This window comes from Nomascus leucogenys, chromosome 21 (genome assembly GCF_006542625.1).
Source record: "Nomascus leucogenys isolate Asia chromosome 21, Asia_NLE_v1, whole genome shotgun sequence".
NCBI classification, from domain to species: domain Eukaryota; kingdom Metazoa; phylum Chordata; class Mammalia; order Primates; family Hylobatidae; genus Nomascus; species Nomascus leucogenys.
Genome location: NC_044401.1, coordinates 8,510,436 through 8,582,524, shown reverse-complemented (window position 1 = coordinate 8,582,524; position 72,089 = coordinate 8,510,436). Strand labels below are relative to the sequence as shown.

At 38.6% G+C, this 72,089-nt stretch overlaps 1 protein-coding gene across 1 annotated transcript; it reads right to left on the bottom strand.

The window, feature by feature from the left end:
* Positions 1-19,111: 19,111 nt before the first annotated feature.
* Positions 19,112-44,781, bottom strand: CD200R1L (CD200 receptor 1 like). The gene is given in 9 exon segments (XM_003261895.3): positions 19,112-19,181; positions 19,183-19,237; positions 26,214-26,349; positions 26,352-26,464; positions 26,589-26,901; positions 28,520-28,590; positions 29,190-29,318; positions 37,064-37,132; positions 44,736-44,781. Coding segments are annotated over 9 exon segments (1,002 nt in total).
* Positions 44,782-72,089: the final 27,308 nt, after the last annotated feature.

The window sequence follows — 72,089 nt, the reverse complement described above, 5'->3', positions numbered from 1 at the left end:
TGAGTCTTATTATTTTTTTTTTTGTAGGTACATAATAGCTGTATATATTTATGGGATACATGAGATATTTTGATACAATCTTGCAATGTGACATAATGAGTCTTATTTTCCTAATGTACAAAATGGGGCATCATAGTATCTTCTCTCTCTACTTTCTATGATTGTTGAAGGCTAACAAAGTTCATCTTTGTGTATCCCCAACCTTCACATTCTGCATGCCTTCTGTCTCTAAAAGTAATTACCATTGTTAAGCATGTATTTGTGTTTTCTCAAATTACTAACTTCTGATAGAATAGATAGTCTTTTAAAAATTCGATGAAAGAATTCTAGCTGGGTTTTGGAATTCTAGTCTTCTCTCAGGGAGCACTTTATATGTAAAGGCAAACAGCAACTCCACAACAGAACACTAGTAACAGTAATGATTAGGATAATTATTTATCTCTGGAGAAACACCACCGTCTTCTGTGACTTTATGCTTGCAAGTTCAATCAGATGAAATAATTCCATAATAGTTTGAATCCCAGAACTACCTTTACTCAGAATCTGAGTAACAGTTTCTGAATACTCTAGAAATCAAATGTTATAGCCACTTGGCTGCATTGTTGGGTAAATCAAAAGATAAGGCCTGTAATAGCCTGAGTTCTTGAAGGGTTCAGACTCAGTGATTTGGGTGGTATTCTAGCACATGGGGTATGCATGGAAATTTACATAATGTGGCTTGGAGGAAAATAATTCTTGTTAGATTTTAGTTTGGGTGAATGGGAAATATTCAACTTTATTGTCTTATCTCCCTTTAAAAAACAACAAAAAGAAAACTTTCTTTAATGTTTATGTTATACATGAATACAATCTCACTAAAAAAATCAGTTCTATGGATGAAGTTTATGTCTCCTTAATCACTACTCCCCTTCTTAAAGGTGACTACTATTACCAGTTCATTGTACATCCTTCCAGAACTCTTTTCTCTGAATTTCTTAGCACATATATGTGCTATAGAAATATATAGTTTCATGAGTGTGTATTTGTACATAAATAATACAAATTATTCAATGACTAGCTTTTTACTCTACAGTGTGTATTAAGGGGGAATTCCATGTCAGTTTGCAGACAGCCACCTCATTCTTTTTAACTGTTGTATACCACTCTGTAGCATGAATGTGCTACTTTTTTTTTTTTTTTAAGACAAGGTCTCCCTCTGTCACCCAGGCTGGAGTGCAGTGGCGCCACCTAGGCTCACTGCAACCTCCACCTCCAGAGTTCAAGCAATTCTCCTGCCTCAGCCTCCCCAGTAGCTAGGATTACAGGCTGGCTAATTTTTGTATTTTTAGTAGAGATGGGTTTCATCATGTTGGTCAGGCTGGAATGTGCTACCTTTTTTTAACCACCTTCCTACTGAGTTACAAGTGAGTCATTTCAAATATTTTGCTCTTATAGATACCATTGCAATGAATATATTTGTTCATGCCTTCTTAGGTAGCTGTATAGATATGAAAAAAGTAATTACTGATGTTAGGATATACACATTAAAAGCTATAACCCTGACAAATTACCTTTCCACATGCCTGTTCCAGTTTATAACCTCATCAGCAGAGCATCATGGAACCCATTTCCCTGTACTTTCACCAAGATTTGATAGCAAATATTTCATTTTTGCTTAATGAGAACAAAATGTTATCTTATTGTGGCTTTTATTTGTATTTATTATATTAGTAGAAATATTTATTACCTTTTCACAAGTGTATTGCTTATGTGTATTTTTCTTCAATAAACTACCTGTCAATATATACATAAGTCTTCTCTAGACTATATTCTTTGAATCCATTTGCATTTTCCTGCATAGATGCCACATTTGCTTAATTAATCTAGCTTTTTAATATGCTTTAATATCTTGGGAAGGGGACTTTTTTCCATTTGTATAGACCATTTTACTTGCAAATTAATTACACAAGGAAATATCTAATCTCACATTACACTTGTCACCAAATGATAGACAGTGTTCTCCATTTCTTAGAAATGAGGAAATAAAACCACAAAATGTACAAAGTCAGATCTAAAACCCATACCTTTTGGTCCAGACGTTTCTTCTAAAGTTCTGCAGTTATACCCAGATGCCACAGAAACATAGGATCTTAGAGGGGAAGTAACTTGGGTAAGATTATCTAATCTAAACTCCTCCTTTTACAGATGAGTAAATTAAGGTGTAGGAAAGCTAAGTACCTAAAACCTAGTATTAGAACACAGATCTTCTGGTTTTGAGTCAGTTAGGTTTCTATGATGGCAGTATTTCATCAACAAATTCTAGTGGGTTTTTTTCCCTATCACTGTCCTGAAAGAGGAAAAAAATTTAGAACCATTGTCAGACCTTTAGTTTTTTTCAGTTGTTTAATTATGAAATAAAGGGAAATAAATTGTTAAAGTTGAGACTGGGCACATACGAGTTCAAACTCAAGAGTCTTTTATATGTTTATACCAACTCTGTGGGAGACACGGGGGAATAAAAGCATTCTCAGTTACAATAATGAATATATTCTGTTTATCTACTGCCCACCTCCTGGATATCTCAAGCATTTCATGGATGGTGCTGCATCTGTAAGCAAGGATGGACAAATGTGTCCAGAACAAGCTGTTGTAACTATTGTGAGGCCCCGTCTGGAACAGAAGGTGATTCAAGCTCTTCCTTTGACTGGAATCTTTCATACTTTGGTTTTCAGCATTCTGAGCTAGGAAACATGTGAATACTGAATTTCAACAGCTATCTCATTTCACCTGATAGTACTTTTCTTTGCCTAGGCAAAGTAAAAGAACAGTTTAACCTGCATCACAAACTTCAAAAGAGTTGTAGCTACTCCTGGAAAGGGAGAGATAGGAGGTTGCCCATGCTTCAACATCCTCTGGATTTTGAGCCAGAATGAAAAAAAGAAGAAACAACACTTGAAGTTCTAACAAAGTCTGGGCCCACAGTCTCAGATCCTCTTGAGTTACACAGCGGGAAGGAAAGAGTCCCATTTGCGGTCATGAACCACATCGTCTGATTGAATAATTGGTGCTTATTTCTGGGTCTTCAACTTGGCCATCTAACAGCTTGCATGTGCTCCATTTATAGTCCTCAGGCAAATTCTTTAAGCTTTTGGGTTGCATTTTTCATTTCCATTGGTTATAAATAATAGGTCAGGACACATGTCTTGAATAGCCTAAGATCTAAAACATATGTTTGTGCAATGAGACCACAGAGGTAGAACTATAGAACCTGAAGCCAATTTTATTTTTAGAAGAGACTTTAGTTGTCTGTTCAACATATTTATTTTAAAAGTAATTTTTGTTCATCCAATATGTCATGCTGTTAAGAAACATACCAGATAAGAAGGCCAACCTCCTGCCCTCCAGGAATACATAATATCATTCCTCAATGCCCCTTCTTCATGCTCAAAGAGTACCAGCTTGAAGAACTGGAGGTCCCAGAAAAGGTAATAGGAGTAAGGTGAAGTTGAAGGGGAGCACACTTTCCCTTCAGTCAGTCTCAAGCCAGTGAAAAATCCCTACCAATTTTCTTCAGGCCCTTCAGCAGGAATGTAGAATAGCTGTATGGACCTCTCAACTGTATGATAGCTTTGGTCTAATTTATAGAAATGTTCCTTTGTTCCCTCTGAGACTGCAGTTCTCCTATCTGCACACACACTTTCCTGACTCTGCAGCAGAAACTTAGTTACAAGACCCATTTCTTAGGTCACCCTGTCTTCCTCTTTGGGTGAAGAAGTTTCCTTCTTCTCAGATATTCCTCCAGTGAATTTCATGTCATTCTTCACTAATTTTGCAGACACTTTCCTGCTTCGTCTGTAGATTTCTGGTCCTAGAACAATTCCACTACTACTTCTTCTTCTTCTCCTTCTTGTTCTTCTCCTTCTTCTTCTTTTCTTTCTTCATCTTGTTCTTTCTTCCCCTTTCCTACTTTCTAGAAAAATAAGATCTAAGAGGTAATGATGTTGTGGAACAATCCTGAGTTAGGATCTTGACTCCGCCACTTAATAATTGGACTTTCAATGTTCTTGACTGTAAAATAGATTAAAACGTTAACACCTACCTGCCTCAGCAGATTGAGGAAATGATTAAGGTATATGAAGCAGATGCCTCTATAAGTATTGGCTCCAGTCTCCTTTTCAAATCCCAAATTGTTCTTTTAGGCTATATACCATCCAACTCCAGTCTGTGGTCATCTTTCTTACTTTTAAAAAAAGTTTTCTTGGCTTTAATCCCTGAATTTCTCCCTGGACCAATTTTCTCTCTCCTGTGAGCATTGCCTTCAGTTGGCCGAGCCAGCTTTGTCTCCAGTGATGTTCAGCCTTCCCACCACTACTCCCACCACTAGATTGTTGTAAACTATAGATCATAGGACCATCTTCTAAGACATCCCCATCATATACCTCCTACAGGTCCTGTGATATATTGATTAGTTGCTTCTTTATTGAGATGGATAAAAAGGGAACCCTGATTTGCAGTGTGGTGTAAGTATTCTTACTACATCCTACTTCCAGCTACCAATGGTTTAATGATCAGCTTACAAATATCCTGAATATTTAATAATAAATCTTTCAACCTATCAAGAGCTGGCTCCAGCATACAGCTGGCACAGGTTCCAGCTAAATGTTCCTCTTGGTTCAAAGGGATCCCCTTATAACTCTGTAACTATCAAATTTCACAGGACCTTCTACTATGTCTTGCCTCCACACTTAGTTTGTAGCCCATTTGCAGTGCCGAAATGATTGGCATACCATTGAACTCAGCAAATTCCTCAGCTTTTCCTGGACTAGAACGCCTCTCACATCAGATGGTAAACCATTGTCTCTGCCCCCAAGAATTTAGTCATTGGGATGGATTTTCTTTCTTTTCTTCTTTTCATCTTAAATGTGATGTTATTTATTTAAACCCAAAGAGACACATGCTGTAGGCTGTTTGTGTCCCCTAAAATTCATGTGTTGAAATCCTAACCTCCATTGTGATAGTATTAGGAGGTAGGGCCTTTGGGAGGTGACTAGGTTATGAGAGCAGAGTCTCTTCTTATAAAAGAGACTCTTATAAAAGAGACTCTGTAGAGCCCCATTGCCCCTTCTCCTGGAGAGGACACAGCAAGAAGATGGCTGCTCATGAACCAGGAAGCAAGCCTTCAGACACTGAACCTGCTGGATCCTTGCTCTTGGGCTTCCCAGCCCCCAGAACTGTGAGAAATAAATTTCTGTTGTTTATAGCCACATAGTTTATGGTATTCTATTATAGCAGTTATAGCAGCCCAAACAGACTAAGACAGACATATGTACAAATAATTTTACTTACAGCCAAGAAGGAGAACCCTGTCAAAATTCTCCCCATTTCTCAGTTGATCTTGTGAGAGCAGCAGCAGAATGAGAAGAAACTGAGTTAAACTCGTCAGAGTTAAACAAGAAAAAGACTAAGACTTGTCCTAAAGCATGCAAAACAATGATCTTTATCTTTTAAGCATCAGTGTCTAAAACTGCATGATGAAACACAATTCTTGATGAAAAGAATCTAATACTTTAAAATACTTTAAAAACTTTCCAAACAGCCAAATGATGCTCAAAAACAGCATATCTTCTTAATTTTCTAGTTTCTCATTTTATTCTGACAATTTTTGGAAGAGGATCAGGAAGTATCTTTCAATAAAGAAATTCCAAATTGGCTTTAGTTGAAAAAAATTCTTGACTCTTTTTGTGACACATTTGAATTTCTGGGTTTTGTTTAATCATTATAATTTAATGGATTCAACAAAGCTTTTGGGCTTCAAATCAAGTGATTATGATAACCTCCTTTTTGTCTATATATCCCAGAGTCACATGGGTAGTGGATCCATTTGAATCCACTACCTTTGTGAAATGAACTAGATAATTCACAAATTTCTATTTTGCTTTGGCATAAGTCTGCCAGCTTCCAGTGATCCTCTCCTCCTGGTGTTCATGCCCCAATGCAATTCTTTTCTACACTGATTAGGAATGACTTGTGTTACCAGTAGAATACTGTACAGAAATAGAAATGGTGTGTTTTTTTTTTTTTTTTTTTTTTTGAGATAGTGTCTCACTTTGTCACCCAGGCTGGAGTGCAGTGGCACAATCTCTGCTCACTGCAGCCTCTGCCTCCTGGGCTCAAGCGATCTTCCCACCTCAGCCTCCTGAGTAGCCAGGCCTATAGGCATGCACCACCATGCCCGGATAATTTTTCTTTTTTAATTTTTATAGAGATGAGGTCTCACTATATTGCCCAGGCTGGTCTCAAACTCTTGGGCTCAAGCAATCCTCCTGGCTCGGCCTCCCAAAATGCTGGGATTATAGGCGTAAGCCACTGCACCTGGTTGAAATGTCATTTAAAAAAATATTGCAGCCTCTACTTTCCTCTCTCTTGGATCACTGACAGCTTCCACATCATGAGAGCCCCATGAGAGCATTCAAACAGCTCTATGGAGAGGTCTGTGTGGCAAGGAACAGAAGTTTCCTGCCAACTCTAGGCATCAACTGTCAGCATGTGAATAAGCCATCTTTGAATTGAATCCTGAAACCCAAATCAAGCTTTCAGATGACTGCAGCCCGAGCTGACATTTTGACTGCCATGTCATGAGAGCTCTCAAGCCAGAACCATACAGCTAAGCTGTCACTGAATTCCTGACCCATAGAAACTGTGAAATAATGCTCGCTTTTATTTTAAGCTGCTAAATTTTTAGTTAATTTGTTATGCAGCCATATAAAACTAATACATTTAGGTAGAAATTTAAAACCCAATATTAAGCGAGCCAGTGTTTTATAAGCCTCTCAGGGTCAGTAGGTGCAAAAAGATTCCACTTTAATCCTTGTGATAGACAATAGTGAGTTTTTAAGATCCTCTTGGCCTTTGAACTCCCCTTCACTGTTTATGAATTCTCTACCTTCTGGGTCTTGGTGAGAGACTGAGCATTTTCTTTCATCCTGGACCCAGAAAAGGCAAGATGTGCACTTGCCAACCTAGGATCTTGAATCAAGCAAGAGCTAGTAATGCAAACAGGTGGACAATGAGAGGTGGAGCAGTGTCCAATGCCCAGTGGTCATAGTGACAGTAGAGTAAGCTACAACCACAGAGATTCCATGAGCTACCTTATATTCCTCAATAAATGTGTTTTGTGCTTAAATCAGCATCTTCTGTGTGCATACGACAACATGATGGTTGCAATTGAAGTCACAATAGAAGAATCAAACACATCAAACGACTGTTGTCAACAGTAACTACCTAAGAGAGAGGATGACCTCATTCTGGCCAATTGAATCTGTCTTCAAAAGCACAAGTTAATTGACAGGAAGAAGCTGAATCATAATATGGAAAAATAAAGGTTAAAAGGCACCGTCTCTAAGAGAAACCATTAGAGATAAGCATCAGTACACCTGGAGTCTGAGATCCTCATGCACTGGTGATTTAAGAATGAAATGTTTTACAAAGTCCAAGTTATTTTCCTTCAGTAGCTCTACATTTAAATTTGTATTAACTTACCAAAAATAATTTCAAACCTTTTATGAACTTCAAGAACAGCAGGCATCAAGATATGAAAAACAAAATTAATTTTAAGTGAATACTAGTTACAGCAATGACACTTAGAAAATAAAATTTAACTTGCACACAATTTAATATGCTTGGAATTGAAACCAGCTACAAAAGTCTGAGATGGTCATAAATATCAGATTTTTATATTGTTTTCCCAAATAATTAAGAAGGAATAGCCATGACAGAACTTGAATTTAATGTTTCATCTTTCTCCTCATATGCCTTTGATTAATTTTTGGGTTACAAATTCTCATAAATTTTGATATTTAGGCTGCTAAACAGATCTGTAGGCAGGCCAGAGAAATACTACAGGAAGAAGAAACAAAAGTGCAGAATCACAGCTTTTTGCAAACAGTGTTTGGCCAGCTGCATCCCAGCCTCATTTGGATCTACTCTTAGTAGCCTGTCAGCTCTAACCTCAGTCCCTCTCCATGGCCTTAGCAACCCCTACAACTCTTGCTCTACCTTTTGGCAAGAAAGCATGTTGGATTGTTTTACTTTTCATTTTTTGGAAATACTTATTCTTAATAACACAGAATGCATGAATACATTCTTGGTACAAAATTCAAACATTACAGAGCAAGCCCCTCTTCACCACCACCCACTGTCAATGCTTGCAACCTTCCAGACATCTTTCCAGGTTCATATTAAACTATATACATACAGGTGTAAAAGCCTAGCCTCAACTCTGATTTGTAAGAAAAATTATTAATATTTAGAAGATGTATTCTAGCTTCATGAAAAAATTACTCCCAGTCCATCAACCCCTTCTATTCTCCCTTCCATCATGGTTGCATCTAAATTTGGTAATGGTTAGAAAAGTATCTGGTACTCTAAATCATCTGCGCCATAGGCATTTAGGAAGAAAACTCTTGTTCCCATCTTTTCAGCTGTTTAGAACTGGAGACTACCTTTGCCACATTAAGGCTGGAAGAGTAAAAATCAGTCTTCTATCCGTAGTGCTATTATAGCAAGAGAATTCCTGCAATGCCATCCAGGTTCTTATCTGCTAAAACTCCTTTGGGGTCTTTCACTTTCTGGGTACTGCCTGGGAGAGATAGCTTCACTCAAAGGAATCCACAGTCCATTTGTCCTATCCTGTCAGTTCAAAGAATTTTTGTTTTGTTTTGCTTTTTAGGCTTGGGAGTAGGACGGGAGAGAAGACTCAGAATTCCCTCTGTTCCCCTAAAGCTTGAATGCTTTTAAAAAGCAGAGGTAGGAAGAGACATGTAGGTGATATTTCCACCTTTTGTCCACTTACATCTTTCTGCTGAGGTAATGCATCTAGAATAGCCACATTAGAAACAGGAGGGAATGAGGAGACAGTGAAATTATTAGGATAATATTACAAAAAGAAATCATTTTGTACTTATTCTACATGAATTATATCATCCTATATGAATTATTCTGTAAATTTCTTTTTCTTCTTATCAATATGTCTTGGTGAGTTTTCTATGTTGTTATATACAGTTCAACATTATTCATTAAATAACAATTCATTCAGTCCCTATAGTACACCAGGCAGTATCTACTGGGGGCTCCCTATATGCCACTGGAGAAACGAGCTACATCTCTATTCTCATCAGTCTTACATTTTAGAGAGAGAGAAAGATAATAGCCAAATAAGCATGTGCATAACTAATATAATAACATGAAGTGATAGGTGCTATGAAGACAAAGAAAGTGGGTGAAAGGATATAGGCAGGAGTGGTATTTCAGTCAGAGAAGGCCACTCTGCTGAGGCAAACTCATTGCTTTTCACTGTTTTATAGCATCACATTACCCTAAAAAAGGATATTGAGGTTCATTTCCCATTGTTTTTGGCTATTACAAGTCATGTTGTAATATTTACCTCCTCGTGCACACAAACAGTAGTACTTTGAGTAGACCCTGAAAAGTAGAATTAATAGGTCATATTTGCAAACTGCTCTCTGAAATGTATATGCTAACTTGCACTCCCATCAGAAACTGCATATTCTCTACACCTCTTTTAGTAGTTAATACTATCAAAATTATTAATTTTACCAATGTGATGTATGAAAAAATGATATCTCAGCTATTTTTAATTGGCACTTCTCTTATTACTCTTTAGTTTGAATATCACTTCATATGTTTATTAAACATTCATTTTTCCTATCTTGTAAAATGACATTTTATTTCCTTTGCCCATGTGTTTATGGGATTTTCTGTCTTTTTCTTTGGATTTGTTGGCATTCATGTATTCAATTTGTCTTACATATGTTGCAAATATTTTATCTAATTCTTTGTCATATAGAACTTTATTCATGTCACTGAATGTATCCATGTATCCCTTTAGTGGTCATATATTTCTCAGTTCTTGAGTTTTTAAATTCAAATTCAGTGTATGTTAAGTATTCCCTATATATAAGACATTGTGCTAGGCAGTTTGAAAGACATCAAAGTAAATGAGATATGGTGTTTGCCCTCATGAATCTCACAACTTAGTGGTGGAGACACATGAAAACAAATACCTGTAAAGCCTAGGGCCTTGATCATCCAGAAAATACCATAAAAAGAATTGCTATGGTAGAGCAATGCCTAAGTCAGAACCAGGCACCTAGGAAGTTTTCACAGATGCAGTAGCTCTGAAGAGAAAACAGCCTTTTGTAAGACATGGGTGAGAGTAAAGACCTTCATCTTAGGAGAAACAGCACAAGCCAAGGCAGAATATGCAGTAAGGAAAGGATAGAGAGAAATTTCTAAGAAAGCTGGACGGTGGGTGTGTGGTTAGGAATAAAAGGAGGGTGGTAGAGAACAGACTGAAAAGGTAGGATGCAACTATTTAATCTTTTACCCATTAATAAGAAATATTGATATATTCCACACTTCCTAGTCTTTTTGAAAAGTAGTCATTAAAGAAAAGAACAATTAACTGTGAGAAGTTAAGCACAAAGCTGGAGTGATTGGGTGAACACAGATAGCCTCGCTCTAGTGTTCGATGACAGCTGAAGATGGATTGTCACACAGCCTGTGTGTATGTGTGTGCACTGCTGGTGGATCTGCTGATTTCTACCTGGCCAGAGCCTTTGCCCAAGAACAACTGCAATTTGCAAGTCTTCTTAAATCTGTTTTACCATCCCGCAGAGGTAAGAGTTGGATAATTTATGCACTATGACTTCACAGTCCTCTGGGGAGGCTGCCAAGGAAAGTATGTTTTGGATAGAAATCTGAAAAAAAGCAAAAAAAAAGAGTAAAAACCTAAGCCCAGTTTGGCATAGGGCTAAGGTTTCACATCCAACTCCTCCCTAGGATCTGCCATTTAATCATCCTCCAGGATGCAAGGGCTGCCATGGGTTACTGGGGATAGCGATTAGGCATCCTTGGGCCGCATCAGCAAACACCCTCTCCTGATAGGCAGTTGGAAAGTAATGGGATTTGGGTTTTACTTGTGAGAGAATGGTGGAAAATGTTACAAACAGCTGACCTCCTTTGCCCCTGCTGAAATAGCAGCCTTCCTCTGCACATTTTTATGTTGCTTTGGGGAGAGTGACAAAAGACAGATGCTTCTTGCTGGAATGCCAGTTGCTTAATCATTCTTTCTGCTCCCAAGACATTTACTGTAGCTTCTTGGAGCTGACATCTTGGGCCGCTCCTTGGTTTTCAATGTCTTGTAAATTGTGTTGCAATTTTCCGTTACATGGAATATGGGAAAGTTTGTGGGAGAGTTTTTTTGAAGGTGTTATGTCGCAGACGGTGTCCTCAGGCAAAAAGCCTTAAAGTTGGGAGTGCAGGATTGCAAATAAACTGTAAGCTCTGCAGTGAGACACACACACAAAAGACCTGGTCTGGCTCCTGTCTCCCACACAGCTTCACTCAGGTCCTCAGAAGTGTTTATGTCCATTCCAAGGCTCGGCAGTAACATCTGAGATTAATCTTCCCAACAGCATGACCTGACCACACAGTGCCCATGACAGAGGAGACCTGCTTCCTCTCCAGGTTCTGTGGCCTCACAGCACCCAGGAAGCAGCATGGTAGATAAAATGTCCTTCAGAAGTATAGTAAACTCTCATCTTAGCCACAGACTGCCCTCCTCAGCAGGTCTCTTGCTGTCTGTTTTCAGACAGATAACATTAAGGAGAAACTGAAAAGTTTTGATGTAGTCAGGCATTTTTATTATGTTAAGAAACAAGAGTAAATGATTAGTCTCATAATCACATACAACCTGTTTCCCAGGAGGATGGCATGCTTAGGAACAGGCAAATCATGCCAGTGATTCGGAAAGATAGTCATACTTTTTTCCCTTAAAAGTCATAACATTTGGTTGAACTTCACGATTCCTCTTGTTTTAGTGTTATCTTGTTAAATTTACTTTTTCTGAATGTGAGCCTGTGAATGTTTTTTGTCACCCTCCTGTCATATTTACAAATTCTCTTGATTAGCCCCATGACCTCCTTCCCCTGTGCAGAGATGCTTATTTCTTTCCTCCCTGGTGACTATTATACTCTGAAGAGCTCTCTCCTCAACATGTGGGAGCTTCAAACTGAAGAAGTCACAGCTAAAAATGTTGTATCCGTGTGTTGGCCCCCCGTATCTTAGGGAGAAGAGACATTCTAGGGAGGAACACATCAATGTGTGCATGAGGAGCATTTGGAAACAGGTAGGATGGATAATAAAACTTTGTGTTTCTACGACACTTTTCACTAGGACATTTAGAAACATATAAAGATTATTCCCCAAACCCTCTCTTCAGCTGGGTTAAGAGCAAGAATAATTTTCATATTTTATCATGAAAAACCAGAATAAGGAGAAGTGTCTCTACTCTGCCAGCTTTACCCAGCTCAGAAACCAAGTCCCACCCTTCTGAGATTAGAGACATTGTCAGACTCACTGCCTCTCCCCAGCCTCTCTTTGGTTCTCTACTTTGTATAAACCGATGTTCTTGGCTCCTTATTTAATCTTAAAATCAGTGTTGGGTGAATCAGTCAGAATATTTGGACATTCTGTTCAGAAAACATTGTAAATTGATCAAGATTTGCTTGTCCTGCAAAACTCTCCTGGCATTCTTAATAGCAGTCTTCTGTCCTCAGATGACTTGATGAAATGTAGAGTTTGTGTGAGGAGATGATATGGACAATTTCCCCATTGCCCTGAAAGAGACACACCCTGTTACACCACTTTGCCTTCATCCGTGCTGTCCTCTCTTCCCGGCATGCCTTTCTTCCCTGCCTGCATCCACCTTCAATGTTCTTATGTGCCTTCTAAAATTAAGTTTGACTACTATCATCCCCCTCATCAAGGCTTCACCGCATTCTTCATTTCTCCTTCTTAACAAAGCACCAATTTTGTTCAAGTCTCACTCACTCCTCTACCACAAGATGTGTGTCTGGTGAAAGATGTTGATCTTAGTCCCATCTGCATGAAAGGACTAATCAACATAAGCAAAATCTCAGTTCCTTTGCCAGGGATTGGCTAAAGAATTGTCATACGGTCTTGGCCAATCAGACAGGAGGGAAAGAAAGCATGTGAAGGGCTCTCAGTCCTCATTAGTAAGATGGGGACCAAGAAAGAGATGGTCAGCCCTCTTCCCCTAGTTGTACCATGTCTGACTGTGGCCTTAGGGTGGCTGCCTTCCTCTCAGCAGCAAGCCAAGTAGGCCAGCTGGCTTCTTAGTAACACTCCATGGTCACTTAACTCTGAGAGTCTCAGTTTCCTCTTTTTCAAAATGAGGAAGTTGACCTCATTTATCTGTAGCTTCCTTTTAAGTTTAGAATACCACACATGCCTCTAAAAGATGATGGGGGAGGAGATATGGAGGAAGATCTAGGAAGTGAAGAAGGCCAGTTAATTTCATTTGTAGCTGTAACCATCTGCTGCTATTAACATGAGCAAGAAGCTGTTTGCATTTTATGATTGGGTGATCTCAACTTTCCAGTTTAAGAAACAAGTACTAATCTTGGTTTAACCACTAAGATATCCTCACATTTCCCCATTCCCCGAAGTGAATCTATTAATATCCCTTTATCTTGTTTGGTAAACATAATGTTTTTTACTAACATTAAATGAAAAGGGTAGTACAATTCAAGTTTAGGAACCAAAAAGATTTTTTCCCCTTAATTTCAAGTTAAACCATTTTATTCTCCTTCTGTAATTGTTCCAAAACTACCCAAGAAGACCTAAAGAATTTGTAAATGGAGAAGAAGTATGGAAAAAAATTTTTTTAAATGCAGGATTACATTGCTTAAGGTTAGTAGTTCTTAGCTTGCTTCGAAATGTTGAGACTTAAGTTGAAGCACCATCTAGTGGCTCTCAATTGTGTTCCGCTAAAAGTTGCTCCCAGTCTCCCTGTATTTAGGACCACAGTTAATTTGTTGGGCATATATATCATTGACCCTTGAACAGCAAGTTGAAAGTGCACAGATCTACTTATATGTGGATTTCTTCCACTTCTGCATCCCCTAAGACAGCAAAACCAACCTCTCTACTTCCTCCTCCTCTTCAGTCTACTCAATGTGAAGACAACAAGGATGAAGACCTTTATGATGATTTACTTCTGCTTAACAAATAGTACATATATTTTCTCTTCCTTATGATTTTCTTAATATTTTCTTTTCTCTAGCTTTCTTTATTGTAAGAATACAGTAAACAATACATATAATATACAAACTATATGTTAATCACTGTTTATGTTATCAGTAAGGCTTCTGGTCAACAGTAGGCTATTAGTAGTTATGTTTGGGGGGAGTCAAAAGTTATATGCAAGTTTTCCACAGCATGGGGAGTTAGCACTCTTAACCCCCATGTTGTTCAAAGGTCAGCTCTATATGAACACATATGAGTGTTCAGAAAAAAAAAATGGAGTTTTTTTATCTTTATATAGGAGTGGGAGGATGGGGGTAGTAGCTGTAGCTTTTTACTGTTTCAATCTAATCATGGCAGTGAGAATGGGATAAAGAAATAACGTGAATTCACATAAATCTCTTCTAGAAACAATAAAGTTCATCCAGTGGAAAAAAGAATACAAATTTAATACAAATAAAATTTCATAGATTTCAGTTCTCGTGTTTCTCCTATTCACATTATCTCTAAAAGCCCATAACAGTATCTTTATCTTCCTTCTGAATCCCATAATGTAGACATGTTCTCACACATCTAGGGATTGGCTATGAGATCATTTTTATGTACCTCCAAGTTCTCAAGCCCCTTCCCACAACAAGCCCAGAGCATCCCTTGCGTTTATATAACCAACAATTTTTCTTGAACTGTCATAGAGATAACACTCATACCTATGATTCCTATCTTCTGAAGTTGCATCTTTTCATTACCTCTATGGGCAGAATGAAAATAGACCATAACAATTGCACATTAGTAGGAACATCTGTTTCATTGTCACTAGGGGAAGAACAAAACTTGGACATGAAAATGGATATGAGTAGAAAATAACTTGTAGCAAGATTGACACAAACCTTCAGATTAACAAACTAGGTATTTGTATCAATTAGGATTAAGTTTAGCTACGTGTAGAATAAAACCAAAAATAACACTGGCATGAACAAAATTTTATTCACTCACACAAAAGAAGTCAATGAATAGGTGGTTGAGGGTTTATAGGGAAACTTCATGGTCATCAAGCCCAGGATCCTTCTTCCATCTTTCTTTTCTTCTATCCTACTGAGTGGCTTCTATCCTTAACATCATCCATGGCCCAAGTTGACTGCTGGACCATCACTCATCTCACCAATGTTGCAGTCCAGGAGACAAGGAGGAGAAGCAAAAGAAGACCCTTCCTTCTTCTTTAAAGAGCTTTTGTGAAAATATTACACAAGATTTGTATTTATAGCTCATTTTCCAGAGCTTATGCAAGCAGGCATACTCAGCAAAGGAAACTGAGAAATGCCTTCTAGCTAAGTACATTCCAATAATAAATTAAATTGGAGTTATGCTATTAATCAATGTGTCAATTACCTAAGACACCAGGAATGCTGTATAACAACCATAAAACCTCTGCGGCAACAATTGCTTATATGCCTGGGATCAAGTGGAGGTCAGGTCTTCTCATCTTGACTGAGCTTCCTCATATGTTTAGGGGATGGCTGACTTTTGCATCTTCTAGTTGGCCTCAACAGAGAGGTAGGGATGGGACTCAGGGGACACAGCTCTGCTCTACATGGTTCTCATCCTCCATCTGGATGGGCCAGGCATGTTCTCACGGAGTAATGAGTAGAACAGAAGTTCTTGAGACCTGTGCTCAAAACAGATACACTAACACTTCCACCTCATTTAATTGGCCAAAGAAAACTGCATAGGATGGATAAATATGTACTCTCTGTATGGAAAGAACTCTAAAGTCAACTGAAAAATTACATGGATAGAGGGAGAGGTGAAGATTCAGAGTCATGGATATATTCATCTGCCACAAGGAGAAAGGGGAGGATGGGCAATGGACCAGTGATATGGCTTGGCTGTGTCCTTACCCAAATTTCATCTTGAATTATAGCTCCCATAATTCCCGTGTGTTATGGAAATCAATTCCATATTGTAGCTCCCATAATCAATTCCATAATCAATGGAAATCAATTCCAGTTGTAGCTCCCATATGGAAGGGACCTGGTAAGAGGTAATTGGATCATGGGAACAGGTCTTTCCCATGCTCTTCTCATGGTAGTGAATAAGTGTCATGAGATCTGATGGTTTTATAAGCGGGAGTTCTTTGCACACACTCTCTCTTTGCCTGTCGCCATGTAAGGCATAGCTTTACTCCTCCTTGCCTTCCACCATGATTATGAGGCCTCCCCAGCCATGTGGAACTGTGAGTCAATTAAACCTTTACCTTTATAAATTACCCAGTCTTGGATATGACTTTATTAGCAGCATGAGAACAGACTAATACAACCAGGTAACAAGCAATCCCCGCCACATTTTTTTTTTAGTCTGTTATAAAATTGTATTAATGGACTGATTCCCATTCTATGCCCTGTCTTAAACATAAGGGAATTATAATAAAAAAGAAAAGCACACAAGAGCTTACATCATATTATATATAGTATATATATAATTTACTAATTTAGTTATTTTTTACTTATGTTCAATTACAAAAAGGGTAAGTGTTAACCTTAGTATTTGTTCTATTCTTTATCATGGGCAGAGACTGGGCTAGATGTTGCAGTGAACCTGATTCCTTTTCTTCCAAGGCAGCTAGACTACATTTTCCAATCTCTGTGGATGTTAATATAACTATGCTACTAAGAACTAACCAATGGAATGTGAGCAGAAGTGATTACTACTCCAGGCCTGGCCCATAAACACCTCCCACATAACATCTTCTATTCTCTCTCCCTGTTTCCTATTCACCAGCTGAACTAGAAAATATTGTGAGAAGGGCAGAGCCATAAGATAAAATGACAGCTTAAAGCAACACCTCTCTTCTCTGCCCTGCCTCAGCCCCACCAACTGCACTAGAGTGTGATGTGAGCAAGAATTAAATTTTTGTGGTGTGAAAACACTGAGATGTAGGACCTGTTTGTTTCAGCAATTAAATAACCATACGGATATAATATCATCCAATGTATGCATTCATTTTTTCCCTTAGGGCTTTGCTAAAAATAAAAGTAATAGGCCAAATCACCAGTTTGTTTTCATGCTGCTGATAAAGACATACCCAAAACTTGGAACAAAAAGAGGTTTAATTGGACTTACAGTTCCACATGGCTGGGGAGGCCCCAGAATCATGGGGGTAGGTGAAAGTCACTTGTTACATGGTGGCAGCAAGAGAAAATGAGGAAGAAGCAAAAGCAGAAACCCCTGATAAACCTATCAGATCTTGAGATAAACCTATCACTATCATGAGAATAGCACGGGAAAGACCAGCCCTCATGATTCAATTACCTTCCTCTGGGTCCCTCCCACAGCATGTGAGAATTCTGGGAGATACAATTCAAGTTGAGACTTTGGTGGGGACACAGGCAAAACATATCAACCTGCTACTTTAAATAAGAAATGTCTTCTTTTAAATAAAAAATCACTTTTTACTATAGGATTACCATCTGTATCAAGTGAATATAGGATCTCAGTTTACAGTGGCCCTAGAAGATATAAGGATTTCACCAATGTCTTACTCTTAGCATCATTAATCCATCCAACGGCTACAACCTAGAGTGTAAACAAGAAAGGGAATTGAGACATTAGAACTCTAAAAGGTAAGGGGAACTTCAGAGTCATCTTCAATGACACTGGCATTTCCTTAGTTGAGATCAACTTACAATTTCTGCTAAAATGCAAATACTGCTAAAAATGACTCAGCCATTTACTCAATAAGCAGTCCAAACATGCAATACTACTGCCCCACTAATTGCTAGCAAGCAAGTAATGGATGGAAGGTCAGCTACTAGCTGACTTGCAGACAGTGTTTGCAGGGGCTCCTGCCATTGCAGCATTGATTAGCAATTTGGATGTGCAGAGGAGCCAGGAAGCTGCGAGGAAAGCACCATTTAAAGAACCCAAAGGGTGCAGAAAAACTGCCCAGCATTATTATTTGCCTTTTGCTGAGCTATCTTCCTCTTTATTTTGAAAAGCAGTTGTTTCACATTTGCAAATAAAAATTTACCAAGGAAAATGGGAAAGTAGATAAAGTATCCTAGGCATTTGTGATGGCAGGCACAAAGCTTTTGCATGTGTACTTACACTGTATGCTAAGAGTCTGAAACAGGTCTTGGTAACTGTATTAGTCCATCTTCACACTGCTGTAAAGAATTCCCTGAGACCAGGTAATTTATGAAGAAAAGACTTTTAACTGACTCACAGTTCCACACGGCTTAGGAGGCCTCAAGAAACTTACAATCATGGCAGAAGGTGAAGGGGAAGCAAGGCATGTCTTACATGGCAGCAGACTGGAGAGTGAGCAGGGGAAACTGCCACTTATAAAACCATCAGCTCTTGTGAGAACTCTCTAACTATCACAAGAACATTATGGGGGAAACCGCCCCCATGATCCAATCACCTACACCAAGTCCCTCCCTCATCACGTGGGGATTACAATTTGAGATGAAATTTGGGTGGGGACACAGCACCAAACCATATTACTAACTATCACCTCGAGTCACAAAAGAAGTTAAGCTAGACTTTGAATCCGAAGTCTTATTGCAAATGGCTACTTTTTTTGTGATGTCTCATCAAATATAAATTGACATCCAGCTCTTTCAATTTTCATTCTTTAGGAAAAAAAACCCATAAAATATATAATTAAATGGGAATGAACACAAGTCCTTTATAGAGAAATTTGAAAGTAAACACTTGAGAAGCCCCAGAAACTTTCTCCCACCAAATTCTCAAGATGTGGGCTAGGCCACTTCTCTCCTAGACTAAACCCACAATGAAGCACTTTCACAATGAAGTTCTTGCCCCAGTGCTGCAGGCACATCTGCCTGGGCTCTCAGTTGTTAATGATGCCTTCACATTAATGAAGGGGCTGAAGGGAGAATACAACGTACCAAAAAAGTGTCAAGCTTTTCCCAGTACATTGTAAACTCAAAATGTTACAATGATGCTTTTTTTTTTCTACTGTGTCATGCTTTTCAGTCTTCAGTTCCTATCTGACATGATTTATCCTCTGGAAGAAAACAAATCCTGTGGTGACCAGAATGACCACAAAAAGAGAGTTTCACATAAAGAATGATTAGTAAGGACAACGCTGGAGATCCTGAGGTTCTGAGACCTTTAAATACAGACAGGGGTAAAAAATCATTTCAAGCATTCTTCTAATTACAAATTAGAGTCAATCATTTTAAAGAACATTTTAAAATATTCTTAAGAGTTCACAGACTGTCATAATCATAAAACCTTCTAAATTACAACTCACATGTTACTAATATATCATTCTTTCATGACAGAGTTTAGGAACCATGTTTGTGTTTTGTACATCGTAGGCTTCTGACAAATATTTTCTGAACAAATAAATGCACACTACGCATTGCTAATACTTTCCAATTTTAAAAGAAAAGCAATATGTCAAGCTTTCCCCAGTATATTCCAACTTCCCATGCAAATATTAGTGTTTGAAAGAACATTACTCTTAATATTTGGGGTTTGATCTGATAACACTTTCCACACAGTGAAGTGATTTTCTTACTAAGTTGATGTAACCTCTTTAGCAAGGTGTTTTATGTCTTCCTATTTTCATTTTTATTTACCTGTGAAATGGCCCCAGTAGTTATTGAAAAGATAAGTCAAACTAATTAGGAACATCATTCTTTTTTTATTTTTATTTTTTGAGATGGAGTCTTGCATTTTCTCTCAGGCTCTAATGCAGTGGCACGATCTCGGCTCACTGCAACCTCCACCTCCTGGGTTCAAGTGATTCTTCTACCTCAGCCTCCGGAGTAGCTGGGATTACAGGCATGCACCACCCTGCCTGGCTAATTTTTGTATTTTTAGGAGAGATGGGGTTTCGTCATGTTGGCCAGCCTGGTCTCAAACTCCTGACCTCAGGTGATCTGCCCGCCTCAGCCTCCCAAAGTGCTGGGATTACTGGTGTGAGCCACCATGCTCAGCCAGAAGCATAATTCTGAAGTCTCTTATCCTATGAAATTGACCACCTAGGCAGGGTGTGGTGGCTCACACCTGTAATCCCAGCACTTTGGGAGGCCAAGGTGGGTGGATCACCTGAGGTCAGGAATTCGAGACCAGCATGACCAACATGGTGAAACCACATCTCTACTAAAATACAAAAATTAGCCGGGTGTGGTGGCATGGGCCTATAATCTCAGCTACTCAGGAGGCTGAGGCAGGAGAATCTCTTGAACCCAGGAGGCAGAAGTTGCAGTGAGCCAAGATCGCACCACTGCACTCCAGCCTGGGTGACAGAGTGAGACTCTGTCTCAAAAAAAAAGAAAAGAAAAGTAAAAAAGAAAAAAAGACATTGGCCACCTAAAGAATGTGTGAACTCTAAATACAAGTCTGACTCCTGGCTCCAAGAGGTCATTCTATCCCGTTAAATAACCTGCTCAAAACACTAAGCTAGAAAAATGTCAGACAATCCTAGGCATTGTGAGGAAATAAGAAAATGATATGGTTACAGTCCTCAAAATATCTCATAATCCAACTGGAGAAGTCAGACTCATACAAATGAAAAGACAACTTATATAAAAGAAAAATAAAAGCTCAAGACCCCAATTCGCTATGCCAAATGGGAAAAATTAAGCTGAAAGCTGAGTCATGCAAGCAACTGCCTTTCTTTTATTCCTAAGCAGACAGCTACAGATAAAACGTAAACTCTGTGTTCACCTTATCATAATTGACTATTCCCCTACTTGCTCCTTTTCTCTTGCAACTTGTGAATTACCACACCCTTCCTCTTTCCCCTCCAGCGCACTTTTACCCTTTAAATATTGAAGCCTTCAAAGTCATCTTTGGAGAAAGGCACAGATCACCGACTGTTCTCAGATTCTGTGGTGTTTTTTTGTTTTGTTTTGATCTGTGCAAATTGTCCTAAACCTTGGCAAAATGAACTTCTAAATTAATTGAGACCTGTCTCCGATACTTTTTAGTTAAATGTACAAGAGAGAAAACAGTGCTGGATGAACATTACAGATTATAAATCATCTAAGGAATTCAGAACGTTTAATCAACTCTAACACGGAGGTCAGGGAGAAGCAGGACTTGAACTGGACCTTGCTGGTCTGCAGGATTGAATAGGTTAAAAGAAAGACTTTTCAAGATAAAGAAATAATTTGAGAAAAGTTTTAAAGATGAGTTCACCTAAGTCATATTTGGAGCATAGAATGGAATATGTAGAGATGAATCTGCAATGATTTGATCCTAATTCTGCAGTGACTTGTATGTGTCAGCAACTGTGCCAGACTTTAGGAATACAAAAATAAAAGAAGTGGTTCCAACTCTCAAGGACCTTACACTGTGCTGAGAGTCACAGAAGTAAGTGGTTGTAATATGATAAGAAATATGTATGTATTTGGTCTTTGTCCCCCAGTTCCTGGCACACTTCCAAGGATTTTTCCTAAACTTCTTGGAAGTTCCACAGTGATCCATCTTTTGTATGCTAATGAGATGAGTGGTGGCTGGGAGCCCGAAGACAGCTTCAGGATGGGGCTGGTAATTAGAAAGACCAAGACATGGTTAGAGGGTTGAAACTTTCAGCCCCATACCACCACTCTCCCCTTCCACTGACCTCCTGGGAGGGGAGAGGGGCTAGAGATTAAGCTAATAACCAATGCCCAATAATTTAATCAATCATATCTATGTAATAGAGCCTCCACAAAAACTCTACATGACAGAGTCTGGAGAGCTTCTGGGTTGGGAGATTTTCTGAGCTGGTGAACACACTGAGGGGCTGGGAGCTTGGCACTCCCAGAGACATCACGGAAGCTCCTTCCTCCATACCTTGCCCTATGCATCTCTCTTTTTTTTTTGTCTGTTCCTGAGTTGGACACTTTATAATAAATTAGTAATAGTAAATAAAGTGCATTCCTGAGTGTGTAATTTAAAAATCTAAGCTGTTGGAACTTTAAAATATATGTTGAGCCTTAATGGAATGTGATTACAGGACCTGAGTTATGTAAGCAAGCAGCTATGACCTAGGCAGCCAAAATTTTTGTTTCCCTGATTGTACATTAGCCTTTTTGCTTGCCTACACTGTTTTGTAAACTGCTGTAAATGATTAAAGGGTGCCAGGGAAGACCTCTTCCCTCTAAACTGTTGATCTTCATTATTGATTAATTTCCTTCTTTCTTCTCTCATACAATGACTATCCCATTGCCTAACATGAAATGTTAACTGTACTCTTAAAATTGGAAAGGAAATGAAAACAAACTCTACAGAAAAGAAAACAAACTGAAACTTTAATTAATTAAATCATTATAACTCATAAACCAGCTTTGTAGGTAAAAAAGGTATAATTCTACTGAATTTGTTTTCTGCCTATATAAGACCTTAAGTGTGAAGTTTGAAGCACTGACCCCATTCCTTTGGAGTCTGTGTTACCCGAATGGCTGTTCTCAGACTTTTGCTTAAATAAACTCTTTTAAACTGGATTCTGATCCTTTCGATTATTTCAGGTTGACATGAGTTCTGTGAGCCATTCTAGCAAATTATTAAACCTGACAAGGAAATCATGAGAACTCTCTGAATTTATAGCCAGTTGATTAGAAGTTCAGGTGGCAATCTGGGACTTGTGACTGTTGTCTGAAGTGAGGGAGGTCTTATGAGACTAAGCCTTTAACCTGTGGGGTCTGTGCTAACTCCAGGTAGTTAGTGTCTGAATTGAATTATAGGACACCTAGGTGGTGTCCAGAGAGTTGGAGAATTAGTTGGTGTGGGGAAAAAAACTCACACACATTTGGTGTCAGAAGCATTGTGAATGAAAACAGTGCCTAGCAGTCAATTACAGGGCTGTGGAGGTGCTCTGATAGAGGCATGCATGAAGCATTCTGTGAGCACAAAGGAGAAATAGCTAACCAAAATTCAAGGCAAGAGAATATCATCCCAGAGGATCAATGTCAAACTAAGTCTTAAAACTTCAACAGGAATTGATCAAATGCAATGGAAGAAGAAAGTACAGGGAAAGAAGTGCCTGATAGAGAGGTAGAAATTGCATGTAAGGCTGGGCACAGTGCCTCACACCTGTAATTCCAGCACTTTGGGAGGCCCAGGCGGGTGGATCACCAGATTAGGAGATCAAGACCATCCTGGCTAACAGGGTGAAACCCCGTCTCTACTAAAAAATACAAAAAAATTAGCCGGGCGTGGTGGCGGGCACCTGTAGTCCCAGCTACTTGGGAGGCTGAGGCAGGAGGATGGCATGAACCCGGGAGGTGGAACTTGCAGTGAGCCGAGATTGAACCACTGCACTCTAGCCTGGGCGACAGAGTGAGACTCTGTCTCAAAAAACAAAGAGAAAAAAAAAAGAAAGAAAGAAATTGCAGGTAAAAGGGAACAGAAGAATACAAGCACTTAACACTTTATTATTATTTTTTTTTATTTGTCTCCTCTACTTTTTCTTTCTTTCTTTTTTTTTATTATTATACTTTAGGTTTTAGGGTACATGTGCACAATGTGCAGGTTTGTTACATATGTATCCATGTGCCGTGTTGGTTTGCTACACCCATTAACTCATCATTTAGCATTAGGTATATCTCCTAATGCTGTCCCTCCCCCCTCCCCCCAACCCACAACAGTCCCCGAAGTGTGATGTTCCCCTTCCTGTGTCCATGAGTTCTTGTGGTTCAATTCCCACCTATGAGTGAGAACATGCGGTGTTTGGTTTTTTGTCCTTGCGATAGTTTACTGAGAATGATGTTTTCCAGTTTCATCCATGTCCCCACAAAGGACATGAACTCATCATTTTTGATGGCTGCATAGTATTCCATGGTGTATATGTGCCACATTTTCTTAATCCAGTCTATCGTTGTCGGACATTTGGGTTGGTTCCAAGTCTTTGCTATTGTGAATAGTGCCGCAACAAACATACGTGTGCATGTGTCTTTATAGCAGCATGATTTATAGTCCTTTGGGTATATACCCAGTAATGGGATGGCTGGGTCAAATGGTATTTCTAGTTCGAGATCCCTGAGGAATCACCACACTGACTTCCACAATGGTTGAACTAGTTTACAGTCCCACCAACAGTGTAAAAGTGTTCCTATTTTTCCACATCCTCTCCAGCACCTGTTGTTTCCTGACTTTTTAATGATCATGATTCTAACTGGTGTGAGATGGTATCTCATTGTGATTTTGATTTGCATTTCTTTGATGGCCAGTGATGATGAGCATTTTTTCATGTGTTTTTTGGCTGCATAAATGTCTTCTTTTGAGAAGTGTCTGTTCATGTCCTTTGCCCACTTTTTGATGGGGTTGTTTGTTTTTTTCTTGTAAATTTGTTTGAGTTCATTGTAAATTCTGGATATTAGCCCTTTGTCAGATGAGTAGGTTGCAAAAATTTTCTCCCATTCTGTAGGTTGCCTGTTCACTCTGATGGTAGTTTCTTTTGCTGACAAGCACTTAACACTTTTGAAGAGCTCAAAGAGGCCTACATGCATGGGGTACAGGATCATAAAATATATTATTAAAAAGCTAATAAAATATTTAAAATTAGTAAATATTATATAAAATTATATATTATTAGATATTTAAAATTAATAATTATAATAAATATTACAAAGAAGCTAATTAAGTGAACAAAGAATGAAACATTTATATTTTATTTGGCACTTGGGAGATGCTTTTTGTCAGAGCATTTTCTGTGCAGGGAGACACAAATGAGTTAAGGAATAGATGTGAGGTGATATAGAAGAGACAGTAAGTGTAGGCTCCTCTTTTAAAAAAATTCTTGGATATGAGTAGAAGCCAAGAGTTAAATGTTTGAGGAAGTCATAATACCAAGTTTTTGGATATGGAAGAAAAATAGGCATGTTTTATGAGCAGCTTTAGGAAAATAAGGAACAAAAAAACTAAACAAAAGAGAGAGGAGAATGAAGAAAAGCTCCTAAGGAGATAAAGAGGAAAAAAGGTTTAGAATTTGGGTTGAATGTTGGCACTACAGAAAGGAAGATCAGGTAATACTGAAGATAAATGCGCTGATCTATAGATAAGACGTATGAAGTAAGAGTCTAGACTTGATGGGAGATTGATCATGGAAAACACAGCTAACGAATACATGGTTTCCTTTTGGGGGTGATAAATATGTTCTAAAATTGATTGTAGCAATGGTCACACAAGCATTGAATTGCATGCTTTAAATGGGTGAAATGTATGGTATCTAAATTAGATGTCAATAAAGCTGATGCAAAAAAGAAAAGAACAAACATGAAAGACATGAGGAATAATTCATATGATTATATTTAATATTAGTTGTAATAATTATCACAATAGCTAATTTTTATTAATACGATATATATAATAGCCAACATTTATTAATATAAGGAAATCTAGTGGCTAACATTTGCTGAGTGTCAATTATGTAGTAGGTATATTAATACAATTACATGTACAGCATGTTTTTATATATATGTAATTTTATTTAATTAACCCAATAATCCTATTAAGTGGATCCTATTATCCTCATTTAACAGATAAAGAAGCCATGAGACAGAGATATTAAATACTGTTCAAGTTCATATAGCTGGTGAACAAAGAGCCGTGTTATGTGAAAGGCTTTGCTCCTAAACACCAGATTATCCTGCCCAAAACAATATAAAGATGTGGACCTTATCTTTTCATCTTTGCATCACCAGCTTCAAACTTATAAATAGCATTCAATAAATATTTGGAGAATTAATTAATATATTGCTTTCAGATGATGAGACAGGGGAAGAATTACTTGTCTCTTACTCAAGGTAACAAAGTAATAACTACTACAAGAAATAAAATCAGGAAGAAAATAACTCATTCTGGGCTATCTACTGAACAAGGATTGTTAAAACTATATAAAACTCTTGATATTTCATATCAAGAATTAACCTCAAAGTAAGAGCCTATAGATCACTAAGTTAACAAAATCTATTTTTATGGCTGTTCCACTAAAAGATAGATTCTAGCGTTGTAATGCATTTCTCAGTTTTAGAGAATATTTTCAAGCTAGGAGCTCAAATTTTCTTACCTGCTGTTTGGTTATTCATTATTTTCTATGGAAGAAAAAGCTGAGCATCAAGTTTACTCTTCTACAAGAAACAGGCGTTTACCTGAGTTCAACTTTATGGACAGACTCTTGTTGCCAGTCAAATGGGAGACATGGCAGGTCATGGTAGACATGTGGCCCTCCCAGTGGCATGTACTCCTAACAGTCACTGTGCCATTGCTCCAGTATTCTTGCTTAGTGGGGCAAGAATAGATCCCTCTGGGATCCAGGAGATCTGGGCAGCTGGCTTCCCTGCAACTGCCTTGCATACTGCAATCCTATTCCTGCTTTGAAACACGGTCACTTCAGGTGTAACTGCAGAGAGGAAACGGGGAAAAAATGGTTCAGTTTTCACATAAAGCATATGGAATTCAGAGAGACATTTGTTTCAGTCACAAATCTGGTGATGTGTAATACCTCAATATATGATGCTCCTTACCTAACACTTGGAGGTGATATCCACGATGGAAATTCCCATGAGGTGTTACCATTAAGCATCTGTAATACCCGTCATGAGTGATGGCCACTGGACGAATCTGAAGGTCCGAATTCTGATCAGGTCTAGAGACCCAAGTTATTCTCTAATCAGTACAGTTGGTTTCCTTGGTCTCATTTGTTTCTTTCTTGTAGGCTTTTGTGCAGGAAGGCTGGCCTCTCAGGATTATTTCCTATGTTATTATGATCAAATTTCTTAATGCGATAGGAGGGCAACAAAGCACAGCATTTGTATCCATCAGTACAGGCTGTGAAATGTTACCCGGACACACACACAAAGGTTAACAATATGGAAAACCTTGATAAGGAACTTCATGTGTTATGTTTATCCACCGTATATTACATGAAGTTGTATTAGAACATAAATTTGCTCATCTTATTCCAGAAATATTAGACTTAGGTAAGAAAATAGCATTCACAAAATATAAATAATATATTGAACCCAATCTAAAGATTAACAAACGTTCTCCAGTATTATGTATTATTAGAAAATCAATATACATAACATTGTATTCTGAAACACAATAAAGTATTCTGATTTTAATTCAGGATTTTTAATATCTAGAAACAGAAAAGAAAACAGAATTATAATTTAAACAACAAAGGCAATGTTCTAAAGGTAATCTTTAGGTGGTAGAGACTACTGTATTTATCATACAATTCATGTGCCTTGGAAAAGAAAATGGAATAACTAGTAATGTGATTGTCTCCTCCTTTGTTTTGGTGAGCACAAGAAAAATCAGTAACATCAAAGTTAAATACCTGTCTCTAAGGTTGTTATTTTAGACAAACATAAATGTGGAAAGTTTATGGTTCTTTCATTAAAGGTAACTAATATGGCATTCAAGTGGAGCTAGCTGGACATGTTTTATTTAGACAATTACAGAGTCAGTGAGATCCATAGATCTTTAAAAAATCTACAGTTTTGACAATTGAGCCATCCCACGTAAGTAAAAAAAAATGCCTAGTGATAAGATGTTTAGAAATATTTATTTCTAGTTTAAAAAGTAGTGTGGCATATAATTTTAAAAAAGTTTTATTTTCCTTTGGACATTTATCATGAAAAAGTTTTATTGCAAATGTGTGACATTATCAAACATAGCCTTTGGATATTTTCCTTCCTTCCTGTTTAGTCACACATAACTGAACCCCAGAGAGTTCAGTGGTAAACTTTGCTCATAGATTTTATTTCTGTATATTCAATCCAATTATCAGGTGTAAATGTAAAAGTTGACTCCTTTCTGTCCATCTTTTAAAGTAAAAATTAAGCCTTGCATCCTACAAGCATCTTCCAACATAGATTCTCTCGCATCTCATAAGCCAACACAATGTTTCTACAACTGATCAGGGTTTACTAAAAGGTACTTATTCTGCCGAAGTATCTGTCACTACTCACCTGTAACAAAGGTGAGTGTCAGAGATCTCATCACTATAGCATAAGCAGAATCAGTTGCAGAGGGGCAAACCTTTATGTGGATGAAGTTTGTTTTTGCTACATCCTACAATTAATATCTCTCCTCTCCTGTTTTGGTGTCACCTGTCTCTTACGTGGTACTTTAACCCTTATATTTCACAGTCAAATAATGATCACATAACCAGATGCAGAAAGAAGTAGGACTTTAACGCAGACCTGAAAGGTCATTAAATCCATGCTCCTTCCAGCACTCCACCTTAGCAAAGGTTCAGAGGTAAGCAAGAACATGGCTTGTTTGGAGAACTAGAGACTGGGACATTCAGGGTCCCTCATACCACAGCACTCAGATCAACATGTTCTTCAAGTGGTCACAAGGCTGGCCTCCAGCCAGGCCATCAGCTAATGATTCTACCAAAGTTCAACTTTCCATCCCTCAGTGCTGGCCACTACTAAGGAAGCATTTTACCTTCTGCAGAAATTGTTGAATAGTTCTGTGTCATCTGCTTTCCATCCATACATGAACTACTTGAAGCTAGAAAATATTTAGAGAAGAATAAATGAAATCAATTTTATGTACTCAGAGTGGAAGCAAGTGTTTCCCCATAAAGTCTTACTCAACATGAAGACAATTAGTTAACCATAACTAAAATTATACAAAAATCATTGTAAAACAGAAATTAAAAGTTATGCCATCATTAGAGGAAAAAATATGTTAACATCTTAAAAATTATACTTATAAGCAATTAATGATGATTTCTCTTTCATTAGATGCTTTGTTTAGTCAACTAGTTTGTATGAGGTAACCATGCCTCCCCCTATTCCTCCTTCCCCAACCAAGGAGGTGGGTCCATGTGGGCATCTCACATGAGCTGGTCCAATTATACTCCTTTCTCCAAATGCTGGAGACAGCATCTTTAAATAAAATTTCTCTGCACATTTTTTTTTTTTCCTTTTTAACCTAACTCCTCTAAAAGAGTGAAAGAAATGAACACAAAACTGGAATAATTACTAACCAGGAAGTAGCTCTATAGACACTGTTGTTGCCACTCAAATTCACCTATCATGAGGTCATGGTAGGCACATTGTGGCCCTCCCAGTGGCATGAACTCCCAACAGTCACTGTGCCATTGCCCCAATATTCTTGTTCGGTGACACAGTCCCCCTTTGGGGTCCAGGAGATCTGTGCAGCTGGCTTTGCTGCAACTGTCTTGCACACCACAGTTCTATGCCTGCTTAGAAACAGGGTCACTTCAGGGGGAACTGCAGAGAGGTAAGGAAAAAGTGCTTCAATCTTAACATAAAGAATGTGAAATTTAGAGAGACATTTGTTTCAGTCCAAATCTGATGATGTGCAATACCGCAATATATGATGTTCCTTACCTAACACTTGGTATGGTTAGGATTAGGTATTTCAGTGATGGCCTAGGGGAATGACTGTTGCAGTAATTCTCAAAGCGTGGTTTTCAGATGGCTAGGGATAACTAAGACCCTTTCAGTGGACATCATCATGGGTTATATCCATGATGGAAATTCCCATCAGGTGTTACCATTATTCACCTGTAATACCCATAATAAGTGAGGACAATGGGATCAACCTGAAGGGAAAGATTCTAGTCAGGACTGGAGGCCTACGTTATACTCTTGTCATTGCAGTTTTTTTTGCATTGTCTCATTTCTCTCTCTCCTAAAGGCTTTGATGCAGGAAGAATTGTCTCTGATGAGTATTTCCCATGCTGTTACCATCACACTTGTCAATAGGATGGGATGGCAAAAGAGCATAGCCTTTGTATCCATCAGTAAAGACAGTGAAGTGCTAACTGGACACAATAAGAAAACGAAAATGATAAAAATTTCTACATGCCAATTTGTTCCATTGGGTCTCATTTAAAGTCCCATAAAACCCTTCTTTTTCTTAATGAGTATTTTACCTACTCTGGATGTAAAAAATGGTTGGAGAGGAGAGAGGAGAGATATTTTTGTGTTCATTTCTTTCACTCTTTTAGAGGAGTTAGGTTAAAAAGGAAAAAACAAACAAACAAACCGTGCAGAGAAATTTCATTTAAAGATGCTGTCTCCAGCATTTGGAGAAAGGAGTATAATTGGAACAGCTCATGTGAGATGCCCACATGGACCCATCTCCTTGATTGGGGAAGGAGGAATAGGGGGAGGCATGGTTACCCCATACAAACTAGTTGACTAAACAAAGTGTCTCATGAATGAGAAATCATTATTAATTGCTTATAAGTATAATTTTTAAGATGTTAACATATTTTTTCCTCTAATGATGGCATAACTTCTAATTTCTGTTTTAGAATGATTTTTGTATAATTTTAATTATGGTTAACTAATTGTTTTCAGCTTGCAACTCAAACATTTGATATAAATGCATTTCCTCAGGATAATCACCATGATTTGGTATGCAACAAAAATGTGTTAAATGTATTTCCAATTCCATCATGTAGAACACAGGCTTGAGATTTAATACATTAATAATTTTTATTGAATCATCAAAGACATTCTTAGGCAATGTGTATGTGTGTGCGTGAGTGAGTGAAGAAAACAATGACTATTGGTACAGCTTGGTGCCTCTTATAGGTTGAATTGTATATCCGAAAATTGATATGTTGAAGTCCTAACCCTCAGAGATGTGACCTTATTTGAAAATAAAACCATTACAAATATAACTAGCTAAGATAAGGTCATACTTGAGTGGCATGAGCCCCTAATGCAATACAATTGGTGATCTCGTAAGAAGAGCAAATTGGACACAGATACGGACACAGGGAAAGCACTATGTAAAAATTGGAGGTATGCTGCCCAAGCCAGGAAATACCAGAAGCTAGGAGAAGGGCTTGAAACAGATCATTTCATAGTGTCTTCAGAGGGAGAATTGCCCTGCCAACACCTTGATCTCGGAGTTTTCGTTTCTAGAACTGTGACACAGTAAGTTTCCGTTGCCTCCACCTCTCACTTTATGGTTCTTTGTTACAACAGCCCTAGCAAACTAATACAGTGCTCTGCACTTTATTCATGCTAAGGCACCAGTAATTTTAAACAACAGTTCAATTGCACTATCAGTGAAAATATCAGTAGAACGGCAAATAACATCATGTATATTATCATTATTATTGTAACTCATTTTTACCGAGGGGACCCACTGAAAGGGTCTTGGTTATCCCCAGCCATCTGAAAACCACACTTTGAGAACTGTTGCAATAGTTATTCCCCTAGCCCTTCACCAAAGAACCTATGACCATGTGTTTAGGTAACCGTAACTGGGGAAAAAGGAATACAAGGATCTTTTGAGGGTTATTTGAATACTAATCTGAATTGATCCTGATACCCAAGAACACAAAGAACATTAAGGGCCTCCTGTTAGAGTAGAAACATATCGGAGTCAGGTGATAAAAGAAACCCTGGGCCTGATTCATATCACAGTGGACCTTCAAAGTCCACAGACTTATCCAGTGGTGATTTTTCAGTTGCTGAATATTTAATTAGAACGAACATGCTTAGCAGCTTGCAGACCATCTTGTTGATTCTTTGATCTGTAAAGTAAGAGCTATTATAATAGGAAAGACCAAGAGAAATCCCCCAAGCCACCCGCCTTGGCAAAGATAGTAAATAAATATTAATATTGAAGACCTAAGTATGAGTCTCCTCTCAGAGACTTAAAGTATACTAAAATAGTGGTCCCCATCATGTCTCCTACTTAATTTACCAGTTAGATCCCTGCAAAACACTGAATGGTGAATTATAGTAGATCAATGCAAAATTACCAAAGTATCAGCCCCAACTGCATCTACTCTGCCAGATAGGCTATCTTTACTAGAGATACTCCAGTTGCAGTATGTGGTTATTGATCTGATAAATGCATTATTTTCAATATTCATCAGGAAGGAACATCAAAAATAAGTTTGTATTCCACAGGACAGTAGAGAGTATATAAATATGGTCTTGCCTTAATTTCTACTTTCATGTACAATGTAATCTAAAAAGATCTAGGCTATCTGGGCATTCTGCAAAGACCATCGTATTGGTCTACTATATTGATGACATCATATCAATTAGATCTTCTGAGCAAAAAGTGAGAGTTATTATGAATACCTTAGCTAATCACATGCATTCCAGAGGTGAGAAGTCAATTCTACAAAGATTCAGGGCTTGACCCATTAGTGAAGTTTCTAGTAGCCCAGTGGTCTGGACCCTACTATATATCTCCTCTCGAAAAAAGGACAAATTATTTAACCTTACCTCCTACCACTGAGTAGCACAACACCTGGTTTTGGAGGCAGCCTGCTGCATATTTGCAATTACTGCTCTGACCCTCTAATAGGATGCTAGTCCAAGTGTGCTCCAGGCCAAGAAAGGAATCTGTAACAGGTCCATGCCACAGTATACCAGCCCTGACAATAAGTTCATAAAATCTGGCAATCTGTGATACAAGAAGATTCTGTGATAAAGATGAAATATGGAGCCTCAGACAAGTCCAGTAGGACAGTCACAGTGCAGGCGTAGGGTTCTGGGGGTAAATCTATGTCATCTGAAGCAGCTAACTAGTTGCCTTTTAAAAAATAGCTCATGGCATGCTATGGGACTCTGGTGAAAACTCAGCATCTAATCATGGGATATGAAATGATCAGGCTCCTAAAACAACCCATTATAAGCTGCATACTATGAGACCCACCAAATCATAAAGTAAAGTGGGCCCAGTAGCATTCCATTGTAAAACAGAAATGGCTACATTGGGGATCAGGCTCCAGACTCAAGAGAACATCAGTCATTTGAGTGAACAAATGGTCCAGGCCCCCACTTCATATACCACTGTTATACTGTCATCTCTCTCTCAGCTCACATCTAAGCCCTCCCTGTGAGTTCCCTAGGACCAAAACCCAAAGCTTAGCTTATGGATGGGTTGCCTCAGTCTGTGATATAAGCCAAAAGTGGACTGTTGCGGCACTGTAGCCCCACTCTGGTCTGGCCCTGAAAGACAGTGATGATGAAAAATACTCAAGTAAGAAATGATTCAGTAATAAAAGAGATAAACTCATGAGCAGTGGCAAATGGTTTGGCTTGTTTGTTCAGAGACCTGGAAGAGTCAAAATTGGAAGGTAGAGGACAAGAAGGTGTGGGGTAGAGGCATGTGGATGCATTCAGAAATTTCCAGCTTCATGGAGCACTGGCATAGCCTCTTGAAGTCACAACTAAGGTTTGGAAATGATATCTCATGAGGATGGGACACCACCCTTTAGGAGGGTGCTGTGTCCCTAGCTCCCCAGTTCGTAGAATAAACTGGATCTGAGAGACAAGGAGTAGAAGTGGGGTAGTCTCACTCACCATCATTCTTTTTTTTTCTTTTTTTTTTTGAGACCAAGTCTCGCTCTGTTGTCCAGGCTGTAGTTCAGTGGCATGATCTCGGCTCACTGCAACCTCCACCTCCCTTCACCATCATTCTTATTGACTCATTTAGAGAATTTGTGCTTCCAAATCCCAGTAATTTTAGATTTGTGAGTCTAGGATCTTGAGTTTCATAGGGAAGATACTTCTACCAGGAGACACACTAAGAGTTTCTCTAAGCTATAGCTGTCCCCTAGTATACCAGTAGGCACAAAATGGAGTTGCCTTTTGGCAGGGGTAATTTAAGCCTGATCATCATGAGACAATAGTGCTACGGGATCTTTGGGATGTCACTTTGCCAGCTGGAAACCTTTGTGGCCAATGGCACCTTTGCCCCAATTTTGCTGTGATCCACTGGGTTCATTCTGCCCATTTGGCCTGGCAGGCAGCACTTGGCTGGTGCTATTGGCCTGGATCCCACATCTGCCAAGGACAAGCCAGGCACAGACCAATGAGGGATGTGTAAGTGAGCATGGGATCTGGCCAGTGCACACAGCCAGGCACACTACCTGCAGAGGAGCGGGCAGCTCCAAGTGCTGGCATGGGTGCCAGCTCCCTGCAAGGCTGCAGCTTGACAGGCATACCATAAAGAGCTTCTGGGGAATGTGGTGGTGCCCAGAAGCTTGGAGACACCAGGAACTGCAGAGCCCTAAAAGGGTGTCACAGCCCTGGCTCAGGGAACTCCTAGGTCTGGCCTCCCCAAAGGGCCACAGCTCTTCTCTCCTTCTCTCTTCTCTCCTTGTCACCCACAATGTGGCAAGCAAGGGGCATGTTTCAGCCCTGTTTGTGTTACAGCTCTTTTAACCCTATCATTTGGCAGGTTCTGAGTTCTTGTCCTGTGACCAGGAAGAATGAGGTACGCAGACAAGTGGAGGGCGAGCAAGGTTAAGAGGAGCTTTATTGAGCGATAGAATAGCTCAGAGGAGAGCCGAGGGGGTAGCTCCTTTCTGCAGCCAGGGTGTCCTGATGAGTGTTTGGTTCCTAGCAGAGAAGAAACCCTAGAGTGGGTAGCTACTCTCTGCAGGCAGGTCATCCCATTGAGTGTTCAGCTCCTAGCAGAGAGGAAACCCTATAGTGGGCAGGTCCTCTCTACAGGCAGATTGTCCCATTATCTACTCAGCTCTCAGCAGAGAAGGTAGCTCCTCTCTGCAGCTGGTTGTCCCATCTTCTCTTCAAGTCTTTCTAAGTCCAGGACTTTTATGGGTCCCAGAGGGAAGAAAGTGCATGCCAGTTGGTCCATGGGTGCCCATAGGTGGGCTCAGAAAAAGCACTACAAGTTCCAATTTCAGTTTGTGGGACCAGTAGCCCAGCCCCAAGGCTTCAGGCCTTCCTGGCTTGAAAGTAGGGCTTCACCAGGGACCTGCGCCTTTCTACCCTGGAGCCTCTCTACCTCCTGCTGCTCTTCATGGTGCCCATGCTGTTCATGCCGAGGGGCACCTGCAGGCCAGCATCAAGCTGCCCTCAGCAACCCCCCTCGGCCTTCCTCCCATGCTTATTGGTGCCCAAAGTCTGGAGGGGGCCAAGGTGGCAGGGCTCCTGCCTGTTCCCAGCTCCCAAGAGCACAGGGATGCCCAGGTTGCAGCCGCAGCTTGGGCGGCTCCTGCCCTGCCAACTTAGAAGTGGCAGGGCTCCCACTTGTTCCCAGCTCCTGTTGGCTTCATGGAATGCACAGCTCTGGCTGCACCCCCTCTCTGTGTTTTCCCCACAGCAGCAGTAGGCAAAGAGCAGATGGCATGGTGGCCCCAGTCAACCCTGCACAAATGAACCCAATGCGACCAGGGACAGCAGTGTGTCTTGACTGTGCCTTCAGCCAGGTGCTTGTGGGCTCCTAGGATGAAGCAGGGAGTGAGGTTGAGGCCATAGTAAAGGCTCAGTGCCTGGTAGTGGGTCCTGCCTGGCCATGCGAGAGTGGGGGTAGTGCGGTCAGCTGACTCGTGGATACGGAGCACAGAGGTCCCACCACCACCACTGCTGCTCTCACGGCCACTCCTGCTGCCACTGCCCACACCTCCCTTCTGCAGCTGGCGTGATGGCAGTGGCCACTCCAGACAGCCCACCACTGCATCAATAGGACTGTTTTTATATAATGGGAGTAGGGAGAAATATGCCTTTTGTACTCTCATAACCAGCTTTAATTGTAAATCGTTAAATATGCGTAAATCAGGAAGGTGTTTTAAGGGTCTGGCAAGCAGGCCTCAGACCACTCAGGGGTCTATGCTTAAGATTCAATCTTGCTGTGGATGTATCTTTGATCCTAATTTCACTAGGATGTTTTGTAAGTCAACAGTGACAAATTTATCAAACATCTTTTTGGCATATACTGAACAGTTTGTGAGATTCTTTTTTCTCTTTAATCTAAAATTAGGTAAAGTATATTAGTAGATTATTTAATATCAACTATTTTACATTCCTAAAAATGTTACCTTGTTGTTGGTTTAATTCTTTTAGTGCACTATTGATTTGATATGCTGATATGTGGAATCTTTGCCTCTGCATTTAAAAGTGAAATTAGCTTAGAAATTTTTTTGTATACTAACTTTGTCAGGATTTGATATCTGAGTTATACTTGTAAAATTTAGAAAACATTTCTCCTTTCTCTATTCTATGGAAAAACTAAATGACATAAAAATTATCTGTTCCTTAAAGGCTTAAAGTGATATAAACTATTTCTCTTACATAGCAATCTAAGGCCACACATTTTTTGGCAGTAATTCTCAATTTCTTCTATGGTTCTCTATCTATTCATGTTTTCTATCTCATCTTGAGCCAGTTGCTAATTTACTTTTCCACTAGAACATTTATTTCATGGACGTTTTCTAATTTAATAGGAGAAATTGTACAAAATACTCTATTTCTTTGGTTTCTTGATATTTGTTGTTAATTGTTGATTTTCTCCCCACATTTTGTGTATGTTTTTTCTTTAATTCCCATTTAGAATAGTCTTTATCCCATTAAAAAAATCAGTTCTTGGAATTATTTATAAATTCTAGCTTTCCACTTCTTAATTCATGCAGTTCTTCTTTTGACTTTATTACTACCTTTCCTACTTCCTTCCGCTATTTGAGTACAACTTGACTTTCCAGGCTCTGCTCTCACTGCAATCCAGCATGCACACTAAACTCCTCCCACCCCAGACTGCTTCTATTGGCTGAACATTTTATGTGCCTTTCTACCCTGTGCTTTAGTCCACAATGATCCCCGGCCTCTTTTTTCCAATAATTTATGACTTCTGAAATCCTTCTGGAGCCTATGCAAAAGCCACTCTCTATAATACACTGGTTTTGTATTGTAGTGCTCCTCTCATTCTACCTTATAATGTAATTCTGTGTCCTTGTCTAATTCCAAGACCAGAATATGTAGACTACTTGAAGGTGCTGTAAGTTTTCTTCTTTTTAGCTTCTATTTTTGTGTGCTACTAAGAAATCTACATGCTTGCTTTTTTTTTTGTTGAATTAAATTGAATAAGTAGGTCCTTGCTTGGTCTTCAAGCAATAGTGTGCAGAGAGGTGTCTGTTAAAATTGCACACAGGACAAATGATCATGTAAATGTTTCTGCTGATGATCCAACCCTCTCATCAAACTGGTTATTAAGTAAGTGAGCATTTTACCTTCATTAAGAAGTATTCTCTGGCTCTGTATTTCCAGTTGTGTCATCAGACAGGAATTATTATCTGAAGCTAGAAAATATTTGAAGAAGAAATATGGAGAAAATTAAGAACTTTTGTTTACTGAAATGGACTAGAATCCACTGATTTCATATAAGATGATCACAGAAAACATTTCAATTCCTTAAATTAATTAATAATCACACCAAAAATCACAAAAACCTCTACATAAAAGAAATCAGCAGTGAGACCATAACTAGATAAATGCACGTATGTCAGGATTTTGACATTTCTTTTGTAGTTATGAATAAATGATTCATCTAATGTTATTATAACAGATCAGTCTCTACCAGTCTTTTGCCAGCCACATCCACTTCTACTCAGTGGAAGAGTTCAATGCAGGGCTCAGGAGTAAAGTTCTGTTTCCAGAACTATTATAGAAATGCTAGACAACCTCCCCCACTTCAAAGAAAAAACTTAGAAGTATTGGATGAACTAGAACAATTCCTGTTTCAAATGCATGGCTGAATTTGCAAAAAAACAAAAACAAAACAAAAAAAAAGCTAAGGGAAACCTCTCAAGGTAAAAAATGGCAAGGAAACAGGAAACCACGAGATCATTTGCTGGTCTCAATAACAGAAAGCCTTTTAAAAATAATTACTTAGATAAATTTAAATTTATTGTGATTTGTTTTATGGCTCATTTAATGGTCTACCTTGGTAAATATTCTGTGTTCACCTGAAAAAAATGTGTATCCTCCTGTGACAGCTAGTTTTATGTGTCGAGTTGGCTAGAGTATAATATTCAATCATTCAATCAAACACTCATTTAAGCATTGCTGTGAAGGTATTTTGTATGTGATTAATAACTACAATCAGTTTATTTTAAGTAAAGGAGATTATTCTCAATAAAGAAGAAGGGCCTCACTCAATCGGCTGAAAGGCCTTAAGAGAAAAAATGAGGATTTCCAGAGTAAAAAAAATAAAATTCTTCTTTAAGACTGCAGCATTAGTTGCATTAGTTTCTGCCCAAGAGTTTGCAGACTACCAGTCCACCCTATAAATTTCAAACTTACCATCTTCCACAATTGCAATAATCAATTCCTTGAAATAACGCACACACACATACACACACACACGTACATACACACATACATATACCTACTTTCTACTCATTACGTTTCTCTGGTGGAACCCTGACTGATACAGATTTGGTACCACAAGTGGTCCTCAAGAAACAGAATCTTAAGGATGAATTTTCAGAATTGTTTCGGGGTTTTCTGGAATTGGTTTCATCTAATCTAGTTAGATTTAAAAGCATTAATGACTATATTTCTAGTGCTAGAGGGCACACTGATAGTGCATGGCATGAAGTAACATAGAGATATGCAAAAATGTCACCACTGGATAATCCTAGTCAAATACTTATAAAAGGCAAGGTCTGAGTGATCATGTATTTGATACTTTAGAACATTTATATATAACAAGATTGGCTGGTTTCTCCTAATTTGCTGGGCAAATAGATTAAGAAAAAGATGAATTCAGGGCTTCAAATTCTCAACTTAAACTGTATGAATGAACTGGAAGTTTCTATGTCTGCCGTGAAAGAACCCCCTATCTTCTCAGCAAGGCTGAAGTTTCCAGATACTAAAACTTATCCCGTAAGTGTCTGAATTACAACATAAATTGAATTCCTAACCTGTCAGGTTATCCTCTGCTAGAGTGAGGTTATTGATTGGAAAGGAATGGGATTCTGAAAACTAGAATGTGAACATATAGGCAAAAGCTGAGGAAACTGAGCACATCAAATCTCGAAAGTCTCCTAAGTCTTTGCCCATAGAAGCAGCCCTCCCACCCCTGTTTGAAGTGGTTAACCCCCTGCTTTGCCTAAAGAAACTATAATGATTTTTCTTCAACTAGTTGCCTTAAAAGACACTTTCTATTCTCAGGATCTCCCCCGTCACTCCTCTTTGCTTCCAGACTTATAACGAGACTTGAGTCCCCTCAGGGCCCAAAGAGTGAGGTACAGTGTGACCCACAAGGAGTTACACCACACACCAAAAGATCTATATGATTTTTCTAATATATACAGTTATAAATCTGGACAATATGTATAGGAATGAATATTCAGGATATGGAATAATGAAAAAGACAAAGCTGAATGAGGCCAAATTATTTATATGAATCCACTTAGGCAGAGATTCTAGATTCAGTGCTGTAGCTCCAGGCATTAGAAAGGGCTCTGTGTGTGTTGGTCAGTTCTTGCACTGCTATCAAGAAATACCTGAGACTGGGTAATTTATAAAGAAAAGAGGTTTAGTTGGCTCATGATTCTTCAGGCTGTACAGGATGCATGGTGGCATCTGCTTCTGGGAAGGCCTCAGGGACCTTTTACTCATGGCAGAAGGCAAAGCCAGAACAGGCATATTCACATGGCCAGAGCAGGAGGAAGGGGGTGTGGGTGGGAGATGCTACACACTTTTAAACAACCAGATCTCATAACTCACTCACTCACTATCATGCAAACAGCACTGAGGTAATGGTGCTAACACATTCATAAGAATGTCACTTCCATGATCCAATCACCTCCCACGAGACCCCACCTCCCATACTGGGGATTACAATTAGATGTGAGATTTAGTGAGGACACAGACCCAAACTGTATCACTATTCATTTGTTTAGTGACCTTAAACGTGGGCCAAGTTGTGGTCTACACTAAATAAAAATAAAATATCAGAACTGCTTCAGTATATGGAAAAATGAGAGTGCCAGAGGAAAAAAGTACCAGAATCTGCATATAAACTCTCCCCACTTCTTGCTAGAATTCTAGCTAGAAAAACTGAAATTGCTTCTAGGTGTTAATACATGAACAATGTCATTTCTTCCTGGAAAAAAAATGCTGATTGTGACTGTGATTATTATATAAATTATATACATATTTTTTATTTATTATTATCATTATTATTTAAAAGTAATTGTGGTTGTTTTGATTCTTAGGAGCTATTAGCATCACACAGTCCAAAGCTATTTCATAACCACAGATCTGCTCCTTAATCCCAATCAGGGATACAGAATGTATGTTAGTGATAGCAAGAGAAAAGAGGAAAAATATATTGATGGTTTGATATGGTTTGGCTCCCCACCCAAATCTCATTGTAAATTGTGATCCTGAGTGGCGCCTGGTCAGGGATGACTGGATCATGGGGTGGTTTCTAATGGTTTAGCACCCTCCCCCTAGTGCTGTCTCATGATAGAGTTCTCACAAGATCTGCTTGTTTAAAAGTATGTAGCACCTCCTCACATTCTGCTGGCCATTTGAAGACATGCTTGCTTCCCCTTCACATTTCCGCCATGATTGTAAGTTTTTTGAGGCCTCCTCAGCCATGCTTCCTGTACAGCCTGTCGAACAGTAAGCCAATTAAACCTCTTTTCTTTATAAATTACCCATTCTTGGGTAGTTCTTTATAGCAATGTGAGAATGAACTAAAACATGGTTACTTAATGCCCAAAGAATAGGCAGAAGCACAGCTCAAACCTGTGTGGCGCCTAGATTTCTCCTGTGGGGCAGGTGCAGCAAAACACAACCATATGCAGTCATCGCCAAGGTTTGCCATCTTTTTCGGAGTGATTCTAGCCCTTGCTGACTGCCAGGCTGGCAGAAGGAGAGGCTGCCTTTCCCACAGGACTAGGGTGTATCTAATCTACCCTTGTCCACCAGCCCCACCCAAGGCCCATGCCTTGCCACTCCTGAAATAGGGTGCACACAGCACAGCCTCCATTTCCCCACCTGAGCGTTTTGCAGTGGTCTGGGAGCAGTTTGGCCTCCCCAGAACACCTGGTGCTCAATCCTGAGGGGTCAGAGGATAAAATCGTGCGCTCGATCCCAAAGTCCAGGGTTCAAGCACACCACCCAGAGGTATCAAGATGAGATCTGTGGCCTAAGTTCAAGCCAGAGAGGAGCCCCCACTCTCAGAACACTGAGAAGAGTGAGGAGTAGGTTTGTGTTTTGGCATGGTAGTTGGGCATCCCTTTATCTGTGAGACTGATCGAATAAGGGTTTAGCCTGTTGGCCAGCTGCAGCTTCTGCCCAAGGGATCTCCACGGCCCACAACATCTGGAACACCTCAGTGATCTGGACACAGAAGGCTTGGGACAAAACTAGCTGGTTGGGCCTGCTCCTGGGACCAACACCAGAGGGAAAACTGGTCAGGAGAGCACGAGCTGGGTGGTCTTCACAACCATGTTCTGGGAAAAGAATCCCAGGCTACAGGCACCACACCAGTGTTGCGGGAAATCAGGGACCCCGAATGGAGGGACCAGCTGGAGCCACGGCAGAGGAACATAAATTGTGAAGATTTCATGGACATTTATCAGTTCCCAAATAATACTTTTATAATTTCTTATGCCTGTCTTTACTTTAATCTCTTAATCCTATTATCTTCGTAAGCTGAGGATGTACATCACCTCAGGACCACTGTGATAATTGTGTTAACTGTACAAATTGACTGTAAAACGTGTGTTTGAACAATATGAAATCAGTGCACCTTGAAAAAGAACAGAATAACAGTGATTTTTAGGGAACAAGGGAAGACAAGCATAAGTAAAGTCTGAGTGCCTGCGGGGTCGGGCAAAAAGAGCCATATTTTTCTTTCTGCAGAGAGCCTATAAATGGATGTGCAAGTAGGAGAGATATCTCTAAATTCTTTTCCTAGCAAGGAATATTAATATTAATACCCTGGGAAAGGAATGCATTCCTGGGGGAAGGTCTATAAACAGCCACTCTGGGAATGTCTGTCTTATGCAGTTGAGATAAGGACTGAGATACGCCTGGTATCCTGCAGTACCCTCAGGCTTACTAGGGTGGGGAAAAACTCCGCCCTGGTAAATTTGTGGTCAGACTGGTTATCTGCTCTCGAATCCTGTTATCTGTTGTTTAAGATGTTTATCAAGACAATACATGCACCACTGAACATAGACCCTTATCAGTAGTTCTGCTTTTGCCTTTTGTCCTGTTCCCTCAGAAGCATGTGATCTTTGTTAAACCTGCTCTGACTCTGCCAAGCTGAGAGGACCAGCGGGTCTCCAAGGAGTTGTGGGCCTCCTGGTAACCTAAACTTTGCCCTTGACAGGAAGAGAGAGTAAGCAACTTAGAAAACATATTTGAGGATATAGTCAACAAAAATTTACCCAATCTCACTAAAGAGGTCAACGTGCAAATTTGAGAAATTCAGACAACTGCAAGATACTACACAAGATGACCATCTCCAAGACACATAGTCATTAGACTTTCCAAGGTTGATGTGACATAAAAAAATCTTAAAAGCAGCTGGAGAAAAGGGCCAGCTCACTTACAAAGAAACCCCATCAGATTAAGAGCAGACATCTCAGCAGAAAGCTTATAAGCCAGAAGAGATTGGGGTCTATTTTCAGTATCCTTAGAGAAAAGAAATTCCAACCAAGGATTTCATACTCTCCAAACTAAGCTTCATAAGCAAAGAGAAATACAATCTTTCCTAAGCAAGAAACACTAAGAGAATTCATTGCCACTAGGCCAACCTTATCAGAGATCCTTAAGGGAGTTCTAAACATGGAAATTTAAGAACAATGCCTGTTACTATAAAGACACACTTAAGACATAGCCCTATAATGAAACTACACAATCAAGACTATAAAGCAACCAGCTAATGACATCACAACAGAGTCAAAACTTCACATATCAATATTAATATGGAATTAAACAACCTAAATGTGCCACTTAAAAGGCACAGAGTGGCAAGTTGGATAAAAGAACAAGACCTAACCATCTGCTGTCTTCCAGAGACCTATCTCACATGTAACAACACACACAGGCTGAAAGTAAAGGGGTGGAAAAAGATCTATCACACAAATGGAAAACAAAAAAGATCAGGGATCACTATTCTTAGACAAAACAGAATTTAAATGAACAACAATAAAAAAAAGGACAAAGAAGAGCATTACATAATGATAAAGGGTTCAAATCAAAAAAAGAATTAACTATCCTAAATATATACATGCCTGACATTGGAGCACTCAGAATTTAAAAAAAAAAGTATTTCTAATCCTATGGAAAGACTTAGCCACTTAATAATAGTTGGAGAATTCAACATCCCACCGACAGCGTTAGATCATCAAGGCAGAAAACTAAGAAAGGAATTCTGGTCTTAAATGTAATATTTGATCAATTGGGCCTAACAGACATCTACAGACAACTCCACCCAACAACCACAGAATATCCATTTTTGTCATCTACATATGGAACATGCTCTGAGGTCAACCACATGCTCAACCATAAAACAAGTATCAATAAATTAAAAAATGTCAAAATCATACCAACCATACTCTTACACCACAGTGGAATAAAAATAGAAATCAATATCAAGCATGTCTCTGAAAACTATACAATTACATGGAAATTAAACAACTTGATAATAAGTTTTGGGTAGACAATAAAATTAAGGAAGAAATCAAAAAATGTTTAAAATTAATTAAAACAGAGGCATGACATATAAAAATCCTCGAGATCTAGCAAAAACAGTATTAAGAGAAAAGTTTATAGTGCTAAACATCTACATCAAGAAGTTAGAAAGATCTCAAATTAACAATCTAACATTACACTTAGAAGAACTAGAAAAGGCCAGGCGCAGTGGCTCACGCCTGTAATCCCAGCACTTTGGGAGGCAGAGGGGGGTGGATCACAAGGTCAGGAGTTCAAGACCAGCCTGGCCAGTATGGTAAAACCCTGACTCTACTAATAATACAAAAATTAGCCAGGCATGGTGGCGAGTGCCTGTAATCCCAGCTACTCAGGTGGCTGAGGCAGGAGAATCTCTTGACCCCAGGAGGCAGAGGTTGCAGTGAGCCAAGATGGCACCACTGCACTCCAGCCTGGGCAATAAGAGCTAAACTCCATCTCAAAAATAAATAAGTAAATAAATAAATAAAAAGAAGAAGAACTAGAAAAACAAGAATAAACTAACCCCGAAGCCAGCAGAAGAAAATAAATGACTAAAATCAGAGCCGAACTGAATGAAATTGAGATCCAAAAATCTATACAAAGGATCAAAAAAACCAAAAGGTGACTCCTTGAAAAGACAAACAAGGTCAATAGAGTACTAGCTGGATTAACAAAGAAAAAAAAGAGGAGGTCCAAATAAGTACAATCAGATATTACACAGGTGACATTACAATTGATCTCACAGAAATACAAAAGATCCTCGGAGACTATTATAAACACCTCTATGCACACAAACTAGAAAAATCTAGAAGAGATTGATGAATTCCTGAAAATACACAACCTCCCAAGATTGAAACAGGAGAAATTGAAACCCTAAGCAAACTAATAACAAGTTCTCAAATTGAATCAGTAATTTTAAAAATCTACCAACAAAAGAAGCCGAGGACCACTTTTAGGTCACAAAATTTTAGTTTCACTTCAATCCCAGCCCCCAATTACTCTGAATTCAGCTAGTCACCTAGTCAGTACAGTATTGGGATAAGGTAACTCAGAAGGAGTTTTGCTGGATAATGTACACATTTATCACTGCTGCTAGGACAAGTCAAGAAACACCCTATAAGTAAGTAGATCAAGAGTATCCTCATAATCATTGAAAGAAAGCTTTATTTTCAGCTGAAAATGTCACAGTATCAGACTTACCAGACACCATGATAATGATGGAGATCAGTAATCTTGAAGCTGACATCTTCCCTAAAGTATGCTTTTGGAGTGGTTTTCTACTTAAACATAAATCCACTTTAAATCAATCAACAGACTCGGTGAATCTGTTTCTCTTGGCCACTTTTGCTCATTCTCTCTTCAACAGGATTGCAAAACATATTTCTTCATTATCTTGCTTATCTTTAATTTTTGCTGTCATTCTATATGTTTTTGAATGATTACCCACTGATGGGAAATGTCAGTGAGTTTTGCTGAGTAATAAAGCAAAAAAGCCAATGCTTACGACTCATTGCTTCTCCCACAACATTGAAGTAGCAAGATAAATTATATAACAATTCATTTAAAAAGTAGCATTTTGAGAGTATAAATTACATAAGGTAAAATGAACAAATCTTGAGTGTACGGCTTGATGAATTTCTACATATATATGTACTTATCTAATTACTTCCAAAATCAAGGTGTTGATAATTATTATTCAAAGTATCCTTTGTTCCAAAGTGTCCTTTGTTCCTTCTCTGCTAATATCCTCTCCTCCAGAGATAAACACTACTCAGACTTCTAATAGCTTTAATTCATTCTGACAGTTTTTGAACTTCACATGCATGAAATTCTTTGCAAAGTTCAATTTTTAATGCTGTATAGTAAATTTTTAATAACTATATCACAATTTATTCATCAATTTCTCTGTAGATTTAGATTATCCTAGTTTGGGGCTAACATAAATCTTCAAAGAACATTCTTGTTTTGTACATAATTTTTGGTCTATGTGTACATTCATTTTCTTGGATATACACCTAGGAATTAAATTGTTGGGTTATAAGATAGTCATATGTGTGTCTTTAATAAATACTTTCAGTCATGGTTGAATAGTGCAACCCCTGCCCAACATTTGTTTGTTGAAATTCTAATCCCCAGTACCTCAGAAGATGACCTTATTTGGAAATAGGGTCATTGGAGATATAATTAGTTAAGATGTGGCCATGCTGAAATAGATTGGTCCCTAATCCAATATGACTGGCATCTTTGGTTTATTCTTTTTTTCTTCTTTTGCACTTCTTAGCTTCTTTTTTGTCTTTTTTTTTTTTTTTTTTCTTTTTCGGGAGAACGGGGTCTCGCTATATTGCCCAGGCAGGTCTCGAACTCCTGGGCTCAAGCTATCCTCCCGCCTCTTGCCTCCCTGAGAGCTGGGATTACAGGCGTGAGCCACTGCGCCTGGCCACTTCTTAGCTTCTTATGGTGTCCTTATAAAAAGAGGAAAACTGGGCGCATACACAGGAACACCATGCGAAGATAAAAGGCAGAGATCCGAGTGATGTTTCTTCTACAAGTCAAGGAAAACCAAAGGTTGCCAGGAAACCACTGGAAACTAGGACAGAAGCAAAGATTCTACCCTTCTGTTTTATAAGATTAAAGATTCTTTTGATGACAGGACACAACACGAAGACTCATGGATAGGTGAAAGGCAAACCTCTTTGTTACTTACAGCTCCAAACAAGAGAAGACTTCCATGTAGGGCCACACAGCGGTTGCACACAGGGACAGGGTAACAACACACTGGAGCTGTAGAGAGCACCTTATATATGGTAACTGGAGTAGAATTAGGTTTCCTGAGAACCCTGTGCCTTAGCTAATTCGAATAACTTCACAAGCTCTGGGACATGGGGCTGTTTGTAGTTGTCTGGTACTTGGCTGTGGGCAATTAGGGCAGGTATATAGTGACATACAGTGTGAGATCCAGATAAGGGAAGAGGTTGGGGGGACTTAAATCAGATATTCAAGAAGGGGAGCTAACTGTTAGGGGCTCAAAACTGGGACTAGAAGGCATTTGTTTTTGACGTGAAAACTATATTAAAATTGACTTCTTGATCTCCACATTAGTGTTAAGCTTGATTACTTGAATTATTTGAGTGACCTAAGTTGTAGAGCAGAGTTTTAGTAAGTAGTGCATACATTGCCCTAAATAGCACACACACAAAAAAATTTTTATTATTTTCTCCTTAAAAAGAGGAAAACAAGTAGGAGTATAAAGAGTCCTTGTAGGCTGGTTCATAACCAAGTTTCACATTGTATAGCCTTAGTGAAGAAAACAGATCCAGGATTTCCAAGATCTCTAACAATATACTGATTGACTTAAAGTATGTTAAAACATGAGCTATATTTTTGTGTGTGTGATAGTAATCTCTTGGTACATTCCAGGGTTCAAGGTGGCAGGTCCAACAATTACATTTTTGGAGAGTATGAAGTTAGTTAAGTAAGGTATATGTAAAGATTAATGACGTTTGTAACCTAGGGGAGGAGGTAGCAGCTGTGGGTCATGGATGCAGGGCAGGATGTTGTGGTGGCAAACTGGAATGGAAAGTGTTGGAGGAGGTAATGGGCAATGGGAGGTCCTCTCTCCAGGGGGTTAAGGGCTGAAGCCATATGAGGCAGTTGCTTCCTGGGGAAAGCAATAATCTCATTAATTATTAGAATGGCTCAAAGAGTAGTACACTCTACCAGATTTTCCTTTAGGCATGGAAGTATAAAAAGGTACATTTTGTAGGATTTTAATGGTTTTAGGTCTAACATTTAAGTCTTTAATCCATCTTGAATTAATTTTTGTATAAGGTGTAAGGAAGAGATCCAGTTTCAGCTTTCTACATATGGCTAGCCAGTTTTCCCAGCACCATTTATTAAATAGGGAATCCTTTCCCCATTTCTTGTTTTTGTCAGGTTTGTCAAAGATCAGATAGTTGTAGATATGCGGCATCATTTCTGAGGGCTCTGTTCTGTTCCATTGATCTATATCTCTGTTGTGGTACCAGTACCATGCTGTTTTGGTTACTGTAGCCTTGTAGTGTAGTTTGAAGTCAGGTAGCGTGATGCCTCCAGCTTTGTTCTTTTGGCTTAGGATTGACTTTTTTTTTTTTTTTTTTTTTTTTTTTTTTTTTTTTTTTTTTTTTTTTTTTTTTTTTGGATTGACTTGGCGATGCGGGCTCTTTTTTGGTTCCATATGAACTTTAAAGTAGTTTTTTCCAATTCTGTGAAGAAAGTCATTGGTAGCTTGATGGGGATGGCATTGAATCTATAAATTACTTTGGGCAGTATGGCCATTTTCACGATATTGATTCTTCCAACCCATGAGCATGGAATGTTCTTCCACTTGTTTGTATCCTCTTTTATTTCATTGAGCAGTGGTTTGTAGTTCTCCTTGAAGAGGTCCTTCACATCCCTTGTAAGTTGGATTCCTAGGTATTTTATTCTCTTTGAAGCAATTGTGAATGGGAGTTCACTCATGATTTGGCTCTCTGTTTGTCTGTGATTGGTGTACAAGAATGCTTGTGATTTTTGTACATTGATTTTGTATCCTGAGACTTTGCTGAAGTTGCTAATCAGCTTAAGGAGATTTTGGGCTGAATCCTACAAGAAAACCTAGGCAATACCATTCAGGACATAGGCGTGGGCAAGGACTTCATGTCTAAAACACCAAAAGCAATGGCAACAAAAGCCAAAATTGACAAATGGGATCTAATTAAACTAAAGAGCTTCTGCACAGCAAAAGAAACTACCATCAGAGTGAACAGGCAACCTACAGAATGGGAGAAAATTTTTGCAACCTACTCATCTGACAAAGGGCTAACATCCAGAATTTACAATGAACTCAAACAAATTTACAAGAAAAACACAAACAACCCCATCAAAAGGTGAGCAAAGGACATGAACAGACACTTCTCAAAAGAAGACATTTATGCAGCCAAAAAACACATGAAGAAATGCTCATCATCACTGGCCATCAGAGAAATGCAAATCAAAACCACAGTGAGATACCATCTCACACCAGTTAGAATGGCCATCATTAAAAAATCAGGAAACAACAGGTGCTGGAGAGGATGTGGAGAAATAGGAACACTTTACACTGTTGGTGGGACTGTAAACTAGTTCAACCATTGTGGAAGTCAGTGTGGCGATTCCTCAGGGATCTAGAAGTAGAAATACCATTTGACCCAGCCATCCCATTACTGGGTATATACCCAAAGGACTATAAATCATGCTGCTATAAAGACACATGCACACGTATGTTTATTGCGGCACTATTCACAATAGCAAAGAGTTGGAACCAACCCAAATGTCCAACAACGATAGACTGGATTAAGAAAATGTGGCACATATACACCATGGAATACTATGCAGCCATAAAAAATGATGAGTTCATGTCCTTTGTAGGGACATGGATGAAACTGGAAAACATCATTCTCAGTAAACTATCGCAAGGACAAAAAACCAAACACCGCATGTTCTCACTCATAGGTGGGAATTGAACAATGAGAACTCATGGACACAGGAAGGGGAACATCACATTCCAGGGACTGTTGTGGGGTGGGGGGAGGGGGGAGGGACAGCATTAGGAGATATACCTAATGCTAAATGACGAGTTAATGGGTGCAGGAAATCAACGTGGCACATGGATACATATGTAACAAACCTGCACATTGTGCACATGTACCCTAAAACCTAAAGTATAATAAAAAAAAAAAAAAAGGTACATTTTGGCAAAGAACAAGAGTTTAAGCAAATGGTGAACTCAGGAAATGAAACAGAATTTCTTATATCAAAGGAAGTAAAATGATAAATGTCCTACGTCCAATTTTTTAGCTCCTTAGGAAAGCCAGCCTATGGATGTTGCTGGGGTGGTGGTCTCAGTGTCCGGGGTAAAGTCGTTTCTGGGGAAAAGGGCAAATTCATCTTCAAGGTCAAAGTTTTGGGCCAAAGTAATATCATCTATAATGTGAGATTGAAACTGGAACTGTGATGTGGGACATCCTTTTCAAATGATCACAAACTTGAGTTGATGTGGGTCTTATTTTTGTGGCTCTGTGGTACTATAACGAGGCTGAACCACATGTGGAATATGAAGGCAATGTTAGGCCTAGGGGCTTGATATGCAAATATCATTTAAGTCAAGGAGCTTTGAGGTGCACAGTTAGCAAAGGTGAGGTCAGTATCCATGATACTGCCGTTATGTATCAAAGCACTAGAACTTAATGGCATAATTAAAGCCTCAATTAAGTGTGGCTGAATTTAAAATTCCCAACAGCCCAAGGTTTTGAGTTATGAAATAGGTTGTGCTGCAAACAGATCTTCAATCAGGGATTTCTCCTCCAAGATGGCCAACTAGAAACAGCCAGGAGGAATATCTTCCACTGAGACACCCGGACATTGGAAAGGCTGGCACACTTCTAGCCCTTCTTCAGAGGGAAGGCATTGAGAGCAGATGGAGGGAAGAAGCAGATGTTGGGCTGAAGGGGGAGGAAGATGGGAACCCTGCATGGAGCTATGGAACCCTAGAACTCATTCCTGGCCCCCAGTGACTCCTGCAAGCTGATGGTTTAAACAGGCAAGGAGCAACCCAGTTTCACCATGGGCCTCTGGAGTCCCAGCAGGAGAAGACCCCTGGACCACCACGGACACTTGAACTGCTAGAAAGACCTGCTTAGAGAAGTGATAGAAGCAGAGCTCCTGCTGGTGCGAAGCCCAGAGAGTTTGGTTCTAGAGCATCTGTAGTGAAGCACAGCCAGGGTTACCCATACCCCTAGGCTCAACTTGCTGCCACCAGGAGACTTTAGCCCTAGGGTAACTGTTGGACCTTAACTCTGCAGGGTGGTCTTGCCCATGAGATGGGGCTGGTTTGATCTGAGCACCCCTCAGTCTACTGGCCTCCCCCAGGGCTCCAAGTACCAGGTAGCTCTTGGCGGCTCAGATCATAACTTCTGCACTGGTGGACCATGCCTCACCGGCAGAGCGCTCCAGCAGAGCAGACCCTGCAGACACACACCAGCTCGCCTGCACCCTCCCCCAGCCATAGGCTCACTTGTGTCACTTTGCTGCCAGCCCTTCCCCGCTAACATTACTTTGCTGGTGCACGTGTGCACCAGGGGACCTTCCCTTCCCTTACACACTACCATGTGTGTGCACATGCACCCTGCCCTGTCACTGCTGCAAATGTGAGTGCACCCCGCCCCTACCCCTTGCTGAGCAGCCATTGTCATTGGAGCATTGGCAGGCACAGAGCACACTAGACCTGCCCCCACCTGCAACTACCCTGTTCTGACACTGCCACCAGAGAGAAACTATGGAGGGAGAAAAGCAGAACCACCCCTGTCCTGAGCAGCCAAGGCTGCCAGTGTGAACTCTCGCAGAGGACACAAACAGTCCTGCATCTGTCAGTAACCTGTCCCCATGCTAACACCATGAATGGCACAAATGAATGCACAGACACTGGCAGGGGCCCTGCACCCCTGAGCTATGATCCCACCATACTGCTGTAAACAACCATATGGAGGCTGGCAGCCTGGCACCAACTAGCACCCTGGTAAAGCCCATGAGTGTGCACCTTGACATGCTGCCACTATCACTGTTTCTGGTACACGTGAACCAGGATAGATCCCGCTGCTACTGCCCTATGGAGTGGTTTGGCTGGCACCACCCATTAGAGTGTTGTAACCATTAGAGTGTTGTGACCAGCTTGGAGCACCATGTCCCCTCCAGTGCAGCAGGTTCCTTCCTAACCTCAAGAAGCCAAAGAACAAAACCAGGACCCAATACCAGAACCCCAGAGTTGAGCATGAAGTCCAGGAGTCCTGAGCTGAGCCTTGGACCTCTAAAACATTCCAGAAATGAAGCCAGTTGATTGAACCCACCTTATACCACAAACCCCTAATATCATCAAATAGGATAAAAGAAAAAGAAAGACCATCCGAAGGACAGCAGCTTCAAAGATCGAAGGAACATTGGTCCACAAAGATGAGAAAAAAACAGCACAAGAACTCTGACAACTACAAAAGCCAGAGCATCTTCTTTCCTCCATATGATCATACTAGTTCTTCAAGAAGAGTTCTTAACTCAGCTGAGATGGCTCAAATGACACAAAGAGACTTCAGAATATGGATAACAACAAAGATTGTTGAGATTCAGGAGAATGTTGAAACTCAAACTAAGGAAACTAAAATGGTACAGGAGCTGACAGACAAAATAGCCAGTATAGAAAAGAATGTAACCAACCTAATAGATCTGAAACCACACTAAAATAATTTAATAATGCATTCATAAGTATGAAGAGCAGAATACAAAAAGCTGAGGAAAGAAACTCAGAGCTTGAAGACTGGCTTTTTAAAGTAAGACAGACAAGAATAAAAATAGAGAGAATGAAAAGGAACAAACAAACCTCCAAGAAACATGGGATTGTGTAGAGAGGCCAAATCTACAACTCATTGGCATCCCTGAAAGAGATGGGGAGAATAGAAGCAACTTGGAAAACATTTTTCAGGATATTGTCTATGAAAATTTACCCAATCTAGCTAGAGAAAACCAACATTCAAATTCAGGAATGCAGAGAACCCCCACAAAACACTTCACATGAAGATCATCCTCAAGACACAAAATCATCAGAATGTCCAAGGTCAAAATGAAAGAGAAAAATGTTAAAGGCAGCTAGAGAGAAAGGACTGGTCACCTACAAAGGGAAGCCCATCAGAATAACAGCAGACCTCTCAGCAGAAAACCTACAAGCCAGAAAATATTGGGGGCCTATATTCAACATTCTTAGAAATTCCAACCAATAATTTCATATCCAGCCAAACTAACCTTCATAAGCAAAGGAGAAATAAGATCCTTTTTAGACAAGCAAATACTGAAAGAATCTGGTACCACAAGACCTGTCTTACAAGAGGCCCTAAAAGAAACACTACATATGGAAAGAAAAGACTGGTTATCAGCCACTACAAAAACACACTTAAGTACACAAACCAGTGATACTATAAAGCAACCACACAAACAAACCAGCGTAATAACAACCTAATAACAAAAAGACAGCATTAAAGCCACATATATCAATAGTAACCTTGAATGTAAATGGGCTAAATGTCCTAATTAAAAGGTATGGAGTGGCAACCTGGATAAAGAAGTAAGACCCAATGCTGTGCTGTCTTCAAGAGATCCATCTCACATGCAATGACATCTGTAGACCCAAAATAAAGGAGTGGAGGAAAATCTACCAAGCAAACAGAAAACAGAAAAAAAGCAGGGGTTGTGATCTTAATTTAAGACAAAACAGACTTTAAACCACCAAAGATTTAAAAAGGCAAAGAAGGGCATTACCTAATGGTAAAGGGTTCAATTCAACAAGAAGACTTAACTAACGTAACTGTATTAAATATACATGCACTCAACACAGGAGAACCCAGATTCATAAAGCAAGTTCTTAAAGACCTTCAAAGAGACTTAGACTCCCAAATAATAATAGTGGGAGACTTCAATACCCACTGACAGTAATAGACAGATCCTCAAGGCAGAAAATTAACAAAGATATTCAGGACCTGAACTCAATATTGAACCAAATGATCCTGACAGATATCTACAGAACGCTTCCCCAAAAAACAACAGAATATATATTCTGCCCATCACCAGTTGGTATATACTCTAAAATCAACCACACAATTGGATATAAGATATTCTTCAGCAAATGCAAAACAACCAAAATCATACCAACCACTCTCAGACCACAGCACAATAAAAATATAATTCAAGACTAAGAAAATCAATCACCACCATACAATTAGATGGAAATTAAACAACTTGCACCTGAATGACATTAGGGTAAATAATGAAATTACAGTAGAAATCAAGATGTCTTTGAAACTAATGAGAACAAAAATACAACATACTAGAATCTCTGGGACACAGCTAAGGCAGTGTTAAGAGGGAAATTTATAGCACTAAATGCCCACATCACAAAGTTAGAAAGATCTCAATTTAAAAACTGAACGTTACAACTAAAAGAACTAGAGAAGCAGGAGCAAACCAACCCCAAAGCTAGCATAAGACAAGAAATAACCAAAACCAGAGCTGAACTGAAAATAGCCTTGGAGACACAAAAAATTACAATTAAAAAGGACAAAAGGAATATTACTACTGACCCCATAGAAATACAAATAACCATCAGAGATGACTCTGAACACCTCTATGCACACAAACTAGAAAATCTAGAAGAAATGATAAATTCCTGGGCACATACACCCACCCAAGACTGAACCAGGAAGAAAAGGAATTCCCAAACAGACCAATGACAAGTTTTGAAATTAAATCAGTAATAAATAGCCTACAAAACAGGAAAAGCCCTGGACCAGATGAATTCATAGCCAAATTCTACCCCATGTAACAAAACAGAGCTGGTACCATTCCTACTGAAATTATTCTAAAACATTGAGGAGGAGGGACTCCTCTCCAGCTTATTCTATGAGGCCAGCATCATCCTGATACCAAAATCTGGCAGACAGAATGGAAAAACAGGAAAAGAAAACTTCAGGCCAATATCCTTGATGAACATAAATGCAAAAATCTCCAACAAAATACTAGCATGCCAAATACAGCAGCACAATAAAAAGCTAATCCACCGTGATCAAGTAGGCTTTATCCCTGGGATGCAAGGTGGGTTCAACATACAGTAAACAATAAACACGATTCATTACATAAGCAGAACTAATTACAAAAGCCACATGATCATCTCAATAGATACAGAAAAGGCTTTTGATAAAATTCAACATTGCTTTATGTTAAAAACTCTGAAGAAATTAGGTATTGAAGGAACATACTCAAAATAATAAGAGTCATCTATGACAAACCCACAGCCAACATCATACCAAATGGGCAAAAGCTGGTAGCATTTCCCTTGAAAACCATCACAAAATAAGGATGCTCTCTCTTACTACTCCTATTCAACATAATACTGGAAGTCCCAGCCAAAGCAATCAGGCAAGAGGAAGAAATAGGCTGGGCGTGGTGGTTCACGCCTGTAATCCCAGCACTTTGGGAGGCTGAGGCGGGCAGATCACGAGGTCAGGAGTTCGAGACCATCCTGGCTAACACAGTGAAACCCTGTCTCTACTAAAAATGCAAAAAAAATTAGCCAGGCGTGGTGGCAGGCGCCTGCAGTCCCAGCTACTTGGGAGGCTGAGGCAGGAGAATGGCATGAACCCGGGAGGTGGAGCTTGCAGTGAGCTGAGATCATGCCACTGCACTCCAGCCTGGGTGACAGAGCAAGACTCCATCTCAAAAAAAAAAAAAAGAAAGAAAGGACATCCAAATAGGAAGAGAGGAAGTTAATCTATCCCTATTTGTAGATGACATTATTCTGTATTTAGAAAACCCCACAGTCTCAGCCCAAAAGACCCTTAAGCTGATAAACAACTGATAAACAGCAAAGTTTCAGGATATGAAAATTACTAGTATTTCTATATAGTAACAACAGCCAATCCAAGAGCCATATCAGGAATGTGATCTCATTCACAATTGCCACAAAAGAATAAAATACCTAGGAATGCAGCTACCCAGGGAGGTGAAAGATCTCTGCAATGAGAGTTCCAAAACACCACTCAACGAAACTGGAGATGACACAAACAAATGGAAAAACATTCCATGCTCATGGATAAGATCATGGATAATAATCAGTATTATTATAATGACTCTATACTGCCCAAAGCAATTTATAGATTCAATTATCTTTCTATCAAACTACCAATGATGTTCTTCACTGAACTAGAAAAAACTATTTTGAAATTCATATGGAAGCAAAACAGAACCCAAATACACAAGGCAATCCTAAGAAAAAAGAACAATATGGTAGACATCATGCTACCTGACTTCAAACTATACAAGACTACAGTAATGAAAGCAGCATGGTACTGGTATAAAAACAGACACATAGACCAATGGAACAAAATAGAGAACCCAGAAATAAGACTGCTCATCTACAACCATCTGATCTTTGACAAAGCTGCCAAAAACAAGCAATAGGGAAAGGACTCTACTCAATAAATGGTGCTGAGATAACTGGCTAGCCATAAGCAAAAGACTGAAAGTGGACCTCTTCCTTACACCATATACAAAAATCAACTCAAGATGGAATAAAGACTTAAATGTAAAAACCGAAACTATAAAAAACTTGGAAGACAACCTAGGTAATACCATTCTGGACATAGGAACTGGCAACGATTTCATGACAAACACACCAACAGCAATTGCAACAAAACCAAAAATTGACAGATGCGATCTATTTAAACTTAAGAGCTTCTGCACAGCAAAAGAATCTATCAACAGAGTAAACAGATGACCCACAGAATGGAAGAAAATATTTTCAAACTATGCGTTCGACAAAGGTCTAATATCCAGCATCTATAAGGTACTTCAATCAACAAGCAAAAAACAAACAACCTCATTAAAAAGTGGGCAGAGTACGTGAACAGAGAGAAGGCATACATGCAGCCAACAAGCATTTGAAAAAAAGCTCAATACCACTGATCATTAGAGAAATGCAAATCAAAACCACAATGAGATACCATCTCACACCAGTCAGAATGGCTATTAAAAAGTCAAAAAATAACAGATTCTCGTGAGGTTGCAGAGAAAAGGGAATGTTTATACACTGTTGGTGGGACTATAAATTAGTTCAACCATTATGGAAAGCAGTGTGATGATTCACTACAAAGCTAAAAACATCATTAACATTCAACCCAGCAATCCCGTTACTGGGTATATACCAAAAGGAACATAAAGTAAATATAACATGTTCATCATAAAGACCCATGCACACATATTTTCATTGTAGCTCTATTTACTATAGCAAAGACATGAAATCAGCCTAAATGCCCATCAATGATAGACTGGATAAAGAAAATGTGGTACATATACACCATGGAATACTATGCAGCCTTAAAGAAGAATGAGATTATGTCCTTTGCAGGAACATGAATGGAGCTAGAGGCCAATATCCTTAGCAAACTAACACAGAAATGGAAAAGCAAATACTGCACGTTCTCGCCTGTAAGTGGGAGCTAAATGATGAGAGCACATGGACACAAAGAGGGGAACAACAGACACTGAGACCGACCTGAGGGTTAAGGATGGGAGGAGGAAGAACAGCAGTAAAAATAACTAATAAATATTAAGCTTAGTATCTGGATAATGAAATAATCTGTACAACACACCCCCATGGCATGAGTTTTCATATATAACAAACCTGCACACATACTCCTTAGCCTAAAATAAAAGTTAAAAAAAAGATTTTCAATCCTATGGTCTGATTTGTGTGCATGTTTTTAATAGAGGACAGGTTGTTTGCTATTTAAAGTATCTGTGCCTGGGATTGGAACTCCAGACTGTAGCGACGCCCTTCCATTTAGCCAATTAATACGGGCTCTTTGCCTCAGTTTTCAGTTTGGTTGGTGATTGGCAAGCCAGTGAGGTTTTGGGGCTACAGGGTTTGCATTAGCCAAACTCAGTGGCATGTAGGCCTCAGGATTTGTCATGTTTGGTTGAAACAATAGCTTACTTGAAGGGTTTAGGTCTTTTCATTACCAAAAGCACCAAAACCAGTATTAACAAGACCAACAGTCAACAGAATGGTGTGCAGCTGCCTTTGAAAGTCTTTTGTTGTCTGATTTTAATTTTTTCAGCATGTTTTATCACAAAGGAGGGGTTGTCTGGTTTTATAATTATAAGACATGGTTAATTTTATTACTATCTCCAGACGTGATTTTTATTTACTAACTAGAGTTTTCTATCTCCTTTCTTGGCAATGCACACTGTGAGAATGACCTTGGAAACTAGTATCAGTTCCCTGAAGGGAAACAGACAAAGAGCCCAGATTAATTACCTCTTATGACCCAAATATTAAGGAAGGTGTTTTGGGTGGTGGAAGTTCAGGCATAAATTGGTCCCCTATCAGATGCATAGGTACCTGGCCCTTGGGGAAATCTATGATTAATAGGCCCCAGGAGAGTATATGTCTTCCGTCTGGCTTCCAGCCCTTATGGGATGTGGACAGGATCAAAAATCCCTAAAGACAGAGGCGGGGAAGACATTATTAAAGGGTCTCAGATATAATGAGTCATCATATGCTAGGATATGAGACATAGCCCCATTAAATATAGGAAAGGGTGATTGAAAACTTTTTAAAATTGGTAGGAGGTATAAATTGGCTAAGGAGACTTGAATTAAGGAAGATTAAAGTCTGAGGCAAGATAGACCAATTTAGGGGTTTATTTGCCAGAGAGGACTTTAAAAAAGTTGTTTAAGGAAACCATTATGTCTCTCAATTAAACAGACTGTCTGGGGAGATAATGGCCATGGATATGACGGCCCAGATAAAGAAAGTGGTTGAGGTTTGGCCTCATTCAGGTGCTCAAGAAGGGGAACTTTCTGGCATATAGCCAACCAGGACCTCTAAACTGAGTCAAGACAGTATTAAAAACAGCAATAACAACTATATTAACAGTTCTCAGAATGAATTAGCCCTGCTGAAGCCTTGATCTCAGACTTCTAGCCTCCAGAACAGTGAAACAATACATTGCTGTTGCTTAAGCCATTTAGTTTGGTAGTACTCTTTATTACAGTGGCCCTAGCAAACTAATACACTTCCAAACTAGCAATGCCATTTTTCATACCCATTAGTGGCAGAGGGCAGGTTTTACTACACTGTCACCACATCTCCCACCCCAGTTCTCCAAATTTCTGACTGCAGTTATGATTATCCTCATTTTAAGCAGTCAACAGCCCTTGTGATTGGTGCTAACATGTTAGTCACCACTATTCCATTAATAGAGCATAGTTCATTTGTATGGTCATTATGATGCTCTAAAATTTTCTGATAATATATATTTTTCAAAAGATAAAGTGTTTAATCCTTTCTCAAACCTTGAGAATATTACCAAAGTTTATTCTAAACTATTTTTCATCATTTAATTTTAAATGATATACAACTTACAAAACAGCCATCAAAATATACACAAGTTTCTCATTCTTCTGTATTATTTACTCAAATTTTCCAATAGAGCTTAAATAAGCTGCTACACCGTAACTTTGATAACATGGAAAACAAAAGATGAAAATTTTATTATGTGATTTGTCAGTTTCCCTAATGATTATTCTGTTTTTTCTCTCTTAAATGTTACAAGTCACTAAAATGCATTTATCAACTGCATAGAAAAATCATTTGACAAAATTCAACACCAATTTTCTTATTCTACCCAGGCTGCCATAAAATACCACAAACTGTGTAGTTTAAACAACAGAAATTGATTTCTCACAGTTCTACAGGCCAGAAGATCAATATCAAGGTTCCACAAGGGTTGGTTTCTGATGAGGTTTCTCTTCCTGGCTTATGCAGAGAAATGGTGTTCTCTAACGCCTCTTCCTTTTCTTATAAGAAAACCAGTCCTACAGAATTAGAGTTTCACCTTTATAACCTCATTTAATCTTAATTTCTTCCTTAAAAGCTTTATCTCCCAAAATGGTTATGTTTGGGATTCAAGCTTTAACATATGGATTTTAAGAAGACACAGTTCAGTCCATAACACCAATTCATAATGAAAACTCCCATAAAAATAGGAATAGAAAGGGAACAACCCCAACTTGAAAAAGAGTGCTTGTAAAAACCTATAGATGACATTGTACTTAATGGTTAAAAATTGAATGCTTTTCCCTTAAATAGTGAACAGGGCAAGAATGTCAAGTCTCATAACTCTTATTCAACGAATTATTGAAGGTTCTAGCTAGTGCAATAAAGTAAGAAAAGGAAATAAAAGACATACTGGTGAGAAAAAAAAGAAATAAAACTGTTCCTACTTGGAGATTACGTGATGGAAATGTTATCAGGAAGTGTGGGGATGCTCGGTTCTTGTTTTACTTCAGAGAAAGAATTCAGCCAAGAGACAATTTAGCAAAGAGAGCAGAGAGTTTACTGAAGGTAAATAAAGTATACTCCAAGGAAAAAGTGGGCTGGTTGGGCTGGAAAACAGCAGCAGTAGCAGCAAAGTTTAAGTAATAACAGAGTTTATTTAAAGAGGCAGTACACCCTCAAATATGAGGCAGAGCAGGCTGCTGAAAGAGAATTGGGTCATCAGCCCCGAGACTTCTGCATTGTGGTTTTTATTACGTTGGACTCACTTAAAGTTCCTCCTCTGTCTCAAGTCTCCACTTTTGTCTATATCCAGCTTTCCACTTCTGTGTTAAGTCTCTACCTTCCCCCCACCCCTCAATGCTGAGATGCTACCCCAGGTTTGTGGGCTTCCCCCTTACAGTCAGTGGATGCACATGTGCAGGACTGATAATCAATACAAATCCTACCTAATGGTGCATTGCTCATGACTGGCACTCCAGAAAGGTCATAGTGTGGTTAAATCTGAACTTACTGCTTCTGCATATCTCTCAGGAATTTCCCCTTTGTGCTTTTTTTCTTCTTATTAGCATGGAGCTAGCTATATTCTGACAGTTTAACAGCAGAATGAGCAATTACTGGGTGTCTTAAGGGGCATTTCTTTCTGCATAGGTATCTCTCTTCCTTTCTACTCACATTTGACTAATTGCCCACCCACTCCAGCATTAGAGATGTTATTAGTATGCAGATTTGCGGTGATCCCTGGATGGGTGAGGCTTCCTAGATCTCCCTTTCTCACAGGCTCCCCCTCCTGCTATCTGCCTACTCTAACAGAAATGTTTTCTATCTTAACTGTGCCAATGTCAGTATCTTGATTGTGTTATTGTTCTAAAGTTTTGCAAAATGTTAGCATTGGAGGAAACCGAGTGAAGGGTACATAGAATCTCTCTATATTACTTCTTACAATTACCTGTGACTCTACAATCATCTCAAAATAAAAAGTTTAATTTGAAAAATTAAAGTTAAAAACAAATTCCATTATCTGTCACTTGTGTTCATAAAGATTCTTTTTCCAATAAAAAAAAATTAACTAGGCATGGTGGTGTATGCCTGTAGTCCCAGCTACTCAGGAGACTGAGGTGGGAAGATCACCTGAACTCTCGATTTCATCCCATTTGTCCATGTGCCTATTATTTTGCCCGTATCAAACTGTTTTGATTACTGTAGCTTTGTAGGAAATTTTGAAGTCAGGAATGTGAGTCTTCCAACTGTGTTCTTTTTTCTTAATTGATACCATAGTACTTGTACATATTTATGGGGTATATGTGATATTTTGTTACATGCATAGAATGTATAATGAATGATCAAGTCAGAGTATTAAAAATATTTATTATCTCAAACATTTATCATTCCTACATGTTAGGAATATTTCAAATCCTCTCATAGCTATTTTGAAATATATAATATATTGTTGTTAACTATAATCACCCTACTGTGCTGTCAACAATTAGAACTTACTCCTTCTGTCTAACTGTATGTTTATACCATTATCCTCCACCTTCACCACCACCTCCCCGCCATTCCCCCACCACACACAGACACATACACTTCCCAGCCTCTGGTAATTATCATTCTACTCTCTACCTCCATGACAACAATTGTTTTTAGCTCTCACATTTGATTGAGAACATGTGTTATTTTTGTTTTACTATGCCTGGCTTATTTTACTTAACATAATATCCTCCATTTCCATCCATGTTGCTGAAAATGACAGTATTTTATTATTTTATGGCTAAACAGTATTCCATTGTGCATATATATCATATTATTTGTATCCATTCATTCACTGATTGATGTTAGGTTGATTAGGTTATTGTGACTAGTGCTGCAATAAACATGGGGGGTGCAGGTATCCCTTTGATACACACTGATACCGTTTCCTATGTATAAATACCTAGTAGTGGGATTGCTGGAGCATATAGTCCTATTTTTAGTTTTTTGAGAAATCTCTGTACTGTTGTCCATAATAGCTGTATTAATTTACATTCCCACCAGCAGTGTATAAGAGCTTCACTTTTGGCTGGGCATGGTGGCTCACGCCTGTACTCCCAGCACTTTGGGAGGCCAAGGTGCAACCCCATCTCTGCTAAAAATACAAAAATTAGCCAAGTGTAGCGGCGGGCACCTGTAATCCCAGCTACTTGGGAGGCTGAGGCAGGAGAATTGCTTGAACCCGGGAGGCGGAGGTTGCAGTGAGCCAAGATCATACCACTGTACTCCAGCCTGGGCAACAGAGCGAGACTCAGTTTCAAAAAAAAAAAAGAGTTTCGCTTTCTCCTCATCTTCACCAACATTAGTTATTTTTTGTCTTTTTGATAACAGCCATTCTAACTGGGGTAAGATAATATGTCACTGTGATTTTGACTGGCATTTCCCCGATGATTAGTGATGTTGAACATTTTTTATGGCCATTTGTATGTCTTGTTTTCAGATATAAGTATTCAGATTCTTTACCCACTATTTAATGGGATTCTTTGCTTTTTTTGCTCTTGTCTGAGTTCCTTGTATATTCTGAATATTAGTCCCTTGTCAAATGGATATTTTGCAAATATTTTCTCCCATTCCATAGGTTGTCTTCATTTTGTTGATTGTTTCCTTTGCTATGCAGAAGCTTTTTAGTTTAATATAGTCCCATTTTTCTACTTTTGTTTATGTTACTTGTGCTTTTGAGGTCTTAGCCATGAAATCTTTGCCTAGACCAATGCCCTGGAGTGCTTCCTCTATGTTTTCTTCTAGTAATTTTATAGTTTCAGGTCTTATGTACAATTTTAATTTCACTCTATTTTGAGTTGATATTTTTAAATGATGAGAGATAGGAACCTAGTTTCACTCCTCTGTACATGAATATCCAGTTTTCCTAGCACCACTGATTAAAGAGAATGTCTTTTCCCCAGTGTATGTTCTTGACACCTTTGTCAGTTGGCTGTAAATACGTGTATTTATATCTGGGTTCCTTATTCTGTTCCAATTGGTATATGTGTCTGTTTTCATACCAATAACATGCTGCTTTGGTTACTATAGCCTTGTAACAGATTTTCAAGTCAGGTAGAGTGATGCCTTCAGCTGTGTTCTTCTTACTTGGGTTGCCTTGACTGTTCAGGCTCTTTTTTGGTCCATACAATTTTAGGATTGTTTCTATTTCTGTGAAAAATGTCATTGGTATTTTGAGAGAGATTGTGTTGAATCTGTGGATTTTGGGGGGTAATATGGTCATTTTAACAACATTAAATATTTCAGTCTATGAGCACACGATGTCTTTTTATTTGTTCCCTCTTCAATTTTTGTCATCAGTGTTTTGTACTTTTTCTTGTAAAGGTCTTTTACCTCCTTGGCTAAATTTATTATTAGGAGTTTTTCTTTGTACAGATTTTAAATGAGATTGCTTTATTGGTTTCCTTTTTAGCTAGTTTGTTATTGGTATATAGAAATGCTACTGATTTTTGTATGTTGATTTTGTATCTTGCAACTCTACTGAATTTATCAGATCTAAGAGGTTTTTGGTGGAGTCTTCAGGTTTTTCTAGATATAACTTCATGTCCTCTGCAAAGCGGGACAATTTAAATTCCTCTTTATCAGTTTGGGTACCTTTCATTTCTTCCTGTTGCCTGACTGCTCTGGCTAGGACTTCTAATACTAGACTGAATAAGAGTGGTGAAAATGGGCATTCTTCTCTTATTTCAACTCTTTGAGAAAAGGCTTTCAGCTTTTTCCCATTCAGTATGATACTAGCTGGAGGTTTGTCATCTATGGCATTTATTATACTGAGTATGTTCTTTCTTTGCCTAGTTTGTTGAGTGTTTATCATGAAGAGATGCTGAATTTTATCAAATGATTTTTCTGCATCTATTAAAATGATCATGAAGTTTTAGTCTTTCATTCTGTTGATGTGATGTATTACATTTATTGATTTGCATACATTGAACCATTCATGTATTCCTGGGATAAATCCCACTAGATAAATCCCGCTTGATCATAGTGTATTATCTTTGTATTGTTGGATTTAGTTTGCTATTATTTTGTTGAGAATTTTTGTGTCTATGTTGATCAGTGATACTGGCCTGTAGTTTTCTCCTTTTGGTTTGTCCTTGTGTAGTTTTGGTATTAGGGCAGTTCTGGCATCATAAAATCAGTTAGGAAGAATTCCTTTACCTTCAATTTTTTGAAATAGTTTGGTAGGAATTGGTGTTCGTTATTCCTTGTAAGTTTGGTAACATTCAGCAGTAAAGCCGTATAGTCCTGGGCTTTTTTTTTTTCTATGAAACTTTTTATTATTGATTCAATCTCATTATTCATTATTGGTCACTTCAGGTTTTATATTTCTTTCTGATCCAATCTTGGTAGGATGTATGTGTTCAGGAATTTATTTATTTCCTCTAGGTAACCCAGTTTGTTAGCATATAGTTGTTCATAATAGTCTCTGATGATGTTTTGTATTTCTGTGGTATCAGTTATAACATCTCATTTTCTGTTCTTAATTTTGTTTATTTGGGTCTTCTCTCTTTTCTTTCATGGTTAATAAAGCTAGCAGTTTATCAGCTTTATTTCTCTATTTAAGAAACAACTTTTCATTTCATTCATCATCTATATTTTTGAGTCTCCATTTCATTCAGTTCTGCTTTGATCTTTATTATTTCCTTTCTTCTACTAATTTTGGCTTTGGCTTATTATTGCTTTTCTAGTTTCTTGAGGTGTATCATTAAGTTGCTTATTTGAAATCTTTCTACTGTTTTTTAAATTTGGGGTTTTTTATTGAGGTAAAATATACATATAAATTTTATCATCTTTACCATGTTTTTCATTTTTGTGAGCACATAGGAGGTGTATATATTTATGGGGTATAAGGGATATGTTGATATAGGCATACAATGTGTAACCATCACATTGGGGTAAGTGGGGTATCCATCATCTCAAGAATTATTCTGTGTGTTACAAACAATCTAATTATACTCTTGTAGTTACCTTTAAATGCACAACAGGTGACAATGGTCACCCTGTTGTGCTATCAATTACTACATCTTATTCATTCTTTCTAACTATATTTTTGTGCCCATTAACTATCCCCACTTCCCTTCCACCTCCCCCCACACTACCCTTGCCAGCCTGTAGTAACCATTATTCTACTCTCTATCATCCTGAGTTCAGTTATTTTAATTTTTAGCTCCAACAAATAAGTGAGAACATGAAAAGTTTGTCTTTTTGTGCCTGTCTTATTTCACTTAACATAATGACCTCCAGTTCCATTCATGTTGTTGCAAATGACAGGATATCATTTTTGGCAGCTGAATAGTATTCCATTGTTTATACATTCCACATTTTCTTTATTCATTATCTGTTGACAGATGCTTGGTTGCTTTCCAAATCTTGACTATTGTGAATAGTGCTTCAATAAACATGGGAGTGCAGATATCTCCTTGATATACTGACTTCCCTTTTTTAGGGTGTATACCTAGCAGTGGGATGGCTGATTATATGGTAGCTCTATTTTTAGTTTTTTGAAGATCCTCCAAACCATTCTCCATATATACAAATTGACATTCCCACCAACAGTGTATGAGGATTCTATTTTCTCCACATCCTTGCCAGCATTTCCTTTTTTTTTGGATAAAAACCATTTTGACTGGGGTGAGATGATACCTCATTGTAGTTTTTATTTGCATTTGTCTGATGATCAATGATGTTGAGCACCTTTTCACATACCTATTTGCCATATGTATGCCTTCTTTTGAAAAACGTCTATTCAGATCTTTTGCCTATTTTTGAATTGAAATATTAGATTTTTCCTTTAGAATTGTTTGAGCTCCTTACATGTTCCAGTTATTAATCCTTTGTTAGATGAATAGTTTGTTAATATTTTCTCCCATTCTGTTAGGTGTCTTTTCACTTTGTTCATTGTTTCTTTTGCTGTGCAGAAGTTTTTTAACTAGATGTGATACCATTTGTCCATTTTTGCTTTGGTTGCCTGTGCTTATGAGGTATTACTCAAGAAATCATTGCCCAATCCAATGTCCTGGAGAGTTTCTCCAGTGTTTTAGTAGTTTTATATTTTAAGGTCTTAAAGTATTTAATCCATTTTGATTTGATTTTTGTATATGGTGAGAGATAGGGATCTAGTTTCATTCTTCTATATATGGATATCCAGGTTTCCAGCACCATTTAGTGAAGAGGCAGTCTTTTCTTCAATGTATGTTTTTGGCACCTTTGTGGAAAATGAGTTCACTGTAGATGTATAGATTTCTTTCCACATTCTCTGTTCTGTTCCATTGGTCTATGTGTCTGCTTTTATGCCAGTACCATGCTGTTTTGGTTACTATAGCTCTGTAGTAAATTTTGAAGTCAGATTGTGTGATGCCTCCAGCTTTGTTCCTTTTGTTCAGTATTGCTTTGGCTATTCAGGGGCTTTTGAGGTTTTATATAAATTTTAGAATATTTTTCTATTTATGTGAAGAGTGTCATTGGATTTTGATAGGGATCATATTGAATCTTTTAACTGCTTTTGGTGGTATGGACATTTTGATTCTTCCAATCCATGAACATAAAATCTTTTTGTATTTCTGTGTGTGTCCTCTCAATTTCTTTTATCAGAGTTTTCTAGTTTTCCTTATATAGAATTTTCGCTTCTTTGATTACATTGATTGCAGCATATTCTAGATTTTTTTAGCTCTTATAAATGGAATTGCTTTCTTCATTTCTTTTTCAGATTGCTCACTGTTGCTCACTGTTGGCAAATGCTACTGATTTTTCTACGTTGATTTTGTATCCTGCAACTTTACTCAATTTATTTATCAGTTCCAACAGTTTCTTGGTAGAGTCTTTAGTTTTTTCTAGTTATAAGATCATGTTGTCTGCAAACAAAGCTAATTTGACTACTTCCTTTCCTATCTCTATGTTATTTCTTTTTCTTTCCTAATTGCTTTCTACAGGACTTCCAGTGTTACAGCAAATGAAAGTGTTGAAAGTGGGCATCCTTGTCTTGGTCCAGTCCCAAGAGAAAAAGCCTTCATTTTTTTCCCCATTCAGTACAACGTTAGCCGTGGTTTTGTCATATATAGCTTTTATTATTTTGAGGTATGTTTCTTCTGTACCTATTCTGATGGGGTATTTATCATAAAGCGATGTTGAATTTTATCAAGTGCCTTCTCAACATCTTTTGAAATAGTCATATGTTTTTTTCCTTGGTTCTGTTAAGGCGATGTATCGCATTTATTGATTTGTGTACGTTGAACCATCCCTGCTTCCCTAGGATGAATCTTACTTGATCACGGTGACTGATCTTTTTAATGTGGTGCTGAATCCAGTAGTATTTTGTTGAGGATTTTTGCATCTATGCTCGTCAATAATAGTAATAATAATAGTGATGTTAGCACAATAATAATAATAATGATGTTATAGTTTATAGTTTTATAGTTATAGTATAGATGTTATAGCACAATAATAGTGATGTTATAGTTTATAGTTTTATAAACTATAACGTTATAGTTTATAGTTTTATAAACTATAACGTTATAGTTTATAGTATAGATGTTATAGCACAATAATAGTGATGTTATAGTTTGTAGTTTTATAGTTATAGTATAGATGTTATAGCACAATAATAATAACAGTGATGTTAGCACAATAATAATAATAGTGATGTTAGCCAATATCATGTGTTACATCTTTGTGTGGTTTTGGTATCAGGGTAATGCTGGCCTCATAAAATGGGTTAGGAAGGATTTCCTCACCTTCAAGTTTTTGGAATAGTTTGATTAGAATTGGAGTTCATTCTTCTTCATAAGTTTGATAGAATTCAGCATTGAAGCCATCAAGGCCTGGGCTTTCCTTTGATAAAAGAGTTTTTGTTACAGTTTTGATCTCATTACTCATTATTGGCTTGTTGAAGTTTTCTATTTGTTCTCTCTTATTTAGCCTAGCTAAAGACTTGTTAATTTTATCTTTCAAAACACCAGCTTTTCATTTCATTAATCTTTTGTATTTTTTTAGTCACTATTTTATTTAGTTATGCTCTCATCTTTATTACTTCTTTTCTTCTACAAATTTTGGGTTTGGTTTGTTCTTGCTTTTTTTTTGTTCCTTGAGGTTCACTGTTAGGTTGTTTATTTGAAGTCTTTTTACTTTGTTAATGTAGTCTTTATTGCTATAAACTTCTCTCTTAGCACAGCTTTTGATGGTTCTCAGAAGTTTTGGTAGGTCAGGTTTTCATTTTCATTTGTTTAAGGAAATTTTTTGTTTCCTTCTTAATACCTTCACTGATGGAATGGCCATGCAAGAACGTGTTGTTTCATTTTCATGTATTCGAACCTTTGCAAATTTCCTCTTGTTATTGATTTCTAGTTTTATACCATTGTGGTTTCAGAAGTTAGTTAATATGATTTTGATTTTTAAAATTTGTTCAGACTTGTTTTGTGACCTAACACATGATCTATTCTGGAGAAGATTCCATGTGCTGATGAGAAAAATGTGTATTCTGTAGTTGTTGGATAAAATGTTCTGTAAATGTCTTTTAAGTCCATTTTATCTGTGATATAGTTTAGATCCAATGTTTATTTGTTGATTTTTTGTGTAAATAATCTGTCTAAGTCTGACAATGGGGTTTGAAGTCCCAACTCTTAATGTATTGCAGTTTATCTCTCTCTTTAGGTCTAATAATATTTGCCTTATATATCTGGGTGCTCTGGTTTTGGGTGCATATATATTTAGAACGGTTATATGCTCTTGCTGAATTGACTCCTTTATCTATAACTACATAATGACATCTTTTTCTCTTTTTATTGCTTTTGGCTTGAAGTCTGCTTTATCTGAAGTTATAGTTATTCCCACTCACTTTTGGTTTCCATTTGCCTGGAACATCATGTTCTATTCATTCATTCTGTATCTTTACAGGTGAAGTGATTTTTTTATAAGCATCATAGGTTCGTTGTTTTTTTTTTTAATTCAGTCAGTCTATATATTTTAAGTATTTAATCCATTCACATTCAAGATTACTATTCATATATGAGGACTTATTCCTGTCATTTTCTTCATTGTTTTCTGGTTCTTTTGTATATCCTTTGTTCCTATCTTTCTCTTGTGTTGTTTATTATTGTGGTTTGGTGGTCTTCTATAGTGGTAACATTGGAGTTCTCTTTCTTATTTATGTGTATGCTCTACCAGTGAGTTTTATACTTTCATGTGTTTTCATGTTGCTAAAAATCATTATTTTGCTTCCAGGTGTAAAACTGCCTTAAACATTTATTGTAGAGCTGATCTAGTGGCAATAAATATTCTCAGTTTTTTGTGTGTCTGGGAAAAACTTTATTTTTTCTTCATTTATAAAGGATAACTGCTGGGTATAATGTTCTTAATTGGCAGGTTTTTTTCTTTAAGCCCTTTGAATATATCATTCCAGTCTCACCTGGCCTGTAAGGTTCTACTGAGAAATGCACTGTTAGTCTAATGGGGATTACATTATATGTGACTTGATACTTTTCTCTTGCTGTTTTTACAATTCTCTCTTTCTCTTTGACTTTTGATAGTTTGAGTACAAGGTGTCTTGGAGGAAAACTTTTTGGGTTGTATTTATTTGGGAATCTAAGAGCCTACTGTATCTGGATGTCTAAATCTTGCAAGACTTGGGAAATTTTCTCCTATTATTTTGTTAAGTAGGTTTTCTATAACTTTGCCTTTCTATTCTTCTGGAACACCCACAATTCAAATTGTTTTTATGGTGTCCCATATACCACAAAGGCCTCCTTCATTTTTTTCTTTCTTTTTTTTTTCTGTCTGACTGAGTTATCCCAAAAGACCTGTTTTCAAGTTCTGAAATTCTTTCTTCTGCTTGATATAATCTATTGTTGAAGCCTTGATTGTATATTTCATTCATTGAATTCTTCAGTTCCAAGATTTCTGTTTTTATATCTATCAGTTTGCTGAACTTTTCATTCATATCCTGAATTGTTTTTCTGATTTCTTTATATTGCTTATTTGTGCTTTCTTGTATCTCACTGTGTTAGGTTGTTCATGCGTTGCTATAAAGAAATACCTGAGGCTGGATAATTTATAAAAAAGAAACTTAATTGGCTCCTGTTTCTGTAGCCTGTACAGAAAGCATGGTGCTGGCATCTGCTCAGCTTCTGGGGAAGCCTCAGGGAGCTTTTACTCATGGTGGAAGGTGAAAGGAGAGCAGTTACAAAGTGCCACACACTTTGTAACAACCAGATCTCACAAGAAGTCACTCATTGTCACAATGACAGCACCAAGGCAATGATGCTAAATAATCCATGAGAAATCCGTCCCCGTGATTTAATTACCACCCATGTGGCCCTATCTCCAACACTGGGGATTTCAATTAAACATGAGATTTAAAGGGGATACATATCCAATTGTATCACTCACTTAACTTCTTTACTATTATTTTAAATTTTTTTTCAAGCATTTTATAATTTTGTCTTCACTGGAATCTATTGCTAGAGAATTATTTTTTCCTTTGGAGGTGTCATGTTTCTTTCCTTTTTTATGTTTCTTGTGTCCTTACATTGATATCTATGCTTCTGATATAATAGTTCCTTCTTCCAATATTTTGGATTGGCTTTTGTAGGGGAAGACTTTTTCCTGTAATTTTATCTATGGTGTCAGTTGGCATGTAAGCTTTTATTCTGAGTGCACGCAGTAACGTAGTCTTCATATGATTTCTCTGGTTGTAAATGGTCTCAATGGTGTCTGTGATTTCCTCAGTGGCTTAGGCTATGTTTGTTATGGAGGCTGTGCTTGGCATAAAGATGCCAGGTGGGCTAGTTCTCAGGCCTCACTGGTGGCAGCAGCAGGCTGAGTGTGCTTGTCCTTGGGCCCTCAGGCAGCCAGTATTACATGGACACCAATGTTAGTGGGTCCAGGCAGGCCAATTCATAGGGCTCCAAGTGGCTTGCTCCAGCATCTAGCAGTGGCAACATGGGATGCGTAGGTAGGCAGGCCCTTGGGCAACATGTGTGACATGGGCAATGATAGTATTCATCGTAGGAAAACCCTCTGGCTCCCAGGAAGCTCCTGCTGGTGTTAGTGGTGGTAACAAAGGGCTGGGGAGGCCCATCCCCAGATACCCAGGTGGAACATGCAGGTGAATGCCAATGGTGGTGATGGTGACAGGCTGGGAAGGCTCATCCTCAGGCCCCCAGAACTGCATGGATGCCAGAAGTAGTGAATGATGTGCAGCAGATGACACAGCACAATCCCCAGGCCCCCAGGCAATGTGCTCAAGCACTAGAAAGGACAGCACCAGGCAGAACCTGCCTGTCCTTAGGCCTGCACAGATGCAGGCTGTAGTGGGTGGATCAGAGGAATCCCCACGACCCCTTTGGCATGCTCAAGTGGCAGCAGCAGTGTCAGCATTGGTTGGGGAGAGCCTATTCTCAGGAGCATGTGAGTGTGCTGAGGCCCTGCTGTTAAGGAGAGAGTTTCTATTAGTGGCAGCTACCCCAGGCAGGCAGCTTTTAGGCTCTGGAGCATATGCCCTTCCATTCCCTTTGTCCTGGAGGCAGCCTCTCTGGTGAGACCCAAGTAGCTGGGGATACCACTGGGGATCTCTCACTTACCTTTTTCTGCACAAGGAGTCTTTCTGGGATCCCTGCCTATCCCAGCCAGGCTGGCTGCCTCATTTCTGTCTTTTTTCATACCTTATTTCTATTACTTCCCTACTAAGTTTCAGTGATTTCTCTTAGATTCTCTACTTGAAGTGTGATTGTCTACTTGCTGCTTTGGTTCTTCTTAGTGGAGGAAAAGTGTCAGGTGCCTCTACCTAGCCATTGAAGACCATCTCCTGTCCTTCTTTTTCAATATTGTTTTAACTATTTGAAGTCTCTTGCAATTCCACATGCAATTGAGGATTTCCCATTTCTGCAGAAAAGGCCATTGGGATTTTGATAAGGATTGCATTGAATATGTAGATCTCTTTGAGGAGTATTACCATCTTGAGAATATTAAGTCTCTATTCCATGTGCAGAGAATGTCTTTCCATTTATTTATACTTTCTTCAATTTCTTTTAGTACCATTTTGTAGTTTTCAGTGTAGAGGTCTTTCTCCTTACTTGAATTTATTCCTAAGTATTTTATTATTTTGATGCTATTATAAATGTAATTGCTTCCTCAATTTCCTTTTAAGATTGTTCATTGCTGGTGTATAGAAATACAACTCATTTTTGCATGTTTTTGTATCCTGTAACTTTGCTGAATTTGTTTATTAGCCCTAAGGAGTTTGGGATCTTTTTGTGGTATGTTTAGGATGCACATCATATGTGAATAGAGATCATTTTACTTCTTTCTCTCCAGTTCGGATATTTTTAATTTATTTTTATTATCCTTGACTAATTATCCTGGGTAGAACTTCCAGTATAATGGTGAATAGAAGTGGTGCAAGTGGGCATTCTTGCCTTGTTGTGCTAATAGAGGGAAGCTTCCAGTCTTCTAAAAATTAGTATGCTCTCAGCTTTGAGTTTTTTAATAAATTCCCTTTCTTGTGTTGAGGAAGTTCCTTTCCATTCCTAGTTTTTTGAGAGTTTTTATCATGACAGAATGTAAGATTTTTGTCAAATGCTTTTTCTCCATCAATTGAGGTCATG